Source organism: Canis lupus, chromosome 1 (assembly GCF_011100685.1).
Source record: "Canis lupus familiaris isolate Mischka breed German Shepherd chromosome 1, alternate assembly UU_Cfam_GSD_1.0, whole genome shotgun sequence".
Classification (NCBI taxonomy): domain Eukaryota; kingdom Metazoa; phylum Chordata; class Mammalia; order Carnivora; family Canidae; genus Canis; species Canis lupus.
Window position 1 is genome coordinate 84,504,967 of NC_049222.1, and position 72,089 is coordinate 84,577,055.

The 72,089-nt window shown below is 36.2% G+C and overlaps 2 pseudogenes; both read left to right on the forward strand.

The window, feature by feature from the left end:
- The first annotated feature begins 24,275 nt into the window (after window positions 1–24,275).
- On the forward strand, window positions 24,276–25,032 carry LOC100685845 (annotated as a pseudogene).
- A 6,299-nt stretch (window positions 25,033–31,331) lies between these two features.
- Window positions 31,332–32,009, forward strand: LOC608644 (annotated as a pseudogene).
- The last annotated feature ends 40,080 nt before the right edge of the window (window positions 32,010–72,089 follow it).

Here is a 72,089-nt window from a genome sequence, read left to right on the forward strand (position 1 = left end):
AATATATCTTTCTGAACTCTATCTCCAGTTTTACTCTTCTCTTCATTTACTGCCTCTCAGCATCCTGGGATTCCTTTCAGTTCCTCAAATACATCAGTCTCTTCTCTGCTTTAGGATCATTTGTACTTCTGTCTTTCCTGCCTGGATCTCTTCTTCCTCTGACACTTCAAATGCTCACACTGTCTTATCCTTCTTATCTGGTCAATGATGTTTCCTCATTGCCTTACTTAGCTCTCACCAGGACCATCTTACAGTATTATTTTACTTTAATCTCAGCATATATTTTAATTTGAGATTATATAATTTTAGCTTTACTGATGGATTGATTGGGTCACTTTCTAGGTTGTAAGCTTCACAAGGCAGGAACTTTGTCAATTTCATTTAGTGACCAAGAGCCTAGTACCTGGAACATAATAGGTATTTAACAGCATTTGCTGGAAGAGTAAAAGCATGAAGATATCTAAATGGAACCATAGGCAGATCTTGATCAAGGAGTGTGAATACTGAATTTCATCTGTCAAGCTCTGACAAGCAGTCTCAATAGAGAACTGTTTTATTGGAAGATTTCATAGAGGAAAGTAAGATTTTTCCACTGAAATTTAAACATTAATCATATGTGACCAATATCAAGCTTGTCCTCATGGAAGAAACTGCCAAGGATGAAGAGGCTTTGAAGTTAATCACTCCTGAGGACATACTATCATGAAACCATTGGCAAGTATCTATTAGGATCACTAGCTTTTCTTAAAATGTCTTGGCTTTTGCATGTAGTTCATATATAGGCACAGAATTCTGGGTTTTGCATCACCTTGTTTTATAACAGAGGGCTGAAATATTTGATATTACTGAAAGTATTGGGGAGAAACCAAGACAAATTCCATTGTGAATCATCTGCCTTTTTTCTCATGAGGTGGAAATTGAATAGAAATAAGGATGCTTGAGTGGTAACAAAATGTATTATTCTCCTTGGCCTAACAATTCTAGAGGTTGGGTTGAGGTTGGGTACTGTTCTTCTGTTAACATGAGGAGATAAAGGACTGTATGAAAACTCTCCCTTGCTTTATTCTGTCAAAACTCTATCAGTTTCCATGGAAATAAGAGCAGAAAGGCCATTGACATGTAGCCATGGAGAGTGAGTTCTCCCTGACATGCTTTGGCTGCTTATAGATAAGGGCTTGTAGAGTCAACTACTAGTTTAAAGTTTATTTAACTTTTACTATTTTGACCGTTTTTATTTTCATTTTTTTAACAGTGCAGTTTTCCCAGGATCATTTTAAAAAGAAATAGGTAATAAAAGATGAGAAACAAAAATTATGCAAGATCTCTCCATGACTTTAACTTTAGTAAACTTGTCTGGGTCTTTTAAGGATTGTGAGGAAAGGGTGAAGAATTTGAGAGATTTATTCACACTTTGCCTCAGTTTTAAGAGTGATGTGAACCACTTTTGCCATCACCTCCATCTCTCCCCAAGTGATAGAATGAATGGCCGCTTGAACGATAGAAAAGAAAAGAGGGTGAAATTTTGGAGAACTCAGGGGTATTGCACAAAGAAAGAATGAGTAGAAAATAGGCAGAGAAATGACCCTGGAGGTATAAGCACAATGAGGCCCAACGAGCTCTCTATTATTTATTGCATTTATTATTTACATCATAGCTTTTATATTTTCTCTTGAGAGTCTTTGCAAAATGTGAGCCTGGAAACTCTAAAAGGCACCTATTCAGAGGAAATGGGACCTAGTTTTCAAATTATCAGAATACTGCTTATCTCTTATTAATTTTTTTCTCATTTATTTCTGTTTCCTTAATTGAGGTTCATCATTGACACTTGGAGTTAAAGATCATTGCATTTTGCCCTGATGGTTGAAACTTTTATAATTATTAAACTATAACCAACCAGGAATCTTTGGAGACTATATTAACTATTTCAAACATAGCATTTTTCATTTCAATTACTAATTTTAAGTCCCTTCCTTTCTAAACTCCTGTGTGGAACACAGAATTTGAGTCAGTACACTAAATGCAGACCACAAGTACTAACATAGCTAAAATTTGGCTCTGAGTTCCCTAGCATTCAAGCAATGGTATTGGTATTAAAAAAACAGAGTCCTAAAGAGCAAAGAATGCCAGGTGCTCAGAAGAAGTAGAAGTATCTTTGGTACGGGGAACCCAGATAGGTGTCTCCTAGGGATTTTTACACAATGTAAACATTCTGTAACAGAGATAAGTATATCCACCACACCTTCTCTACAATATAGCTAAGGGAAAATTTTGTATGTTGAATCTTACATAGTCCTTCAACACATTTTGGCCACATCAAGCTAGAGTAAGATTGAGTAATTGCAAACACATGGAGGCCAAAGAATGTGATCCAAGGAGTACTTTGGATTGATCCAATAATCAAAATATATAATACTTAGGGAAATATATCACGTCTCAGAAAAGCTAGGATGTAATACCAGAAAAAAAGTAATTTTCTCCTATTCCACTAGAAGATAATCAAATAGTAAGCTGGACTACATTCTTAGCCTTTTTTGGGCAAATTTGGGGCAGTAGTGATTCCTTGCTATTTGAGAAACTAACAAAATAAAAGTATTTTTACTGTAAAATTAGTTTATAATTGTCTTATTTAAAAAGAAAACAAATAGAAACATCAATAGAAGGATCATTTTCTGGCTCCAATGGCTATACATTTCAAAACACACACACACTCAGACACACACATACACACACACACACAGACATGCAGAAGCCAAACAAAGAATTGCTGATTGATGCTAAGCTGAATATTTTATTTTTAGATTATAATTGAAGGAATTCGATTTACAATTTAAACAAGCGATATTTTTACAAAAGAAAAGATTTTTTTCTCCTATGTATTTTTGGTAAAGGACAGAATTCCCTTTAGGAATGAAATATAGCTGGAGATCCATCCATATTGTCTTTTATAATGGAAACATATTCTAGCCTCTATAAATCTCACTTATCCCTTAAAAATCATGAACATAAGCTGACTATATTATAATATTTGAAGAAATCAACTAGAAGAAAGGTCTTCTTTGCAGAAGTTTTGCTGAAATGTGCTGGGCTTCCTGGAGGTACTTATACTCCATCCATCATTTTTTTAAAAAAATATTTTATTTATTCATTCATGAGAGACACAGAGAGAGGCAGAGACATAGGCAGAGGAAGAAGCAGACTCCCTGCAGGGAGACGGATGCAGGACTCAATTCCAGGACCCCGGGATCACGACCTGAGCCAAAGGCAGATGCTCAACCACTGAGCCACATTCATCCATCTTTTTCTTGTTGCTGTTGTTTTGATAGGGAGAAAGAGGGGTGGGGAGTGGCAGAGGAAGGTGTAAAAGAGAATTCCAAGCAAGCTCCATGCCCAGTGAGGAGCCGGACACAGGGTTCCATCCCATGACTCTGACACCAGGACCTGAACTGAAATCAAGAGCCAGATGCTCAACCAACTGAGCCACTGAGATGCCCCTATACTCCATCCATCTTAACTTGGATTGTGATATACCATCTTAGGTATTACTGAGGTTTTATTCACTGGATCAAAATATAATTAAGCTTAAGCCAAATATAAATTTTTTATATTTTGTACATGTCAAAGATTTCCTCTCACCTTTGAACATCATGACATAGTTGGGATTTTTCATCTTACTCAGTTTTAGTAAAAAAACAGTATCGGGGATATACCACACAGGTTTTGGTTGTTTCAAAGTGACAGTCAGGTAATCCAGATATATCTAAACCCTCCTTTGTCTATGCTGCCTCTTTTCTGTGAGACTTCTAAGGTAGTTGTACATAGAAGGTATAATGTGAGTGGAAATCTGGGGGTCCTTCTTTCAAAAGTTTTCTCTGAACATTGACTTTATGCCAGGCACTGTCCTAGGTGCTACTACAGTGAACAAGTGACAAGAATGCCTTGCAATAGAGCTTACTATCTAGTAAGTAAACCAATAAAAGATGGAATATATCAGATAGACTTGAAACAGTAATAACAACAATCTAGATCACTTCTTAAATTTCTTATTCCAAAGCAGATAGATCTCTGTCTTGGACCTGACTTAAAGTATGTGACTTAGGCTCATCTTTAATCCTTACTTTCACTGTGCCCTCAGGGGGCCACCATGCTCACAGTGATGAATGCACTCTACTCACTGGCACAGGAGAGAGGAAAAGCAGAGTGGTTTTACAGCAGTGATCTTACCTGCTATTAAACAGGCCCGTTAGCATCATAATTAGACCAATTGAAATTTCAGTTCCTTCTTGGTTTAGGACTGGTGCATTTGAGAGGGAGCAACCCTCTGAGTTAGAAGCAATGCAGGGAGTGCAACCCCTCCCACCCCCACCCTTTCTTTGGAGCGTGAGAACTCATGTGCTATGGTTCTCATGTAAGGACTTCTTATGTATGTAACAAAAGGATTTCTCCTATTTGGGCTGCCCTCCCTCACAAACACCAGACAGTAACTGTAGGCTAGTAGTGTTCATTGGATACATTTTCTGGAAATATAGCTGATGAAAGTATGAAGGCCCATAGGCCAGGATAGCTTGTCTATGCTCTGCACCACAAAAACCTCCCTTCTCTGCATTCTCATAACTGGGGTCTCTCTTTTTTATTTTTATAGTCAATTTATTTTGCTTAAACAGGGAGTAATGAGGATAAGGTTTTTATCCCCCTAAGATTATGGTCCTATAGTCAGGTAAAAATTTTGCTGTATATATGGCAATCATTTTAGGAATATGTAATTTCTCTTGAATTGGCTGCTCGTAGAGCACTTATTCAGAAGGCACTAACTCATTCTCAAAGAGGATCATTAGAAACCAAGCCAAATAGGCAGCTGATCTGCCTTGCCTAGTGAAGTAAGCTGCTTTGGGAGTCCTCTCTGTCTCCCTCTCTGCCTCTCTCTCCCTCCCTCCCTCCCTTCCTCCCTATAGCTTTTCTGTTCTTTCACTCTTACTCTCTCATTAATTCAGCTTTCAGGGTTGCTGCAGCAGGTGGAGGATTTTATCTTTTCATCTCATTAATCACTTGTGGGTTGCTGAGGAGAGCTTTATTAATACCTGGTCGAAAGACAGGATAATCCATAACATCTTCTAGCAGAAGCAAAGCCAGCTGTGGAACCAGTGTATCACTATGTAACTAGGCTGAAGAAATTTATGCAAACTAACATGATGCATCTCTAAAGGAAACCTGCTCAAGCAGCTCAAATCAGGAAGGAAATGATTACTGTAACCCTCACTTGCATGATTGGATCTCTGCTAACATGATCAAAGTTGGTTTTGCACTCCTAACATTTCTGCTATCTTCTCTTTCTTACCGCTCTGGCACTACAGGATCCTAGCAGTTCTCCAGAACCCTGCTCTACCCTGCCCCTGTTCCACTAATTGCTCTCTCAAATTTGTGCTTCTGATTTTTTTGTTTAGAGTATCATCCCTTCTACAATTTCCACTGTGGTTAAATTTTTAGTTACGATGTTGGAATTTGAAAGTGAAATCATATTAGTATACTTGAAACTCCTTGGAGCACCTGGGTGGCTCAGTGGTTGAGCATCTGCTTTTGGCTCAGGTCATGATCCTGGGGTCCTGCAATCAAGTCTTGTATCAGGCTCCCCGCAGGGAGCCTGCTTCTCCCTCTGCCTGTGTCTCTGTCTCTCTCTGTGTGTCTCTCATGAATAAATAAAATAATTTTTTAAAGATTTTATTTATTTATTCGAGAGAGAGAGAGAGAGAGGCAGAGACATAGGCAGAGGGAGAAGAAGGCTCCATGCAGGGAGCCTGACGTGGGACTCGATCCTGAGACTCCAAGATCACGCCCTGCGCTGAAGGCAGGTGCTCAACCTCTGAGCCACCCAGGGATCCCCTCTCGTTTTTTAAGAAAAGAAACTCCTGAAAACCCATATAGGTTGATGTTCTCCAGTCATTTCATCATCCAAATCCTCCACTCTCATGAAAAGTTCCATGTATTGAGTGTTAACAAATGCATTTTTTTAAAAGATTGATGATTGATTGATTGATTGATGATAGACACAGAGAGAGAGAGAGAGAGAGAGAGAGAGGCAGAGACACAGGCAGAGGGAGAAGCAGGCTCAATCCCGGGACTCCAGGATTGTGCCCTGGGCCAAAGGCAGGCGCCAAATGGCTGAGCCACCCAGGGATCCCCAACAAATGCATTTTATCATTTTTTAAAAAGATCACAGACACTATAAAACTGCTAAATAGATTATCTGATGCAGGAGAACAACACACTAAGCTGATACAATTCCAGCCCAAAGCAAAGGGTCCTATCATTTTAATTTTATAAGCTTCTTAGGGGAAAATAGAAGAGACACATTAGATCTTTCTGAGTACTGAACATAGCTTGGGGATCCCCATGATTTGTTTTGTGGATCTCTAAAATAGATGGTAGTAGCTGTTAGCTGAGCTGGCCTAGGCTGCATACTTCCCAAAGAATCAAAGATATAGTTTTAATAATGAAGAACTTTCATTCTGGAAAGTTTGACAAATGATGTTTTATGTTGTTACTAAAGGAACTGTTACTGAAGTATTAAGAGATTCATAAGGATTAAGGTTTAAGGTTGGATTTAAGTGAGTGGAATAGCTAGAAGCCAGTTAAATCAACTCCCAAGGCTAGATATATATACATATATATGTAATATATATATTTGCATATATGTAATATTTGCATATATGTAATATATGCATATATGTAATATATATATTTGTATATTAAAAATTAAATAGAATTTGAATATGACTATCATATGTTTAGAAAGAAGAAATAACTGCTGAAACTGACTGGAATCAGTGTTTCTGTGGTTCCTCTTATTGAATCTGTGCTCTACCATATTTGTTCTAAACCTTGCATCCAAGCTAGCATCTGTAGCCATGGTTTCCCATCAAATTTTCTTTTTTTAAAGATTTTATTTATTCATGATAGACACAGAGAGCGGCAGAGACATAGGCAGAGGGAGAAGCAGGCTCCCTGCAGAGAGCCCCATGTGGAACTTGATCCCAGGACCCCAGGATCATGTCCTGAGCTGAAGGTAGATGCTCAACTATTGAGCCACCCAGGAGTCTCTCCCATTAAAATTTACTGTATTTGATGCGCTTCAACTTTGGTGTGACATAGACTACCTGATGAAGGCCATGAATCTTCCAGGATCACTGTAATTTTGTTTCTCAGAGGCATAACTGAAAGAAATGATAACTTTTAGAGTTTAGTGAAAATAAGGATGTAATTTTTCTCCATCTAAGTATCTGGATTCCTTAAATTCTATCTTGGAGGGGCATCTGTGTCTCTCATGAATAAATAAATAAAAAATCTTTAAAAGAACTCTATCTTGGATTAAAGACCCCTGCAAATATAATCCATTTTTTGTTGTTGTTGTTGTTGTTATTGAGGAATATATAGTGAAGATTGGGCCCAGATTAAGCTGCATATAGAGAGAGAATGCTTGGGGCATCTGGGTGGTTCAGTCAGTTAAGTGTCTGCCTTCAGCTCAGGTCATGATTTTCAGGTCCAGGGACTGAGCCCCACATTAGGCTCCCTGCTCAGTGGGGAGTCTGCTTCTCCCTCTCCCCCCCGCCCCTCCCCTCTCCCCAACTGGTGCTCTCTTTCTTTCTCAAGTAAATAAATAAAATCTTTTTAAAAAAGAAAGATAATGCTTTATTTCAGATATTTTCAGCTACTAAAACCACCCCATTATTTCAGAACCAGAGACAGAGAGAGAGATAGGTCTCTAAAGCTTCTCTGCCTTTACAGTTCTGATTCCTACTCTGTATTTTGACTTGTTTTGGAGCTACCTGATTTGGACTTCTTTATTCTTTCTGCAGTTAACATACGGCACTGTCTCTCAGACTTGGTTCTCTATAATGATTTGTGTTTAAAAAAAAAAAAAAAGTCTCTTCCCTTTGTGATCTCAAGTTTTCCTCTGTCTTCCCTGAATGTTGATATTCAGTCTGTCTCCTGGCCACCTACTATTGCTCTACCTCCGATGAATGGCCCATCTCCAGCTCTGCAGAGGAATATGGACAAATGAGAAGAGAATGTGTTAATTAGGGAACTAGAAACTTAATGAATATTTGACACAGTACTTTGCCATTTGCTATGACTTTCTTTTTTGGCAGAGTTAAGCAGTGAATAATTTTAACTGTATTATGAGTTGATGCAATTTACAATACAATGTTTGCTTATATTTGGGAATGCAATAGAGAGTCCCTAATGTAGTCTAGGTCATCAGCCCCATTTAAATTTCTGCAATGGCTCCTAATAACTAGGATATAGCAATAGACCAAAGTCTAGCACCCTGAAGTGATCTGGCTCCATGTTGCATTTAGTTGACAGATAATATACAAGTCAGTCTGTTTACTTATGAGACAACAGGCCCTTCACTTTCCTTGATGAATCAAATTTACTCCTGTAAACATATTCTATGTGTCTCTCTAAGTTCTCCAAAATTCTATTTAGGAGGAAACATACACATATTAGCCAATTTCATTGGATTTATAACTAACTTGGTTTAGGTGGTAGAACCTCGATAATAGAGAGAAATTTGCAACACACTTTGTAATTGGATAATAATCCTCCTCATTATTTAGATGCACAGTGACCAAACCAATGATGATAAATGTCCTATTACACTCTAGGCTTATCTGTCCAAACTTGCATGAGTATGATAAAAGAGAAGGGGGCATTATAGACTTGGAAATTATACTATAGGAACAATGGTTGAGGGACCTGGGGTATTTATCTTGGAACATGAGAGTAACATTTAAGAATCAGAATAACTGTCTTGAGTAAGTAGGGTTTAAACTTGAAGGAGCCATTCAAGGACTCCTTTGATCTATATTGTTGCTATATCTTAGTGGAGGTAAATTAGTTGGAAAGATACCTGCAATTCATTTTGCTCTTAGGTTCAACTTATGTTAAATATTTTTCCAGCATTCCTACTTTTAGAAAGCATGATGGCTATGGGTTTTACATTCCTTTATTCTTTTGACTATCCTAGGAAGGGAGTGCTTTTGTTCTCATAGCAGGGTGAACTTTGGGAAGTGTTTCCTCCTTTTCTATTTTTTGGAAGAGTTTATGAAGAATTGGTATTAATTCTTCAGATTTATTTATTTAATTTTTTTGGAATTCACCACTGAAACCATCCACGTCTGGGATTTTCTTGGTAGTTTGTTTTTGATTACCAATTTAATCTCATCTCTTGTTATAGGTCCATTCAGACTGCTTCACAAATGACCTTTAGTACTTTGGGTCCTTATTCTTATAAGTTTGTACATTTCATCTACTTAATTTGTTGACATACAGTTGTTCACAGTTTTCATTGATGTTCTTTTTAGCTTCTGTAAGGTCATAGTAATGTCACTTCTTTGATTTCTGATTCTAATAATTTGAGTCTATGCTCTATATTTCTCTCCTACCCTTCTTCTCCCCCACCTCCCCAACTCCCACCATCAATCTAACTAAGAGTTTGTCGAATTTTGTTGATCTCTCCAAAGAATCAGCTTTTGGCCCTATTGTTTTTCTCAAATCTTTCCTCTATTTGGTGAATTTTCATTTTAATTTTTATCATATCCTTCTTTCTCTTGCTTTCAGTTTAGTTCACTCTTCTTTGTCTCATATTAGTTCTTGCTACTGATTTGAGATCTTTCTTCTTTCTTAAGATAAACATTTATAGCTATAAAGTCCTTCAAGGCATTGCTTTAGCTGCATCTCATGATTTTGCATATGTTGTGTTCTTATTTTCATTCACTTCAAAGTATTTTCTGATTTCCGTTTTTGATTTATTCCTTGGCTTATTGGTTAATTATGTGTGCTGTTTAATCTCCACATATTTGTTAGTTTTCCAGCTATTGGTTTTGTAATTTCATCTTACTGTGGTCAGATAACATGCTTTGCATTTTCCCTATCTTTTTAAATTCATTAGGTTTGTTTTACAACTTCACATATCCTGGAGAATGTTCCATGTGCTTTTGAGGAAAATGCATACTCTGTTGTATTGGATGGAGTGTTCTAGAAATGTCTATTAACTTCAGTTGGTTTACAGTGTTATTCAAGTCTTTTTTCCCTTGTTACTTTTTTGTCTAGTTCCATCTATTATTGAATGTGGAAACCATTCATTACTGATTTAATTTTTTTTCCTTAAAATATTCCCCGCTCTGTCATAACTTATGGAGTTGTGATCATAACAGGTAATTATAGTTTCTCAATGCTAAAACCATATTACTTAAGTCAAAAGTCTTGAACCTTAGTATTCCCATCTTCAAAATGTAATACTCACTCTGTACTGCTTGTTTTAAATGGGTTATGTTTGGATTGTACCTAATAGTACATGTAAAAGCATTTTGTAATTACATAGACTTCTATAATATTGATTCTCAACTGGGGGCAATTTTGCCCCCCTGTGATATCTGGCAATGTCTGAAGACATTTTTGGTCATCACAACTTGGGAGGTGATACTAATATTGGTGGATGGAGGTCAGAGTTGGTATTAAGTATCTCACAAAACACAGGAGAGTTCTCTTCAACACACCATTATCTGGTGCAAAATGTCAACAGTTCCACTGTTAAGAAATACTGCTATACATAGGTGACTCAGCTTTTGCAGAAATCAGGCTAAGAAAAGATATAAATGGTGTTTATAAAATCATGGAGAGTGTGGATAAGGGGATGTTAACCTTAGTCTCAGGTCATGAGTATCTTAAAGAAGGCTAGATCCATGAAACTTCAAACAAACAAGGAGTTGAAAAAATGTATATACTGAGTGAGTTTTACATTATACATATAATTATAATTAAATAATTTATATATGCAAAATAAAAATTCTAGGTCCCACATTTTTCTCAGAATGACTTGTACAATAACAGTAAAGACACTGGGGAGAAAAAGAAGATATGGGTTTAAATTCCCATACTAAAAACATATATCGAAATTATAAGTAAAAATAAAAAATATTAAGAAGTACATTAAAAGAAAAGATAAAACATAAGACTTATTTATGTCTGCTAAAATCAGGGGATTCAGTTACAAAGAGGAAGCCAGATATTTTTGCAATCCAAACAGTAAAGCTTCTCTAGTTCAAAGGGTTAATGAAAAAAAAAAAAAAAACAAAAAACAAAAAAAAACACAAAGGGTTAATGAACAGGCATCTAAAGAATACCTGAAAAAGCTAACTTCTGCCATGCCATCCTACCAGCCATACTTCCTAAAAATAACCACTGTTAACATTTTATGTTTTTCTAGAAAAATCGGGTCTAGTTTTAAAAACTAGTAAATACATTGAAAAACCGTGGAGATGGGGTTTATGTGAGTTCAGGAGAAGATATTTCCATTTTGCTTATTAATGGAAGCCTGGGATGTTTTAGAAAAGACCTTTGACTTTTTTATTATGCCACAGAGAAAGGCAATTCTGATGTACCTCAGTATTTTTATCCGTTACATTCCCAGAGCAGAATGTAGTTCCGAGGAAGTATGGCATTTGGTTGTCATTATTACTCTGATTATTCTGGCACTTCTGAGTTTGCAAAACCCTCAAATCAAATTTACTCCTACACCTATCCTGAAAGGACACAAACACAACCACAGGAAAATGGCAATTTCAATGACTACACCATATCTCTGGTATATTCATTTCAGTCAAACTTCAAACTTAGCTAAGTCTTTCAGGAGCTTTAATGTTTTCAAAAGCTCCTTAGAAAATCTTTCAGGCAAAGGAGACTTAAAGTCACACACTCCAAGGCTGAGCAGTCAATGAGAATGCAGATAATAAGAACTTAGCAGACCATTAGCATGCAGCTGCTTCATTCTTAAAAGAATAATTTTATGTAGGAGTGGACCTCATTCTTTCTGGGCTGCATTTTGCTGCAGAACACCTCAGGAACAGGCATCACTGGCAAGATTTCCAGTACAATGCACTATCTTCGGAACTTTTCAATAGCTTACCCTCAGTCTTGCATGTGATAAAGAACCATGAATTTCATGGGATTCTTTTTTTTTTTTTTTTATGATAGGCCACTAATCACCCTTGATCCTATGATAAATTTAAATACTAACTAATCCACTTTGAATAGGGATTAAGCTTCAACATAGAAGGAAAGGATTCATTAGAATTCATTACATCAATTTGTAATTTGAATGATGCATCTTCTAAATAAGATACTGCTGTATCTAGCAATTGTTAACTGGCAGCCTAAACATCCTTATTATTAATTAATGGGAAGGGTGATAAAATCTGTAATAATGGAGGGAATGTTGGTGTGCCCCCCTCCTCCTTTAGCTTCTTGAATTGTCTAACAGTTCTTATTTTTAAGACAAACAATCCCAAGGTAGAATAATCATCATGGCAGAAGGAAAAATATAACAAACTCAAATTTCTCATGTCAAGGATAATTTGATGTGCATGAAAAATGTAATGCATTATTGTTAGACTTCCTCATTTGATGTATGATTTATACTTGTTGGACTTATTGTTGTCAAATTATTTTACAAATTTGGGGTAGAAATCAGATCAAATAATCATCTATCACTGCCGTATTTTCCATATCTGGAGTGGAAACATCCAGTATTACTGAGCTAAACTGGAATAATAGCTTCCAAACCTGAGTAATATTTCATTCCAAACAATTGTTACTAATAGTACATTGATTTAACTTTTGATCTTCAGAATGAATTAGATATTTCTCTTTCCCACTTAAAAAATAAAGACTTCTGTAAGTAGTCAGTCATTGAGAACTGAATAAAGAAATGTTCTGGGGCCTTAGTGGCTATGACAGTATTTCACTCAACTTGAAAAACTAAATCATGGTTTTCAATGCAGTGAATTGTCTTAAATTTTAATTCTCTACTTACATAGGGTATTATCAAATGAAGCTTAGTATTTTTATTCTACTGACTTTTATGGCTTATTAAAAATGATTTTTGTTATAAAGATTGGTAGTGACACAATGGGAGTGTTTGCACAGCACTTGGTGGATGCAAAGCATTGTGCTAGTGCTCTAGCAGTAATTCATTTAGTCCTCACAACAGCCTTTTAATGCTGTCATGTTAGAAATCTCATTTCAGGGGTGCTTGGGTAGCTCAGTTGGTTAGGCATCCAACTCTTGATTTTGGCTCAGGTCATGATCTGAGTTGTGAGATTAGGCCCTTTGTCAGTCTCTGTGCTCAGCAGAGTCTGCTTGAGATTCTGTCTCTCCCTCTCCAACTACTCCTCCCCCCGCCCAATAAAAAATAGAATAAATCTTAAAAAAAAAAAAAAAAAAAGAAATCTCATTTCATAGGTGAGGCACATGAGGCTGAGAGGTTAAACAACTTGTCCAAAGTCACACACAGAGTCAATAGTGGAAATGAGATTCATACCTAGATAATGTGTCACTAGAGTTCATGCTTACATTTAGTCTATGATTCTACCTTGTTGATTGAGTTCTCCCGATGATCCACTTCCTATACATATGGGCATGATTCTTGACTTCCATAATGGAATAATCTCCTAATAATTCTTCTTCACCTCATGATTGATTTTCATCTTGTGCCTTGAAAGGAACCCAATGCATTTTTATAATCCTAAAGCTGGATACCAATGCAAAATGCCACAATTGCAGGCAATTTCCAGAAAATTTCCTCAACTCTTCTCTTTATCATCTTCACTATCTTTTTCCTACTCAATTCTTTTTGATATTGTCCCCAATTCCTCCACCGATCACAGCTTATATACTCATTCATTTCTTCATTTTTTTTGCTCCTGATTTTATATATCTAATTTCTCTTGTCTTCCTCAGTTTATATACCTTACATGAAATTATTACACATTATACATGATTGAATAGTTTATGCTGTGGTAATGGGTACATCCTGAAATCTCAGTGTCTTAACACAATAAAGGCCCTTTTCTCTCTTTCAGCTCTTCTATCAGGACCCAGTGGTCTCCAAGGTCTTCATGGTAGAAGAGAAGGATGATGGAGTCACACTGATTCTTAACTGTTTTCACTCAAAAGTGGGACATGTACTGGTCAAAACTAGTCTATGGACCCAACTTAACTGAAGGGTGATTGAGAAACATAGGGGAGCATATGGAATGTCTCGTGAGCTTTAATAATCTTTCCCATCAAGTATTAAGACTTCACTATGTTCTGATATATATACATTATAAAACTGCCTCTTAATTTTATCCTGAGAATGAGCTTATGATCTGCTTAAACCATTTTCTCTTTTTACTATTGATGTATAGTGAAGAGAACCCTCTAACACCAAAGCCTAGAATACCAAAATAATAATACTAATATTATAATGATATTTTGCTACACTTATAATGGACATTAAAAGACTCCAAGTCAGGTAATAAAGGTACCATCTAATTTTAAATTCATGAGATATAAAGAAAAAAACTTAAAGAAAAAAATTTAATTAAACCAGTGTGTTGTAAATCCTCTCTCAATCTCTTGTCCAATCCTTCATAAATTTTATAAAGTATGTGTACCAATCAAGATATTTTACAGAAGGACATAGTACATATTAAAATAACAAAACTATTGTTTTAATCTATGGCATTGGGATCTTTTTTTCATATCATTCTAAGATCAACAAGCTGTGTTGGATTATCCAGGCTTATATAACTGTTTTCCAAAGAATAGGAATCAACACTTCAGTTTGGGAGCTCTTTATAAACAGGTAAAATTGTTACTATGCATATATGTTTGTATCCTCCTAAAATAATGACGGTAGACATTTATTTAAAAAAAATTGAGGTTATTTCTTTCGAGATGATAAAGTAATGCCTTTGTGGAGATCGGTTGTAGAAAAATACATTTTTTTTTTTTTTAAGCCTGGTAGAAGACAACTGTCTTATAGAATGGGTATCTAACTTGAAACTTCTTTTACATTAACTTAATCTTCTTTGAATGTCCAAAATCTTCACTTAGTGACTTTCATCTGAAGTTCTCCAATTTATATCAACTACTACATGAACATTTATTTTCTTAGGCTTTCATATTAAGTGATATCACCAGTCAAATTTCTTCCTCTGTTACTACATCAGTGAAACAGTGATTGAATACTGATATAATTACAGGTTATTGACATTTGATATAAGGGGAAAATAAGTCTTAAGTTAGTTGTCTATACTTTTTCAAATCAATTGATCTGCTGGAGGACACCTTTAATGAATGGATATTTGTAGAAGAGTGACTAATGCATAGTAAGAAAAATATAATAAAAATCAGCTTTGAATTTTTTAGTTTTCATTTCTGATCTTTTATTTTTAAAATTTCAAGATGAATTTTTGATAATGATATTTCTATGCTGGTCTTTAGTTTTGGTTTTATTTATGTATTGTAGATAGAATTTATAAATCTTTAATGAAAAATGGTTTTACATATAACCAACTTATTGTGGTAATTATATTATTATCTTGTTTTATTTTATGGAGAAATTAAAGGAATACAATTTTGTTACATTTTTCTATCATTTGTAGACTAGATATTGTCTAGTATCAAAATATTGTCGGGGCAGCCTGGGTGGCTCAGCGGTTTAGCTCCGCCTTCACTCCAGGGCGTGATCCTGAAGATCTAGGATCGAGTCCCACGTCTGGTTCCCTGCATGGAGCCTGCTTCTCCCTCTGCCTGTGTTTCTGCCTTTCTGTGTGTGTGTGTTTCTCATTAATAAATACATAAAATATTAAAAAATATTATTGTCAAAATTGAAGAAGGTAGTAAGATTACATTTTTGCCACTAATTAGGCAAATAGACTCAGAGGAGACAGTTTATGTAAAGTCAGGCATTCCAGGGATTCACACTGACCTTCCTGCAAGAACTTCAAGGGCTGAATACAAATACCTTCACTGCCCTGAAATTTGTCCCAGTCAAATCCTCTCTTTCAAATCCTGCACAATAGAAGTCTTGGGTCCCCACCAAGTCCTTGTTTACATATTTAAGCAGATCTTCTTTCTTTTCTTTCCATTTTGAAAACTTGGCCCTGCCTTTTGGCATCCATGTTACCTATCCCTTTGCAGAGGTTGGTGATCTTTCTGGCTGGAAGATAGTGAGGATCATAATTTGTATAGAAAATCCCAGACACACCACTAAATTATCAGGTATAAAATGACTATGGATCTTCTTCATTAACTACAACACAGGAGTAATTCTCCTTTACCAGAAAGGAAAATCTGTTTGACTATGGTTTAGCAATTTCTGGATACTTAGTTATGTTGATTAATATCTGAAAGAATGACTGTATGGAACACCACCATAATCAAGATGAGAGATTGCAAACTGATGGCCAGTAGGTAGGCTCTGCTAAGCTAGAAGGTGTGCTTCGGCCATATTCACATGTTGGGTTTTGACTTTTTAAAAAATATTTTATTTATTTATTCATGAGACACACAGAGGCTGAGACATAGGCAGAGGGAGAAATAGGCTCCTCAAGGGGAGCCTGATGCGGACCGGGTCCTGGGACTCTGGGACCCCCGTGAGCGGGAGGCAGATGCTCAACCACTGAGCCATCAGTCGTCCTGGGTTTTGACTTGTTTTAAATGTATTAGTTGCCTACATCAAAAACAAAAAAATAAAAGGGGTACCTAGATGGCTCAATTGGTAGAGCATGCTACTCTTGATTTTGGGATTGTGAGTTCAAGCCCTATGTTGAGTATAGAACTCAAAAACAAACAGGGAGCCTGGGTGGCTCAATGGTTGAGCGTCTGCCTTCAGCTCAGGGCGTGATCCTGGGAGTCCTGGGATTGAGTCCCAATGGCTTCCTGGCAGGGAACCTGCTTCCCCCTCTGCCTGTGTTTCTGCCTCTCTCCTTGTGTCTCTCATGAATAAATAAATACAATCTTAAAAAAGCAGACAAAGAAAGAAACAAAAATCCCAAACCAAAGCAAAAAAACAACAAACAAAACCAGAATATTTTTCATAAAAGTCCAGATGTTAAGTGTCTCTTCAAAAATCAGAAGCTCTTACAACTTTGGACCTACATTGCCTGCGTTCATTCAGCTGTAAGTGCTCTGGGTCTGTAGCTGAGATATGTGTTCTTCAGGTCACAGTTCCTCTGCTACACATTCCCATCTCTCAATTGTCTTGTCAGCCTTGCTTCTCTTTTGGCATGACATGACAGACCTGCCCGTGTAGCACTGGGATTTGTAACCCTCTAACCCAAGTTATTCTTGTTCTAAATGTGTACTATTACTAATACCATTATATCAGAGTCACCTGATCATCTCACTAAGCTTCAACTGAATCTGAATCTTTGTTATCATGGTAGGAAATCTGCATGGTAGGGAATCTGCAAGTTCCCCAGAGATGCTTAAGGTATACCAAAATTCACAAATCACTAATAGAGTACACTGGGTATTTTCTAGAGGTTCCTATGTGAGTCGTTTGGTGATTTCCCTTGCAAACTGCAAGGTCCAGATCCCTGACCCAATACCCCTCTCATGCCTTCTGCACAGTTTGAATTTTTAAATACATATATTCCATATGACTCAGAAAAAGGACTGTTTCTATAAATATAAGATTTAAATGAAGAAGGTATTAAACACATTTTTTCTTCCATGTGTCCTCTGTTGGTACAGAGGACACATGGATTTGCTGAATTACTGGGCAAACAGGATCTAGAAAAGATGGAGTTGCTGAGCATTCCCTGTGCATACCTGGAACTCCTTTCATTTCCCTCTTTTTTTTTTTTTTTTCCAGTCACACTGTATTTGTGTGGTATCTTTCTCTACTGGGAAATTGGTGTGCTCACCTGTCTTATAATTTTAGAATAAGTATGGATTAGCTAACTGCTAAGTTTCTTAGAAGTCACAGGAGTCTTGTTTCTTTGGTCCTTTTGTTCTTTTTCCATTGTCTAACAAGATTACATGCTAGAAAAAACTTTGCTTCCCATGTGGAACTGGACTTTTTAAAAGATAGATATTGAAGGTTGTATAGTTTATTATGTTTCCCTTTTCACTTGGGTGACCAAGAATTTGGAAACCCAATTTTTAACTCAAATTTAATAATTGTACAGATCTCCATGGCTGGAGTATCTGCATTTTAGCTTTAACATTTGGAATAATTTCCTGTGACATTTTTGAACTTGATCCTGAAAATTATTTTTAATGTATTATGGTTATGTATGTTAAGGCCAGTTCAAAAGACTTTAAATTGGGTGCCCAAATGCAAAACACACACACACACACACACACACACACACACACACACACAAACAAAACAAAACAAAAGCAAGAGCAACAAAACACTAAGCTAAGAAGCCTAACTGATTTTCGTCCACTGAATGTAAGGTTTTAGGCTTAGGTGCCCCATTATAATTAGTTTTAAGTCTTCTTCTTTTTTTTTTAAATGCCAACTAATTACCATTTCCAAAAAATAAATTTTAAAATTGAAGTTCCATATGTGTTGACAAATGCACCTATTCATTTAACACGTACCATTAGTAAAAAACAAAATATTTCCATCATTCCAGAAGGTTCCTCATGATCTTTCCCAGTTAATCTCCAATCATTGTTTTAATTTTGTTAGAAAACAAAATTCAACTGAGTAAATTCTAAGGATCTTATTGGCTTATTCAATGATTCATGAAACAGACAGCATTCAATCTAGCAAATAGTAAAGAGCTCTGAGGAGCTGCATAAAATGAAAGACTTCCATAGGCAGAAAGGAGGGGGAACAAGAAAGTCATATTAGACAAACAAAGTAGGTTGGTTACTGCAATGTAAGGCAGATGATGTAACTAGTACTGATCAGGCAATTCCTGATTGACTGTATTAAGATTCCATTTCTGGAAGACCTTCAACTATAATTAAGTTGGGTCTCAGTTTGGTGACATGAGCTTGGCATAAAGGTTCAGTTTGTTGTTGTTGTCTTGTTTTTAACACTTCCCTCCTTTTGATCAGACTATCAGCTTAACTGAGAGATAAGATAGAAATTTAAGGCATTAGCACTACACCCAGTGACTACTCTGGAGTTCTAACAGGTGTTTGTTTTTCTGAATCTCTGAGTGATATTCACAGGTCATGATATATTTTTATTGAATTTCTTTATGGCAGTCACAAGTCATAATATTGGGCTTGCTTTTGGATCCTTTTATGATGTTCTTAGTCTTAGGGATATCATTTGCTTGATGGTTAGCAGTTGCAAAGCATACATTTAAAGCTTTGAAGATACTATGTAACACCAGGGAGAGATTACTATGATTATTATAATGAACAGAATTTTCCTAATATCTGGAATCCATGATCCCTAAGACCCAAGCCAGTTAGAATCAATAAGTCAGGGAAAGACCTCATTGAAGGAGTCACTTTCTTAATGCAACTGGCTTGTTCAGTGATCTTATGTATGTGAGTCTCAGTTTCTCCAGAAGTGTCCATCTGAGTGCAGCAAGTGGTGTTGGCCATAGCACAATCACCTCTTTAATCTGTTAAGAGATAACCAAGGATATCCTATAATCAAGAACAATTTTGGCCAAATAGTCTAGGGATTTTTGCTTTAGCAACAGATTCTACAATATCTTCAAGAGTTAAGGAAAGGTTATTGATCATATCCTCATTTGCCAGGGGTGTAGATATCTACCCAAGGGAAGCAAATTTTGAATCATGAATGTCTCTTGGAAATTCCTGTTTAAGTCTGTGGCTTGGGACTGGAAAACTGACAGCCATGGGATCCAGGAAAGTTTAAGGGTCTGTAGACTACACAGGTGGTTTTATTCTGGTTAACCTTACTGTGTATCCCTTTCTTTGCACAGAACTTGGCTGCAAGTCTTCCTGGGTTTGGAATTGTTAACCAAAGGTAGGGCAGTGGATCCACAGGGTTAGGGAACCTGACACAACAGAGAGGAGGCTGAGTTTGTGACAAAGTAAAGTGTTCCAAATCAGGTGGAATTTTGTGACAGTCAGAACTGTAGGATCACCAGCATCATGGCAAATTCAACAGTCATTTAGAGGTTGGATCACTCCTGTTGGCAATGACCTGAGATATATGAACAATGGCATTATCTATCCAGGCCAGAGCAGGGAACAGGGTGGACAAAAGGATCATAAAGACCTTGAAGGTATAAGAATTAGGAGAAGGATAATCAAAGAGGGAAGAAGGAATGAAAAGAAATGTTCTTGATTCTATGTCTTGGAAGGAAACAGTCTACCTTGATGTTAGTTACTTCTTTTGTTACTCAATTTGATTTTGAGGTCTTCAGTGTTTTTGCACAGCACTAGGTCTAGGTGGAGACTTCATTAGTTGTAAAATATGCACCCAAGGTTTGCCACCTTATAATCTGGCAGGGATGTCAGCGGTCAAGAGTACTTGGTAAGGTCCTTTCCAATGTATTAAATGAATCTCACTATTGCAAAAGTCATTACAGTAAAATAATAACTTTTTGTCATGACAGAAAACTTATGCCTATGGTTAAAGATCTGATGAGAATTTATTATAATGAAATTGATGAAAAAATATGGTTATGTCTATGACATACAACATTTTAAGGTCATAGCTAAAATTATGACTAATGATAATAGAACATATCAGATTTCTAGGAATTTCATGCAATTTTTGGAACACTCATATTAAGTGTTTCCAGGGACCATTTTCCAAGGAATGTGGAAAATCTCAAAGTTACTTTGAAGCTGAAAAGACTCCATTAAGAGTTTGATTTGGGGAAGTTGTCAAAACATCAAAAGATTTGAATATCTGACTAAACAGGATCACAGATCATTATGAAAAAAAGTAATTACCTATTTAACCAAAGTGACAACATAAGATATTAAAGTCAAATACAAAAGGTAACACTGTTGTGAATACTTAACTCTTTCAATATTGAGAAGATTGGGTTTTCTTACATAATTAAAGACCTGATGAAGACAGTGTGAAGCACAGTAAATTACTTTGCTAAAACACAAAATCTTTGCTGTCTAGGCAAATTACTTACAAGGTAAAGAAGCTTTTATAATCTCTAATCAAAAGCAGTCCAAAGGGATCCCTGGGTGGCTCAGTGGTTTAGCACTTGCTTTTGGCCCAGGGCATGATCCCGGACTCTTGGGATAGAGTCCCACATTGGGCTCCCTGCATGGAGCCTGCTTCTCCCTCTGCCTGTATCTCTGCCTCTCTCTCTCTTTTTCTCTCAGTCTCTCATGAATAAATAAATAAAACCTTAAACAAAACAAAACAAAACAAAACAAACAAAAGCAGACTAAAAAAGTCCAGAAAATTTTGTCCTTTTAGCAGAGAGAAAGCCAAATTCTAATTTTGCACCAGTGTACTTTTGATATTAAAACTCATTAAAAAAAAAATTAAAAAAAAAATTAAAAAAAATAAAAAAAAATAAAAAAAATAAAACTCATTAAAACAACAAGAACAGAAAACAAACTTAAATCCATTCCAATCTTAGCCATCTTAATTATACATAAAATTTCCTTCCTAAAGCTTCTTCCATAACTTTTTTACATCCATTCAGAGTGGGCCCTATCTTTTTTTTTTTTTTTAATTCTGAAACAACCATTTTATTTTCCATTACACAGATGTCTCCTTTCTCCATTATTATTTCTAAGTAGTTTTAGTTATGTATCAATTAGAATCATTAATCCTTAGAATCCTTAATTTGAAGTGAAAAGTAAGAAGTAAGCAATTGTTGACTTTTATACTACCATTCTGTAGATTGGCAAACCTGTTGATGTATTTCATAATTTCTAGAAGTATGTTCTTCCTGATAGTAAATGTTCAATGTGATACAAAATATGTTTACTAATAGACCCAAATATCTTTAGTTCTTTTGTGAAAGGAAGCCACAGTGGATAAATCTATATTCAGTAATTAATATTTCAGTGTTTTATGTTTTTTGGAAATGATGTAGACATTGAATAAATATCCATCATTTGGCTTACCATAGTATAACTTTAAGTTTTCAGGTTGGCAAAAATTTTGGAATCTATTTAAATAGATATATCATAAAACATAATTGCTGAAAAGTTCACCTAAAAACTGTTATTCCACTTACCTCTCTTTATATTGCTTATTTTTAAATATTTAGATTACTCATGAAAATTTCACAAGGCATTCAAGAAAATGTAGGGATATAGTAATTTTTTTCTTGCTGACAAATTTTGTAGTAACATAATCTTATTTATCTAGTAAATCCAGGTAAATTTTAAGTTGTAGTTCCACATTATAGTTAATGCTGATTGCTTTGAAGACATTTATATTTTAATTAAGCCAATGAACTGAAATTAGCTTTTATTTATCAAAGATTACCCCAGACCATATAAACTTGAAAATCATTTGGGTTAGTTTCGTTACTCTGAGAAATAGTTAATTTGACAAATGCTTATTTTTCTTTTAGCTAATTAAATAGAGCTCCTTTACAAATTAATTTTGGCAATATCATTCAGAGGTAGAAAAACATCACAAACTATAATGCACATACATAAGTATCTGACTATAGAGACAGGCACAAACAGAGATTTATAGCTTTTGTTTTAAAACTTCAGCCATGTGTCAAGTACAATAATACCAAATTCACTAGTTTACAAATGATAGTCAAATCCAAGCTGTGTTTCTGGCAGTTGGAATAAGTTAAAGTTACCTGCTCAGATGGTAACGCTTCTTGTTGATATTTGTGGAGAAGACACTTAAGATTTTCATTTGCCTATTTTCCAAAGAGTACTGCCAACTCCCCCTTTTTTGCCTTTTGATAAGAATTACCTCCTTGAAGTTTGCATTTCAGAGATGGCCTAGATAAGAGCTTCTGGAGAAAACCAGGTAGAACATTGACATCTCAAAGTCACTGTGAAAGAACGCAAGTTCCTGCAAGAGGGATTTTCATTTCCTAAAACCAGAATTTTAGAATACTTACAAGCGTTATGAGGTGAATAGAGAAGGTTTGGGGATTGGTTAAAGGGATAGGTGGACTTTGAATTGCTTCAGGACCTGAATTTTTGTTTTTGTAAAGACTCCATTTATAAGATATGGACAGTTGTACTTAAACCCTCATGGAATTGGGTTACAACCTGAATGGCATTATAGGCTGACCCACCCATCCAACTACATTACCTTCAGTTTGCCTCTTTACATTAGGGAGAAGATCTCCAAATAAAATGGAGACCCAAAGATTCCTATGTTCTAGATTTAGAGCTGTTTGTTTTTGGAATGTTTTTCTTTCCCTTTGGGTATATACTTTCACATATCTTAGGAATAAAGGCCTAAAACATAGTTCCTGTCAAGCTCTGAATATCGGCTTCCAATTTAGCCAACTTCTGGCCGTAGAAGTACTTACAAAAATCCTTTCAAATATCTCCTCAGGTTCATCTAGGACAAAGAATAAATATTTTTGCCAGTATTGAACAGCTCCTCAGACTCAAGATACTCAAGCACTCTAAAGAGAGTGCTAAGGATACCACCATCCTGAGATCCAGAGCAACTTTTTTTTTTAAGATTTATTTATTCCTGAGAGACACACACACAGAGGCAGAGACACAGGCAGAGACACAGGCAGAGGGAGAAGCAGGCTCCATGCAGGGAGCCAGATGTGGGACTCGATCCTAGGTCTCCAGGATTACGCCCTGGGCTGCAGGCAGGCGCTAAACCGCTGAGCCACCCGGGATGCCCCAGAGCAACTTTTAAGGATAGCCCAAAGGAAAGAAGACAGATAATTCCCTTGAAAACTGGCAAGAGTTGGTAGGATCCTTGCTGCAAATCATGTCCAATCTACTTTTCTGTCCAGACATATTATTGGTACCCCTGACCTGATGGTTGCCAAGCCAAATACTCAAGGTTCTGGGTGAAATTGTCTGCCAGCTTATGCTATCTGCTAAACCCTAGACTGGAACCTGGACTAACCAAGGGTTAAGGACTCACAGTGATCTGTTAGAGTCTTCTGTCAGTCTAGACTGACCCATTAAGTCTGGACTGGAAAACCAATTAGCTCAGGAGCTCAACACAAAGAGAGCAGAGCTCAGATCTGAGAACTTACCCGTGACCCGTTGGAAACCAGAAGAAAGAACTCAAAGGGTCTGAAGGTAACAATGCCTGTGTTTCTTCTTGTCCCTGAAGTAGTCAGATGTTTCCTTCAAGTCCTATTACTACCACAAGACTGTTAAAAAACAAAATCCAAGTGAATTTTAAATATCTCATTGGCTTTATTCAATGATTCAAGAATTAGGCAGCATCGAATCTAGCACATAGAAAGAACCTCTGAGGAGCCATACAAAATCAAAGACTTGTAGGTAGAAAGAAGGAGGAACAAGAATATTATGCTAGGAGGCAGTCCTCTTTTTGTGCCTAGTGCAGCCATGGCTCGTGGTCCCAAGAAGCATCTGAAGTGTGTAGCAGCTCCAAAGCACTGGATGCTGGATAAACTGACCAGTGTGTTTGCCCCTCGCCCATCTACTGGACCCCATAAGCTGAGAGAATGTCTTCCTCTCATCATTTTCCTAAGGAACAGACTTAAGTATGCCCTAACAGGGGATGAAGTGAAGAAGATCTGTATGCAGCATTTTATTAAGATTGATGGCAAGGTCTGAACTGATATCACCTACTCTGCTGGTTTTATGGATGTCATCAGCATTGACAAGACTGGGGAGAATTTCCATCGAATCTATAACGCCAAGGGTCGCTTTGCTTTTCATTGGATTACATCTGAGGAGGCCAAGTATAAGTTGTGCAAAGTGAGAAATATCTTTGTGGGAACAAAAGGAATCCCTCATCTGGTGACTCATGATGCTCACACCATCCACTATCCTGATCCCCTCATCAAGGTGAATGACACCATTTAGATTGATTTGGAGACTGGAAAGATTATGGATTTCATCAAGTTTGATACTGGTAATCTGTGTATGGTGACTGGAGGTGCCAACCTGGGAAGAATTGGTGTGATCACCAACCGGGAGAGACACCCTGGTTCTTTTGATGTAGTTCATGTGAAAGATGCCCATGGCAACAGCTTTGCCACCAGACTCTCCAACATTTTTGTTATTGGCAAAGGCAACAAACCATTCTACAGCATGAAAAAAAAAAAGAATATTATGCTAAGCAATTCCTGATTGTTTTGATTCCATTTCTTGAAACACCCGGGTGGCTCAGCGGTTGATTATCTGCCCTTGGTTCAGGTCGGGATCCTGGGGTCCTGGGATCGAGTCCCACATCAGGCTCCTTGCAGGGAGCCTGCTTCTCTCTCTGTGTCTCTCATGAATAAATAAATAACATCTTAAAAAAAAGTTTAAAAAAATTCCATTTCTTTGACACCTTGATATCAGACTTCTACCTTGCAGACTTGTGAGAAAATAAGTTTGTTTTTTAAGCCAAGGTAGTGTTTGGTGGGAGTATGTGTGTAAGATTCCATTTCTGGGAGAACTGAGACTGTAATTGAGTTAAGTTTCAGTTTGGTGATGTGGAGCTTAGCAAAAGCAACTCCATTTTTTGACCTGTTTCTGGTTTTTAACATTCTTATCATCATAGCTTAGTTTTGCCTGTTCTAGCTCTTCATATAGATGGAATCATAAAGTATGCACTGTTGTTTGTAAGGTTTTTTTTTCTCTCCACTCAGCAAAATGTTCTAAGAGACTCACCCATGTATTTGTAAATATCATTACTTTGTTCATTTTTATTGTTCAGTAGTTTTCTATTGTATGAATAGATCACTGATTATCAGCTCTTCTACTGATGAAAAACACGTTGTTTCCAGTTTTTGGTTATTATAACAAAAATAGAACCTGCTATAAAGGCTTTTGTGAATATATTATTTCATTTATCTAGATAAATGTCTAAAAGTGGAAATCCTAGCTTGTAAGGTAGATATGTTTAACTTTCTAAGAAGGTGCTAGGATTTCCAAAATAGTTTTACTATGTTACATTCTTGTCAGAAATATGTGAGAGTCTGGTTGCTCCACATCTTCATCAACAGTTAGGCTTATCTTTTTCCTTTTAGGTTACTATGGTATTAAAGGGGAAGGATTTTTTTTTTAATCTAATGAGTTGCAGGAGTTCTGTGTATATTCTAGATTTAAGTCAGATACATGGATCATAAATATCTTCCCATAGTATAGTTTATATTTTCCTAGTCTTTTTTTTTTTTTAAGATTTATTTATTTATTTATTTATTTATTTATTTATTTATTTATTGAGACACAGAGAGAGAATGAGAGGCAGAGACACAGGCAGAGGGAGAAGCAGGCTCCACACAGAGAGCCCAACGTGGGACTCGATCCAGGGTCTCCCGGATCATGCCCCGGGCTGCAGGTGGCACTAAACCGCTGCACCACCAGGGCAGCCCGATATATTTTCCTAGACTTTTATTCCTTTTCATGAGCAGAAGTTTCTAAATTTTGATGGATTCAACTTTAACATTTCTTTGCTTTATGATTAGAATTTTCTGTTTCTTCTCTAAGAAATTTCTGCCTATCCCAACATTACACAAAATCTGTATATTTCTTTTTTTTTTCTAGAAGGTTTATAGATTTAGTTTACTTTCTATATCCAAGATGCATCATGCATCATTTTTGTATGTGGTATGAGGTCAAAATATGTAGATAAGAGATATCCATTGTTTTCCAGAACAATTTGTTGAAAGACTTTCATTTCCTTATTGAATTGCTTTGGCTTCTTTGGTGAACATCATCTGGCCATAAATGTGTAGGTTTATTACTGGAATCTCTATTCTTTTCTGTTTGTATATTTCTCTATTCTTTTGCCAATATCATATTCCATGGATAAACTTAAACATGGATAAACTTATCCTATAAACATGGATAAACAATTTATCCTAGCTTTAGGATAAATTTTGAAGTCATGTATCCCTCTAATAACAGTCCTCCTTTTCCAAGATAGATTTGGCTATTCTAGGTTTTTCTTTTTTCATTTTCAAATAAACTGTAGAATAAATTTGAGAATTCCACCAAAAAAAAAAAAAATCATGCTGAGACTTTGTTCCAGAGTGCACTTGATTTAGGGACAAATGACATCCTGCGAATACTGAATCTTCTGGATTCAAAAATATGGTATGTCTTTAGACTTCTAAGCCGTTTTAAATGTCTCTCAGCAATACTTTTTTTGCAGATGTCTTTCATGATTTTGTTAAATTCATCACTGAGTAGATTTTAGCATGCATTGTAAATACTATTGTACTTTAATTTCATTGTACAATTGTTCATTGCTAGTATATAGAAATATAATTGAATTTTTCTATTTGTATCCTATGGCTTTGCTAAATTTATTAGTTGTAGTTTTTAATATATTCTTCATGATTTTCTATGTAGATAATCATGCAATCATTAAATAAAAACAATTTCACTTTTTTCTTTTCAATCTTAACATAATGCTTTTATTTTACTTCCTTATTGAATTGACTAGGACCTCTAGTAAAATATTCAGTAGAACTGTGTGAGAGAAATTATTTCTGTCTTATTCCAGATTACAGGGAGAAAGCTTTCAATATTTAAGCAATAATATTCATTATAATTAATTAATATAGATTACTTTCATAGCTTTAAGTTTTCTTTTATCTCTAATTTGCTAAGAGTGTTTTCTAAATCATAAATGGATATTGAATAGTGCCAAATGTTTTTTCAGTATCTATATCTTGTGATTTTTCTCCTCTTATTTGTTAATGTCATAAATTATATTTATTGATTTTAAGTATTAAGTCAATAAATATTGCATTTCTAGGGTAAATTCCACTTTGCCATTATGTTTTATTCTTTTTAGTATATTTCTAGATTTAATTTGCCAATATTTAATTATGGAATTTTGGGCCTATATTCATGAGAGATATTGGTAATTTTCTTTTCTGATAATGTTCTTTATCAGAAATTATGCTGCTGTCATAAAATGAGTTGGTAAATGTTTTCTCCTTTTCTTCTGGCATTATTCCTTCTTTAAATTTTTGATAGAATTTACCAGCAAAGCAATCTCAGTTTTGTGGAGGTTTTAAATTCCAAATTCTGTTTATTGAATCCATATAGATCTATTCTGATAACCTATCCTTTTTTAAAATAAATATTTTATTTATTTGAGAGAGCAAGAGAAAGAGACAGAGAGAGCAACAGCACACAAGCAGGGGGAAGGGGCAGAGTCCTGCTTAGCAGAGAGCCGGATATGGGGCTGGATCCTAAGATCCCAGGATCAAGACCTGAGTGGAAGGCAGATGCTTAATATGGCCTGCGTGTATTAAGCCATATTAAGACACAGAGAGGGTAAATTGATTTTTAACTAAACTACCCAGGCACCCCCTTGATAATCTATTCTTATTGCATTAATTTCAGTAATTTTAATAAATTGATTTTTCTTTCTTTTTTAAAAAAGATTTTATTTATTTATTTGAGAGAGAGAGAGACAGCATGAGCAGGAGGTGGGGAGGGGTAGAGGGAGGGAAAAGCAGGCTCCCAGCTAAGCAGGGAGACCCAGGTGGGGCTGGATTCCAGGACCCTGAGATCATGACTTGAGCAGAAGGCAGAAACTTAACTGACTGTGCCACCCAGGAACCCTAGTAAATTGATTTAAAAACATTTTTTTTTCTATTTTGTCAGAATTGCAAAATTTATAAGCATAAGTATTCAGAATATCTTTTATATTCTTTTAAAGTTTTGTAGAATCTATAGTTACAATGTTTCATTCAATGTTGGTATTGGAAATCTATGCTTTTTTTTTGCTTTTCCTTGCTGAATATCGTGAAGATTTTTTTTAAATCAATTTTAGTAGTCTTATTAAGGAACCAATTATTGACCTTATTGATTTTCTAATTATTTGTTATTTAATGGATGTCTGTTTTTATTTTTAATTATAGATAAAAAATTTCCCTCTAAAGTTGCTTTAGCTACACTAGATACTTCAGCTCTCTTAGTTGTTATTATTTTCATTGCTTTTTTCTTTGTCACAGCTACTTTCCAGGATTTCCTGATAAAATATTTCACTCTCTGACTTTAATTGTAGCATTGATAGTCATTTCCTTTTTAAAAATTCAAATTCAGTTAGCCAAAATACAGTACTTCATTAGTCTCAGATGTAGTGTTCAATCAGTTGTGTAGCATTGATATTTAAAACATAATATGGTGATGCTTTCAAGGCATAGGCAAATAACTCTTTTAAAATAATCTGAAATACTTATAATATGGAGAACAAAGGCAAAAGAAAAAAAAATTACAACTTCTTTACAACGTATAGCATATTGACAAGAATTTGAGACAGGCAGAGTGACCTTCTTCATGGAGCTTAGCTGCCTAGATGTTAGTATTTTGCTAGAGGCAAAAGGCCACCTTGTTGACATTAGCCCAACCCCCAAGACCTGTAAAACATTCCTTTGGAAACTTCCTTTATCCCCATACTCCCTCCCCTCCTAGATATATGTTAATAAATATCTTGCTAGCATATGGTTAACTGATATACATCTGAAGGGTCTCATGACTAAGGTTTTAGATGGTAAACAACAGTTAGCCCCTCAAGATCCTGGAAAACTTGCTTCAAAATTCTTAAGAGACTTATGCTATCCCTACCCCCTCCCAACTTGAAAGTATAAAATCAGTCACCCCTTATAACCTCAGGGCAGCCTTTTCTGCCTATTCTCCTGGTTTAATAAAACCATCCTTTTTGCATCGAAGATGTCTCAAGAATGCTTTCTTGACCATTTGCTCCTGAGCCCCAACATTTCATGTCAACTAAGTATATTCTTCTGATAAAGATTTCATTATGAGAAAATGATCACATTTTTCCAGCCTAATTAAAGAGGAAACCATGTATTTGAAAATAACAAGCCACAAAGTTACATGCAAACTTTTTTGAACTATTACAATTTTTTCTGGCAACCTGGCAGCTCTCCATTAACCTAGGATTCAACATTCAAAGGGAGAGAGTAAAAAACGAAGTCAAAATTTATTTTAAAGGCTGTCATCTTTTAATGTGGTCAAATCTTTGATTAGATTATCCTTTGATCAGTCTTCTTAAAACAATAGGATATGTTTATTTCAAAAAGCTCACACTGAAATGTAGGGTACTTTTTGATTTTGAACTTTTTCTCCAATTATTTCATAGTTATTATTCAACACCTTGAGACTCAAGGCTCAATTGTAGAGCAAATAGGTACATATTTAATGCAAAATAATTTCTTGTACGGCTATTTGACAACTCAATTAATAAATAAAATCTTAAAAAAAAAAGACCAGGAAAAATGGATAATATGTGGCCATTATGCAGTTACCACTGGGGATGCCAGAAGTTGAACCAAGTGTATTTTATGAGAGACACAGAGAGGGAAAGGCAGAGACAGAGACAGAGGTAGAGGGAGAGGCAGGCTCCCTTCAGGGAACCCAATGTGGGACTTGATCCCGGGACTGTGGTATTGGGACCAGAGCCGAAGGCCAACACTCAATGGCTGAGCCACCCAGGCATCCCTGGAGGTATGTTTAAAAAAAAAAAAAAAAGAAAATTTAAGAAAAACAATGAGCAAGAGATCTGAGGAAGAAATCTGAGAGGAGGAAATACTAATAGCTAAGAAACATAAGAAAAGATACTTACCTACAAATGACATAAGGACAATGCATACTTACATGGTATATCACTCCATGTCCATCAGATTAGCAAAAAGTAAAATGCTTAAAAATAAAGCATTGATGAAAATGTAGAACCTCACATATTTCTCGTAGGAATGTAAAATAATACAATTACTTTGTAAAGCAATTTTGCTGCATTTATTATGCTGGATACTTTCTGGTTATCCCTCCAGATCCACTCTTTCTTTGCCTAGACTTTTGCCATAGGAGGCTGACCTTATGTGAAAAGGCTCCCTGGTCCTTTGGTTTCTAGTTGGGTACAAATGAGTATCGGAGGATGAAGGGGAAGTGAATTCATGGCATTTATTTTGTTGCCCCTCTCACATGTATTTGTTGTACCCTATTCCTTATGCCATAGATCCTGTCATAGATTTCTCTCCATGAAGTTACATTTTTTAAATCTTTTAAATTGCTTCCTCCCTTTGCTACTTACTTAAGGCTTAAGAGTAGTGATAGCTATCTGCTATGGCTAATTCCAGAGTATTGTGCTATTTCCTGCATCCCTAAACTCTGATGATGCATATTAAATAGTTTTTATTACATTCCTCTTAAAATGTCCACTTTGAATGTATCATCTGATTTTTGCTAGGATACCAAGGATATCCTTGGTGAAGCTGAATACCAATGATCATTATTTGGTATATACCTCAAGATACTCTTGTACATTTGCTCAACCTGTTATACATGAATATTTATTAAAACATTGTAATAGTAAAAATAGGTTCAGTTGGATCTCGGCAGCAGCTGCAGCGGCTCTCATCTCTTCTGACCCTTTTTTCTATATCCCTTTTGCTTCCGGAAACATGGCCTCTGGCATGGCAGTTTCTGAGGGTGTCATCAAAGTGTTCAATGACATGAAGGTGCGTAAGCTTCAACACCAGAGGAGGTGAAGAAGTGCAAGAAGGCAGTACTTTTCTGCCTGAGTGAGGACAAGAAGAACATCATCCTCGAGGAGGGCAAGGAGATCCTGGTAGGTGATGTGGGCCAGACTGTAGATGACCCTTACACCACCTTTGTCAAGATGCTACCAGACAAGGACTGCCGCTATGCCCTCTATGATGCAACCTATGAGACCAAGGAGAGCAAGGAGGAGGACCTGGTGTTTATCTTCTGGGCACCTGAGTCTGCACCCCTTAAGAGCAAAATGATTTATGCCAGCTCCAAGGATGCCTTCAAGAAAAAGCCGACCGGGATCAAGCATGAGTTACAAGCAAACTGCTACGAGGAGATCAAGGACCGCTGCACCCTGGCAGAGAAACTGGGGGGCAGTGCCGTCATCTCTCTGGAGGGCAAGCCTTTGTGAGCCACCTCCAGCCCCCTGCCTGGAGCATCTGGCAGCCCCAGACCTTCCCATGGGGGTTGCAGGCTGCCCCCTTCCTGCCAGACTGGAGGGGCTAGGGGGATCCCAGCAGGGGGAGGGCAATCCCTTAACCCCAGTTGCCAAACAGCCCCCTCACCCCCTGGACCTTCCTCCTCCCTCTATCCCTGATGGTTCTGGCTTTCCCAGACTACTTTTGATCTTCTGATTCCTCTTGGGTTGAAGCAGACCAAGTTCCCCCCAGGCACCCCAGTTTGGGGGGGCTGTATTTTTTAACGACACCCCAGTTCCCCGCCTGTTCCTCCCTTTTCCCATGCTGCCAACTTCTAACCACAATAGTGACTCTGTGCTTGTCTGTTTAGTTCTGTGTATAAATGGAATGTGTGGAGATGACCCTTCCTTGTGCCACCTGGTTCCCGTCTCCTTTTCCCCTGGTCTTGGCACTCATGGAAACAGGACCAGTAAGGGACCTTCAATTTAAAAAAAAAACAACACCACATACAACAACAACAACAACAAACATTGTAATAGCAAAAATAAAAACTGATCTAAGTGTATAAAAACAGAATAATGGCTCAATACATTGAAGTATAATAATACAATGTAGCATTATTCAGCAGTGAAATAAAAGTAGAGACAATGTACCAATGGATATAAAACTCAAAAGTATAATTTCCAGTGGTAAAGTAAGTTTGAGAAGTGTTTAAACAGAAAGAAGCCATGTATATAAAGATTAATACTTATGTATGATATTTTTCAACAAATATATATATATATATATTTTTATTTTCCTTAAATGTATATAGGAATAAAAATATGCGTCAGAATGATAAACCCCAAATTCAGGAAAGTGGTTATTTCTAGGGAAGAAGAATGGGATTGTTTAGAGATCTGTAAAGGTCTTCAGTTTTGATCTGAAATTGAAATTGAAATGTTTTATTTTTTGAGATGGTAGATGATGCATGAATTATTTGACTTGAGTTGTTTTGTTCTTACTTTCGACCCTGTAGAAAATATTATTACAGTCCTCTAAAATCCTGCTTAATTATCTAACGAGTGGCCATCTGGTGATATCCTATGTACCCTTTTGTAACATTTGTGCAGTTTTGGTTAAAGTGGAAATTCTTCATCTTTCAGCTATTTGTTCTGGACACTAAACTTGGGAAGAACAAGTATGGATTTAAGCGAGAGCCCTGCTGCCAACTTCTTGCTTGAATCCAGCTGGGGACATTTTTACTGTTGTGTAAGACATAATATCAGGAGACTCTGATAAGGGAACACCATGGGACAAAGATCTTCATTGCTCTCATCTTTCAGGATAATGCCCTTGCATTCATTATAGGATTATTATGGAGATGACAGGGGAATTTGAAAAATTTTGCAATATGAAGAGATATAAATTCTACATGAACTTTGCCCAAATGTATTCTTTAAGCTATGCCGTGTTATTTTCTAAGACACAAATTGGTTGCCTGAGATCCTCCTTTTCCTAAGAACTTTTTTTTTTTTAACCATGTTAACCAAGAGATGCTGGGAAGGGATTCAGTACCTTCATGATGTCAACAATTTGCATATTATATCACATAGTAAAGTGTTTATTCTTCTGGCCTGAGTTTGAGTCCTTATGTGCTAACTACTAGGTGTAAGATCTTAAGTAAGTTACTGAACTTCTCTGAGCCTCAATTCTATCCTTTGTCAAATGGGAAAAATAACATCAACATCCTAGTGTTGCTGTGAGGGTTATATAAGCACTTAAACGGAAATCTAGACTTGCCAACTACCATGTAACTCAGAAATTGCACTCCTAGGCATGCATCCGAGAAATGGAAGCTTAGGTTCGCACTGAAACCTATACACAAATGTTTATAGAAACTTTATGCATCATAGTCCCAAATCAAAACAATCTTGTTATTATGCTGGCCTGGTGAGGCCCACTTATCAGGAGATGACTGCCACTGAAAAGATAGTTTGTTACTCACACTTCCCAAGAGGAGGAGGCATACCCTGCCTTGCAGTTATGCCTTTGCAGGAACAGCATCACATCCTATTAGGAGGAAGGCAGCCCTGCACCCAGGAGGATATTGAGGTGGTTAGGCAGTCCACAGCTTCCCTGGGCCTGGTGAACCCGTGTACACTGTGCATGCACGTTCTGTGGTTCGGAGTCCCGGGATCTCCAACAGTCCAAGGCCATGAGAGGCGGGATCCCTGGGTCAGCCTTCCCAGGGTTCGTCCTGAGGCACCAGTCTTTGTGGTGGTTCTTGCAGGAAAGATCAGGAAAGGCAGTGTAAAGGTTGAAGATTGCCTAATTTGAATAATTTCAGCCAGTTCTGGAATGTAGGGGCTGGTACCTGGCCATGGGGTGATCAGGGCAGTGGGAATACTGGTTTGCGGTGCAGGAGCCTGATAGAGGAAACCTGTACGTGGGGGTACAGCAGGTAGGTAGATGTTCACTACCTCTAGGAATCTGTTAGCCTTGGAGGGTGGGGGGGAAGTTTCCCCAGGATCAATAAGGACCCGGTTGTCAAAACATCATTATAAAGACACATGTTTGATCCAAATTTACATTTTAAAAAGTTGTTATTTATTTATTATTTATTTATTTATTTATTTATTTATTTATTTATGAGAGAGAGAGAGAGAGAGAGAGGCAGAGACATACGCAGAAGGAGAAGCAGGCTCGGTGCAGGGAGCCTGATGCAGGGCTGATCCCAGGACTACCTGCAGACACTCAACCACTGAGCCACCTGGGTGCCCCAGATTTACATCATTACAGGACGTGTAATAAACCTGTACCATGAAATACTTCTTAGTAGCAAAAAGGAAGAAGCTATGGATGCACGAATAACTTGGATGAATCACGCTTAAACATAGGATAAGTTGGTGGTGGTGATGATAGGATGTGTGTGGCTATAAAAAGGTGACTCCTGTGATGAAAAGATGGTATATTTTGCCTAGATCAATGTCAGTATCCTAGTTGTGACATCATACTATAGCTTTGCAAGATGTTACCATTATGGGAACGTCTGGGTAATGGGTAACAGGACCTCTGTTATTTCTTACAACTGCCTGTGCATCTATAACGATCTCAAAATAATTAAAAATAAAAGCCTGGAACATAGAGCTTATAAATATTAGTTATTTTAAATATTATTTGCTTTATGATACTAGTAAATCTGTTACTGTATGCATTAGAATCAATTGATTCATGAATTCAAACATTAATTTAGCAATATTTACTGATGCTTACACGTATAAGGTTCCATAATATAGGGTTATAAAGACAAGACTCCTGCTCTTATGTTTCTCTAATAAAAGAAGAAAAGAAGGATGAGATAATTACTACAATAGGAAACATAGTGGAGTAGTTTAAAGCAAGGTTTAGAGCTAGAAAGATCTACTGAAGCTTCTAAGTTCCTGCTTGCATTTTCTCAAAGAAGTTGCTTAACTTGTTTATTTCTGTTGCTTTGTCTGTAAAATAAATGACAGTGGAAATAATGTCTCCTTTTAATATTTTTTGAAGTTTTTTTTAAAGATTTTATTTATTTATTCATGAGAGACACACACAGAGAGAGAGGGAGAGAGGGAGAGACACAGTCAGAGGGACAAGTAGGCTTCCCACAAGGAGCCCGATGTGGGACTTGATCCCGGATCCCAGGATCACACCCTGAGTGGAAGGCAGATGCTCAACCACTGAGCCACTCAGACGTCCCAATATTTTTGAAATTTAAATGAGATAACATAGTACTTCAGCTTTTAATGAATGTCAGTTTTGCACCTATGATCTGGGTCTGTAGGAGATACTGGGGATCCAGTAGTGCTTAAGAAAATGATGTCATTCTTCAAGAAGTCTTGTGGGGTCTTTCAATACTCAGAATTGTTGAAGAATTGAATGCTTTGGGGCACCCTGGTGGCTCAGTTTGTTGAGCATCTGCCGTTGGCTCAGGTCATGATCCCAGGGTCCTGGGATTAAGTCCTACATCGGTCTCCCCGCTCTGTGGTGAGAGTGCTTCTTCTCCTGCCTTCCACTCCTCCTGCTTGTGCTTTCTCTCTCTCTCTGTGTCAAATAAATAAATAAAACTTTTTTAAAAATTTGAAAAGTAATTGAATGCTTTCACTGAAAGATCGTGGGCTTTTTCTTAGACTCAAGAACAGTGATTGATACATCTCAAATTTCAGATAGATGCAAGCACCTAATGTTTGTTCCTATAAATGCTGTATAATGTTTTCTCTGTATATTACTAAGGATGTGTGTGTAAACTGAAGTAGATACTTCTGTTATAATTTCATCTTAGTGTATATTTTGGCTTATAGACAGCAGATCATATGCAATCACTTACTTAGCAAATTATGAATAAATAATAGTATGCAAATGAGAGAAAGATCTAAGATATTATATGGGGACAGAAATGATTTCTTTCAGAAAAAGCTTTTTGAAGGAAGTAGAATTTGAGCTGGACTTTAAAAGATAGATAATATTCTAAGCATCTTTTAGATCACATCTATTGAAGAAATTAAGTACATGTCATGTCCTCAAAGGGCTTTATTCATAAAAAAAAAGAATTTTGACACTCTTAAAGATAAAAAAAATTTGAAATGAATGGGGAAAATTGAAGATATTCCTTATACTTTGACTTGTTTTACCTGTAAATGGTACCTTAAAAATCTGCATGCAGTGTTTGCTTCTGAGGCTAGTCTGTCTATCTATCTATCTATCTATCTATCTATCTATCTATCTATCTATCTAGAATTTATATATATAAATTAATTATATATTAATATATATTATATATAAAATTAATATATAAATTAATTATATATGAATATAAATTAATGTATATATATAAATTATATATAATATATTATTATATATATAGAGAGAGATAATATATTTATAATATATTTAGCTAGGTTGAGTTTCCTTTGATATGAATATACTGAAGGAATACAATAATTTCTCCAAAAACATTGTATGAAGTATTGTACTGCTCAGTAATGATGCAGTGGTCTTTAAGGTCAAGGCAGTAAGCACTGATACCAGCCATTTACTTTACTCAGTAATATTTCTCAGAAATAGCAGTTCAATCACTGTTTAGCTTTATCCATGATAAGATCGGAGGCTGATTGTATCTTTGCTCTGAAGCAACTCTAGTAACTGTTAACTCCTTAAGAATAGCTTCTGAATTTGTGTAAAGTATTATGCAGAATGATTGGAAGGCATTTTAATTGTTAAACCTGGAAGGTAGTTATCATTTCTTCTTGAGAATTAAAGCTCATCTCATGAGCTTTAAAATTAACATTACCCAGAGTCTGAGTTCTTCCTCGTTCAAAATACAAGAATGCTTTGAAAGTATGTTTAAAGTCCTATCTCCTTAAACTCTAGTTTCCTTTTATATATCTCTTGTATTTATAGAATATTTATTGAATGTCCTCTTATATCTACGAGGGGTATAATGTGGTGTACAGCAAGTTGAAAACCAAAGCTGCTCTTAAAATTCTCAACACATTAGATACAAAAGAAATGTGTCACAGAGGGAACTTAGGAACCCAGAGGAAAGGGGAAGATTTGAGGATCTGGCAATAAATGAGTTCCCCCGAAGGGATGACCACCACCCAATTTAACACTCAATTACCAGTTCTGCATGTGTCTTGGCTTTCTGGAGTTTCTGATAAAGATGATGAGAAATGATTTTTTTCAGCTTTACTGTAATACCAAAATCTGTTAAATATCGGATACAAACACTAAAGTCCGGGCAGCCCTGGTGGCTCAGCAGTTTAGCGCCACCTTCAGTCCTGGGCCTGATCCTGGAGACCTGGGATGGAGTCCCATGTCAGGCTCCCACCATGGAGCCTGCTTCTCCCTCTGCCTGTGTCTCTGCCTCTCTCTCTGTGTCTCTCATGAATAAATAAATAAAATCTTTAACAAACAAACAAACAAACAAACAAACACGAAAGTCCTTTGAATCAACGATTTTTTTCCTCACTTGGTGTGTGATTTGCTTAAGTCTTTTTTTAAAATTAAATTTCTACTCCACCCACCCCCAAAAGACATTTCTTCTTCTTGGAAAACATTTGTGGAAGTAGTTTTTGTCTCTGGGAGAAAAGTAATAAGTTTTTTGTATTCAATAAGTTACTTAAAAATAAAGGTGAGTAACTGTTTTCTTAGCATATATCTATATAAAGTTACTTAGAAAACATAGTTATCAAGATTGTGCATATAATTTCGACATTATATATACTTACTATACATTGTGACAGTGTTTTGTTTCTATTTTTTAAATTAATTTCATCGATGTCTATATAGGTAATTAAAAAAACATACACATAATTTAGAAGATTTTCTAAGTATTAGGGAGAATGTTATTTACTGTACACAAACTATATGGGATACCCTAATATATTATGAAATATTTTTGGAGACTGTTTTATTCAAATCTTTATTTGTTTAAATGTTTTTAGTCCAAATAAAGAACTAGAAAGTGAATTATTCTGAGACTTACTGAACATCTGGGGCTTGTGGAATGCTGAGAACAGAGTTAAGATTAAGAACATGAAAATTGTAAGTCTACTGCTCACATTTGCTGTTGATATATTATTTAAAAGATTTATGTAACAGCTGAATTCTGCTTACCTGACATGGGCAGGAAGGGTGCCATATCCATGTATAAGTGAACCCCAACATGTGACAAAGTGTGAAAAGAGAATGCACAAAGCTTTCTTCACATTACACAATTTTCTCTTTATTTGAAAGAAGAGGAACTTCTCTCTGTTAAGTCTGAAAAATCACAAAGTTCTGTTTTACATTTAAGTTACAGAATTTTAAAATACCATCATCATAATTAATAATAAAAATAAAGATCTACTCATCCTGGCTAATGGATGCAGATATATTTATATTATTTTTAATCATAAAAACAAGCAAGCAACGGACAAACAAAAATAGGCCCCTCACTCTGAGTTAAGCATTTTTGTATATATTTTAGGAATGAGGAAACTGAGACTAAGAAAATTTAAGTAATTTGCACAAAATCACATGCTGAGTAGTAAAGATCTGAATCCAAAGCCTATGCTCAGCCCACCAGGTCTGTTGTCTGTCCTGTTGGAGTCCTTGGAAAAATTGTGGAACTCTTTCTGTTTTCTCAAACCAGAACCTAAATGTATCTTGTGCTTCCTTATCACACTGTTGAAGTGGCTTTCACACGCAGAAGGATGGCAAAGCTGCTACCCAGCCAGGTGGGGTCTGATTGACACCTGTTCAGTTCAGGCAATGTATGGAAAGGTTGGAAGGATTGGACTGGTAGAAACCTGGGCCCCCTTTCTTAAATGCACTCCTATTGTTTCAGATCATTTACATTCATGGAGCACTTCAGGACTCATCTCAGCAAACTGCCAGGGCTCTGCTGTGGAAATCTCCTTGGTATGCAGGCACAGATGAAGCCCCTTGAAGATGGCTGCTGCCCCAGGTAGGAAGTTGACCCAAGTGAGTTCCTTGACTCTTGAGACAAGAGCTTGGTTATAAGAGGAAAGAGTGTTCTGAGACTTGAAACAGAGGAAGGAGAAAGTGAGTGAAATTGGATTTAAATGGAAATCTGATGTTCATTTGAATTTGTTCCAGTTATGCTTGGAATGCCTGATGCATTTGAATTTTCAAGTTTAGAACAGTATTATGTGAAAATGCCTTGATAATTCCAGAAAAGAATATGTCTAAGGGGAATGAGGAAGGCAAGGTGTCTTTTATTACTTTCAGCTTTTCCTTAAATCCATTTAATTATAACAGCAGCTTACCTCTTTAATAGCTTTCCAGGGCACTTTGTGATATGTAACTTTGTTTTATTCTCACAATAGATGTTCATTGTAGGCAACACAACTAGTATTTTCTCCATTTTGTTGATAATAAAACTAAGGCAGAAAGATTATATAAATCTATTATTACTATTATTATTGGTGGCAAGTCAGTTAAACAATAAAGTTGATTATTTTTAAGAAGTTTATAGATGTCTGTATCTATATCTGTCTATAAGTATGTCCATTTTATTTTGACTTTTAACATGGAAAATGTACATTTTGATCAGGGCTAAGGTCATGTTTTTGATGATGGAGTTTCCCATGATTTATTTCTCTTTTATAAGTTAGCACTATATCGAATCATCTGTAATTTCCAGAATTTTTTTTTTTTTTTTTTTTTTTTTTTGGTGGGAGGGAGAGGTAAGCACTTAAAAGCATTTTCTAAAGTGATGAGTACAACTCCTTCTATATTTTTATGGTTAATTTAAATATATTTTGTTATCAAATATGTCATCTTTGGGGGGGGAACAATTTGGCCTTTTCTGAGTCTTAACTATACACTTCAATGGCATTTTCATAGTGATACACTCTTGTTTCAGATCCATAATCTATTGGCATGTGAATATTTAATGAAGTTGTATAATTATAACAAACACAATGGATATAAAGGGTTTAGCAACAAACACAACTGATTCTTCTTAACCATATAATAAAATGAAGGGGGTAATGTGTAGATGCACTTGTGAGCAGTCTGCTAGCTGTGAGCATTCAATATGCCAAAGAATACAGATGTTTTTAGGGATGGAAAGATGAGCCTCCATTTATTTTGATTATACATAGTTGAGAGAAGTGCAATTGAGAAGAAGTAATCTTGAAAGTAGGCAAATGTTTACCTAAAGTCTATTCGTCATAATATCTACTCAACCAGTATTTATTAAGTACCAAGTATGTGTCAGATACACAATTCTAGAAACTGGAGACATTCTAATAAAATAGAGTTCATAGTAGAGGGAGAAGGACACTAAGCAAATTAAATGTGCAGGATGGCAATGAGTCTATGGAAAAGATAGAGTAGGGTTTGTGATAGAGACTGATTTCTAAGGCTCCCTAGGAATTGATGTTTCAGTAAAGATGAAAAGAGGGAGGGGTGAATACTTACACTTCCATGGCATTAACATAGAAGAGCTGGTATATTTGAGGGATGACCAGCTTGTCTGGAGCAGGGTGAAAGGGGGGAAACTGGAACAGAAAAATAATGAGGGGGTAGAGTAGGAGTGCTGTTACAAAGAGTCATCTGGTTTCTTTTTTAGGACTTTGGCTTTTACTTTGAGTAAAACAAAGACATTGGATGATTTGAGTAGATAGGGGATATTGTCTGACAGGTGACAGATCATTCTGTGTGCTCACTTGAGAATATTCCAAAGAAAACCAAGAAGGAAAATAGGCAGATCAGTTAGTAGACTACTGTAAAAAGTCCATGTGAGAGAGGCCGTGGTGATAATCTACAATTTTAAACAATAGAATTAACAGTGATGGTGGAGATTTATTAATATTATTGTTAAAAATAGAACAACAAGCTCAAAATGGAGTTGCTTATGCTCAATCTCAAATCTCCAAACTAGGACCTAACTGCACGATAGTTTTGATTCTCTTAGAAATGGAAACTTAAAACCAATCAGGAATCACCTGATCAGCCCTGATTAGATAATATGCCTGTTAGACCCCTGCCAGCCCCTAGAGCAAGGTGTGACCTTCCAATAACCAACTTGGATTTTTTTTTTTTTTGTCTAATATAACTTCCTTGTTCCCGCTCCCTTCTGCCTTTAAAAGTTTTTCATTTTGTCCAGCTCTTTGGAGCTCCTTTCTGCCTGTTAGATTGGATGCTACAAAATTCATAAATTCTTGAATAGAGCCAATAAGATATTTAGAATTTATTTAGCTTTGTTTTTTAACATCAAAAATTTTCAAGGTAGCAGGAAGATGAAGACAGAAAAATGAAAAAAAATAAAAATATTTAACAAGTGAGTATTGTTTAAATGATGTGCTTATATAGTGAATATAATATAAATGTATATAATATGTAGAAAAAACATATAATGGCACATTAATGGCACATTCAGTCATGATATCTGGCAGCATTAAGTAAATGTAGTAGGTAATAAAATAGACAAATTGTATTTTGACAAATACAAAATATAAATCTATGTTATTTGCACTTATAATGCAAAGAAAATAGGGAGCATATACAATATACACATGGATTATGGCTGTTTTTAGATATTCTTAGCTCTCCTTCATTTATTTTTTTCTATGCTTAGAGATATTAGCTCATTTATTCCTTTGTTCAATCAGTACAGGAGTACTGGAGTAAGGACTACATTGAAAATTCTGCCATTGGCTTTGAAAACGATTTAAAGATGAGTGAGACATAATTCTTGTTATCAGTCTTTACAGTTTTATAGGTGGAGAGAAAAAAAAGCATCATAGTGCACATATTGATATATCAAAAAAAAATATATGCCACTACAACTAAATAAGCCCAAACAAAATACTGTAAGGGGTTATGAGGTGACAAATATTTAGCTGTTGGTGGCATTTGAGTTGGGCTATGAAATATCAGGGAGATGTTTTGACAATTTGTGGAATGGCATTCTCAGCTGAGAGAATAGAATTAGCAGAATTATAGAGGCAAGGATGTATATAACATGTTTGAGAAAATAAATTCTGTATAGCTAAAGTGTAAAGGAAGTAAATTACTATAGTATAAGAAGGTACATATAGATATGCATTTATGTATATATATATAATATAGTATAAAGAAGTATGTAGATATAGTAGAATAGAATCAGACATGAAGCTTAAAGGGCTTAATGTGACCAAAAATTATTGGTCATTGAAGAGATGCTTATAGATGATAGACATTTGCATAAAATACACTTAACCTCCATAAATTTCTGTTTAAATATTAGCTAAAATCTATATTCAGGTTGCTTCTATTATTAATTTTAGACTTAGGCCACAAAACTGATATTTCTTAAGAAGAAAAATACCTTTATGACTTCCCTCTCTCCCAGAAATATTTACTGATTTATTTTGAGGTCTTCTAATACAAATGTACTGTAGAAAGCTATTTGTGGATTGAAATTTTTACCCTAGGCCCTCATGCACTGAATTTCTTCTGAGTAGCGGCTGGGAAAATCTGGCTTATTCTGTGTGAAGTTATTTGGAAGAATGAAAAGAATTGTTGCCCTCCAGAAGAACTTGGTAGTGACGTCTGTGGAGAGGAGCTGGGCATCTCCTTTAAATTCCGGGTGACTTAGGGCTGTGGAATGGAGCCAAAGCCAGCCTCCCGGCTGCCCTTTGTCACAGGGGTTTGTAAGTCTGCATTAGTCAACAGCACTCTGAGGGTCTGATTACTTACTTGTGAACATTTGCTCTTGGCTGTAAACTGGTAAATAAACAAAGGCTCTGCATGAGAGAGCAATGGCATTTTGGTAATTCTAGGAGAAAAAAAAAAGTCAATTTGAGCACTTGGTTATAAAGAGAGGAAACCAAGATGTTAAATTTTGCAGTCGTTGGTACCCCCCCCCATTTGTAACCGACAGATTGGATTTAACACATGGAAACTGGAAGACTACTTGTCTTTAAAAAACGGTCTAATTACATTTGAAACTTAAGGGAAATAGAAGATTCCAGGATATTTTTGTTTTGAATTTGAAATTGGGGACAGCGCATGCACAGTTGTTTGTTTTCACACTTTATGGGAATGAATCACACCATGTCGACCGTGAGATTTAATTATGTATTTAGCAGAGAAGCTGGAGGTGTGCCAGTGTGATAGCTAAGCTGCTGGAATAGCCCATGCACAGCCCCTTCCAGTTTCTAGACACTGCAAACCTTTCCTAATAGCACATTTAACATCAGAGATGGAATGGTGTTGATGAGATGCATCAAATCTCAGTGGAATGCTTTTGCCAGGAAACAAAATGCTGATATCAAAAGAAGGACATTCTTATAATGGGGAGCAAAGCTGCTGTACCTCTGGGCATAGGGTCTACCTTTAATTGAAGCAACTCGAGCAAAGCATGTCCTCTCTGCCTGCTCCCATTGTTCTTTTCGGCTATAGGTTGGTGCATGAACTCCCTCCATCCTAAACTCACACATACACACAGAACTTAGCAAATATTTAGAGCCTGGGGACCAAAGAATGAAATGAAACTTGAATTGTTTTACCGAAAAATTTACCAGTAGGTTAATGAGTTTTTTCAATACTCATTTTTAGAACTGGTTTGGGTGAGAAAATTCTTAGATTAATAGATGTTCAATTTTTTTTTCCTGATAACAGCTGACTATGTTAACATCTTTAGGAGGGATTCATGAGGGGTACTTACATAAACTGAAAAGGAGGAGGCAAGGCTTGATTTTTGACAAAAAAATATTTCCTCTTAAATGTGTCAGATCCAGTGTTTTCATTCTCAGATTCTTAAAAGTACTAGGACAAGACCAGAGTTGCTTTTTTCTTAATAGGTCAAAAGCCTAACAGAAGCCCTATACTTACTAGCATGAGAGAGTTGTAAGGTTAATGAAATATACATTTTTTCTTGTTTGCTACAATTGTATCACCCTGACTGATTGACTGTGGGTGATTATGTAGAGTTTCATTGTCCATGGTAGAAAATGATAAATAATATTTTATAATAAAAAATCTGGGATACAAAAACATGACCTCTAACATTTATATTCTTATGATTATTGTTGTCCACATCTATGTTTTTCTTGTCTCTAAATGGGGATGTGAATCCTACATAAATGCAACATAATGACTTTGGGCATAGATGGAGAAGTGAAGAACACAGATTCCTTCTGATTTGTGGTAAATTCTATATGGAAAAAATATTTGGTCTTTTGATCCTTGGTTCCTCTGACTAAAGCTATTGAATTTATTCTCCTATAGTCTAGGTTATTGCTTGTGTGGGTTGTTGAAATTTGGTCTCGATGAGTCTTCCTGTAGGCAATGATACAGATAATGTTTTAATAAGATGACTAATGGAACATGTTTTGGATAACTTCCAGTGAATGGAGTGGAATTGCTTTTGATTGGGAATGATGCATTCTTTGTGCTGGTGATGCTAAATGGGCACATTAAAGACTAAGATTGGCCAAGTAGGGTTGTAATGTGATTGGTTAAATTATGTAAATGGCACCCTGCTGATACTGGACTATAAAAAAGTCATTCAAAGATGAGTCTTTGAAAATATGTGACATTAGTTAAAAAGAGAGAGAGAGAGAGACCAAGAAAGTCATTCATGAACATGGATAGAATTATTATCTCTGTGGTTGATAGGCAGGGCAGCACCACTCAGCCATGAGCCCCTTTAAAGAATCCCCTGCCTTAGCTGACACATCCAATGTCATGGCCTTTTCTAGGGCTGGACATTAGTAGGATGAGGAAAGGGGACACTTTCAAAAGCCTGGCCTCTCATCCCAGTTTGGGACAGCTCCCAAATCAAGTCTGCCTTTAGAACTTCCCAAGAATTCAGCTGAGGCTTTCATTGAGAACACAGCTCAGTTTCTCCCTCTGCTCAGCCCTGTCTTTTTTTTTTTTTTCTCTCTCTTCTATAGATGTTGATCACAAAGCATCCCTCTACAGCCTCCTGCACACTAATCCCTTCTGAGTCAGTTTCCCAAGAAACCTAACTTGCAGCAGCCTCCACATCTACAAATGAAAGGGCAAATCCTGGCTGCTTTTAGGTCTCACGTATACAGTCTGGGGCCTGTAGCATAGCCTGACTTGGGGGGTGCGGTAGCCAGCCTACCTCCTTATACTTAGTCTGGGTTGTTCTTTTGACTATATCTAGCTATATGTGCTAAATCAACCTCTGTGGTCAAAACAAACCCTAAGACATTCATGTATTCCATTTCAGTTACCTTGAGGCAGATTCCTTGTCCTCCCCTTCTCTGTATATTTGGATTCAAAGCATGTGAGGTGATTTCCACTGAACCTAAGCCATAACCAAAATCCAGCAGAGTCATCATGGTCTTTCCGGCTAAGTGGCCTACTTTGAGTATCAGAATTCACATATAAATAGCGTTCAACACCTATTCTGTTTTCCAGAAGATATTTCTTTGGCTCCCAGATGTTGAAAGCATCATCGTGTTAGGAGCTAGGAAATGTTTTGTCATTTCTGTTATGTGCGAAGAATAATATTTAAAATATTTCCCTGAATTTGTTATTTTCCATCTTGCTTTGCAATTTCTATCATTTGTAAGCTTAAGTTGGTTTCTCTATGTATGTTTTCGGTGTGCCTGATTAAACCTGTTATTGTGGTTTTATTTTGACACTCTTGGTGTCAATTTTCAGGAAACACCTGTCTAAAGAACAACGCAGAGCTCATCCTACAGGAGCAAGCCAGCCATCTCTGCCAGGCATAGTAGAATTCTAGCATCTGTGTGTTCAGGCCAAATGGTGCCTGTACCAGTTTGAATTAATTTACTTATTGTTCAATTGGAGGAAATTCATGATATAAAGATATGTTTATCAAGAGACCATTTTTTGCCAAGCCAATTTCAAAGTGTTCCTGGAATGTTTATTGATTATTGACTCAGAACCTCCTCTCAGTGTTGCAAATCTCCCATTATACCTTTTAGAACACCGACTCAAAACTTGATTAACCATGTCCCTAGCTAATAAGTGATGTGTTGCATCATGTGAAAAGACAGTACCCTTCTTCAGATATCTTTTCCTAGTTAGCTTTCATTTGTAAGTAGTGGAGAAAATGAGCTTTTATCTGTGGAAAAGATCCTTCTTCATAGGTATCTTTTCTCTGTTTTCTTGGCATAAAACACATGCTCACCTCCCAATTAAAAAATGAAATAATTAGTAGAAGAGATGACTTTCAATCTATACCTTCAAGTGTACATGCAATGTTCCATGTCTTTATTTTTCCATGCGTGAACTAAAAGCCAAATTCTGAGGATCTTTCCTGCTGTGATGATGGGAAGCTTGATTTCTTTTTTCTTTTGTTGGAGCTGTTCTCTCTTCCCTGAATTGGGATGTGAATCTGGGACCTTTTGCAAAAATAAAGTATTAGAAAGAAGGTCCCTTGTCTTTCATCCTGGGACATCTGTGTACTGGGCTGCATGTTTGCGTGCCCTCCAACTTCATATTTTGAGGCCTTAACACCCAGTATGATGGCATGGAGGGAGGACTTTGAGAGATAATTGGTTAGATTTGGTTTAGATTAGGTCATGAAGGTGGAGCCCTCATGATGAGAACAATGTTCTTATAAAAAGAGGAGGAAAGACAAGAGCTGTCTCTCTTTCTCTGCAGTGTGAGGACACATTGGTACCTGCAAGCCCAGGAAGAGAATCTTTCATTAGGAACTGATTCTGCTGGCTTTTACTCTTGGCCTTCACAGCCTCCAGAAGTGTGAGAAATAATTATCTGTTGTTCAAGCCACTTAGTCTATGGTATTTTGTTATAGAAGCTCAAACTGACTAATAGAATCTATCTACATTGATGACTGCTGAGATGTTCCTTGCTCCTGTCCACATGGCCTCTGCATAGGTGGCATGTTTCTCCTCCTTCTGTGCCATACTTGTGACCTGGAGATCTCTGCCAGGCGGTGTGTTGTCTCATTTATTTGAAGCATTATGCAACACTTCTCTCAGATAGCGTTTCTGAGCAGTGCACAGTTTCTCTTACTCTTGAGACTTGTATGCTTACTCTACTCCTACTGGGTTCCCTGCATCTATTCCTTACACTTCAGAGTCCTTAAGAGTATATGCATTACACAGGAAAAATTCAGACAGACTTATAGGTAGGCAATTTCTATATCCACATTCCCTGAGATTCAGAAACCTTTAATTTTCTCAAGAGCAGATTATTTCCTTAATTAGTAGTAGTAGTAGTAGTAGTAGTAGTAGTAGTAGTAGTAGTAATACTGTGGTGAGGGGATCACAGATTTTAATATCTTAAAATATTTTCACCTACAAATCTTAGCAGCCATTTATTGACAGGCTTTTTCATTGTAGACAGGTAAATAAAGGAGGATGCAGGTGCCTTGTACAGTTTCTGACCAGCCAGTGGAGAGAACTTCTGAAGTTTCAGTATGAATATAGTGGTCTTGGATACCAACGATCAAATATGGTTTTCCTGGGCAGCCTGGGTGGCTCAGTGGTTTAGTGCCGACTTCGCCCCAGGGTGTGATCCTGGAGACCCTGGATCAAGTCCCACATCGGGCTCCCTGCATGGGGCCTGCTTCTCCCTCTGCCTGTGTCTCTGCCTCTCTCTCTCTCTCTCTGTGTCTCTCATGAATAAATAAATAAAATCTTTAAAAAATTATTTAAAAAAAAGGATGGTTTTCCTGATGATAACAGAATACAAGGATGCTCAGTCATGGAGAACCAAAGGTCTTTCTCTGACAGTGTTTAAGTCCTGACTAGCTGTGAGATCCAGGCATGTCACTTATCCTTTCTGTTCTTCAGTTTTCTAATCTGTAAAATGGGGCAATTTTAAAGTACTTAAAACAGTTTTTGACACATATTGTTGTTGCTGAAGTGATTGACATGGCAATGATTGTTGAAGAAAATACCAGTACTGTTAGAAATGTAGGTCACCTCTCATCCCCTCCCCCATGGCAGGAAGGAAGGAATAATGGGGAGGAAATATTGAATCGACAGTGTATTTATCTAGATGGAATGGAATTAAAAGCAGAAGGAACTAAATTTAGTTTGAATTGTTGAGATTAAGTTTCCTGACATCAAAGAAAATGGGTGTCTATAAATCCATTTTTCACAAGTGGGTCAAAGTGTCTATGAATTCATATCTTGCTATGATAATTAGATAATTACCTTTTAAAAATAACATGTGGTTTATAATGCATCAGACACAAATACAGGATTTATTGGTAAGAACTAATTGATTCTAATTAGTTTGATACCTAATTTGGTTTTATGTTTCTCTCTACATTTTACCTTCAAATTGAAGACTCTTTACCTTAACAGCTCATACAGTATAATCTGTTAAACATTTCTGGAGAAAGAAATATATCATTCCCTTGAAAGTTATTCATTCCAATCATAAAATGCCACAGGCTTTCTCCTCCTCCCGCCCCCCCCCATGTCACCCTGCCCCCATTCAGAATTCTACAGGGGAAGAAATGATAGGGAGATGAAAGTCCTTTAAGACTTCTCCTTTTAAGAAATGAGACTCTCTTTTCCCTAATTTAATTAAAATAAACATGACTTGAGAAAGAACAAGAAATACCTGAAGGTTTAATTCTAGTTTCTCTCCATCTGTCAGACCCATATTTTGTGAAATGACCTAGCAGCTGTGCAGCATAGACACCCTACACCAGTGTTCTCTTTTATACATGTATAAGACTCACGTTTTAGTAAATATTTTCAGTATTTTATTTATATCAGATATAGTCACCTTTTAAAAATGCCATTGAACGGTTCTGTGTTTTCCTTTGAAGGTGGCATATTGGAAAATGAAGTGAATCCTCTGGATATATTGTTGCGCTATGAGAAGATTTGGGAGCCTCTTCTGGTTCAAAACTAAGTATCAAATCGCATGAGGAGAATCACTTTTTCGTAATTGTGAGTGGGTCATGGTCTGCTCCTCTGTGGAGAAGCAAGCACATATTTTGTATGGTGTTAACAAAAAGGATTATAGGATTATAAGGCAAAGCAAAAGTAATATGATGATGATATCTGGAGATAAAGTGGAGATTCATTCATTCATTCATTCATTCAGCTCTTCACATATTTACTGAGCACCTAGGCCGTCTTGGAGGAGGAGAGGGCATTGTTTAGATACAGATCTTGTTCTCAAGTACATTAATGCTTAGAGAATTCCTTAGTAGGGATGATGTAATGTGTGGCACCTGAGAGGAAGGAGCCAGGTTACTTCTTAAAGAGGGTGAGGGGGAGGATGTGTTGTTCTTCAAGCTTCCATGGAAGAGTTTTAAATCTGACCCTTGACAGATAGATGAAATTTTACAATGTATTTATACAATATGTGTGTTTTAGGGGAGGAATAGCATGGGTACATTTAAAGGAGGCAGGAAAGTAGAGAGCATATTCAGGGGGAGTGAGTGGTGCAAATGAAGTAAAAGATGATTAAAAAATAATATTTATTATAGTTGATAATAGTGTATCTTTTCACATTCAAGAGTGAGCCTTAGAACTTCCCTGGGAGTATATAAATAGCTAAGAGGAATGTGGTAGTGTAGCCAGAGATGGCCAGCTGGCCTTTTTTCTAATAATTCATATAAAGTTTGCATTCTATTCCACAATACATTTGTTGTTTAATATAAACAATGTCTTAAATTTTTTTCAGGATAATGCCACTATCCTGTGGTTGCACATACCTGTTGGCATAGTGAGGATCTCATAGCCCTGGGTTTATGTGCTCTGAGTTTGAGAGGCATGGGCACATACTTGCTCAGATATGAGCAGCAGAAAATAAGAGTAGAAAGGAAGATTAATACCATATTGTAGTTGGCCTTGGGCAAGTGGTGCTAGGCTAAACCACTTGGAAGGAATTCTTTAGGTAATGGGAAAATGATAGAAGATTTTGGAGCAGAGCAGTCACAAGGCTTGAGTTTACTTTGGACAAGCAGGATTGGCTTGGTAGCAATATTTATGATAGACCAAGGGGAAAAGAAGGGAATGAGGAAGACCATTTAGTAGCTGCCAATGAAATTCGGGGTAGTGGCAGAGATAAGGTAACAAAAGCGAAGCAATTCAACACAGACTCTGAAGAGATGGAACTTGAAAATTGATTGGATATTGGCAGACAATAGTGAGAGAGGAGCATATTTATCTTGACTTTGGTAACTGTCAGTTGGACAGCCTAAAGGTCCATTAGAAGACATAGGAAATGTGAGAGCCAGAGAAGCAAAACTGAAAGTAAAGGCTGATAAGTTCCACTTGAAACCACAGAATTTGAGGCAGCCAAGAGTCATTCTAAAGTCTGTCCTGCAGAAGCATGGGCAATTAAAAACAAAACAAAACAAAACACAAAAACTCCATTTATCTCATTAAGGACTCTTGTATTTCCAATAAAATCTTAGATACATTTAATAATGATATGTCAACATTTCAAAGATATTTACATAGTTATTTAATCAATTTTTATTACTAATAAAATGATAATTAAAAAATTAATAGTAGAGATTTAGGGTCACTGGAATAAGATAAACTAAATTCCAGTTAATACCTACAACATATTTTTGGTGTAGAGAAGTATGATAGTAGATCAATAAAGTTCTTTTAAGGATAACTTATATTTTATTAGAATAAAATTATATGAGAGAAGTAAAATGAAAATATGAGTTCAAGAAGAAAGGGAAAGGCAAAATTCCAAATGGTAAAGAGTAGCATGTTCATGTAGGTTTAAAATAGATTGAGACATCATAGTTTCCATTGGATAAATTGAAAATTGATGTGAGCTTTATTTTGAAGTATAAGTATTTACAATATGCTGGAAATTGCATGCTTTCAGTTATTTATGCTTATAATGAAAAATTTTGGATATCAATTTAGAAAATGTAGGAGTGGCACATAGTTATTCGAAGTTATTTTAGGAAATACATGAGCAAAAAAAAAATTTGAAGAGCACTACTCTAGCATATTGTCTCACAGTTATTCTGGAATCCTCTCTTTGGATGCTGCTCCTCTGAATTTGTGTTTCTTCCTGCTGGTCTTTACTTTGTTTAGACAACAGTGTCTAACCTTGTGGCTGGGGTCAGCATGGAGCATGTGGTCAGCAGGAATGTCACCAGGAATGAAGTACTGCTAACCCTTATGAGGCCTTTGAGGTCGAGGGAGTGGAGGTGGTTCAAGTAAATACCGAACATCTACCAGGCCTCATTCTGGGTCAAAGTTGTGTTTCATCCTAGTTGTGTGGCCTTGGGCAAGTTACCCAACTTCTCTGGATCTCAACTATAAATAACTCATGGAGTTTCTGTATGGTTAAGTAAGATTATGTGTGTGGATTATTTTGTACTGTTTGGTACATGGAAGAACTCAAGAAATAGTATTTATTTTCAGTGCAACCAGTCCTTTCAGAGCAGGTGAGTTTATAAAGTTATATCACTTATTCTGCTTTCTTTTTCTCTTTTAAGCAAAACAAATCTTCCATTAAGTAAATAACCCAAATAATAAAGTGACAGTAGAATGTTAAAATAGGCATTTGTGATGTGTTTTGCCATCTACCAACTATTAAGCACCTTTTTGATTACTAGAGTATTTCTCTACTGGTGAGCCAGAGCATCCTTAGGTAAAAGCCAGGAAGTATCCTTGTGGATAGGCTACGAGTATGTTACTATGGCTTTACAAATCAGATGCATTTACTGAATATTTGGGGTGGGAGGTGAGTAGTGTTTCAAGAGGAGGTTTCGGCAGAGGCATGAAACATTCATTTGTGGCCACTTTAAAATATCTGGTGTAGAAGTGGTACTGGTGCTAGGACCATGGTGATGGCAGTGGAGTCATGTTCCTGGTGGCCAGATGAATTTTAGCATCCAGTTCATGATAGCAGCTCTATCAGATGATCATATGACTGATTCTGGGCAATTCATTTATTTGTTTGTTTATTTTAAAAATTTTTTCATTATTCATGACACACAGAGAGAGAGAGAGACAGAGACAGAGACACAGGCAGATAGAGAAGTAGGCTCCCTGTTGAGAGCCTGATGAGGAACTTGATCCTAGGACCCCGGGATCATGACCTGAACCAAAGGCAGGTGCTCATCCATTGAGCCTCCAGGTGTCTTCGTTCTGGATAGTTTATACATCTTCCCTGGAAGTTTAGCTCCTAATCTGAAACTCTACCTTTCTCATCTGTCCTGTGAGCCTCCAATATCCTTTTAACAAACTTCTTTGTCTGCTTACCCAGCCTACACTTCTCAGACTGAAGCAGACATACAATAGATAGTTTTATAAGACAGGCTTCTAAAGGAGCATGCACCTATCCTCTAACATCCAATAACGGCTTATTCTTCCTCAGACTGTTTTAGAATCTCCTTTTATAGCATTGTATCCTTCACACATAGTTCCATCTTGTTGATGTCTATAAAACTCTAAGCTATGTGCATATTAGGAGATGCATTCTTCTGGTCTTTTAAATGAAGAGTTCTCAACTGTGTGTCTGTTGCCAACACATTGGACCAATATGAAGTCATACCCATCATAGCAGCAATGTTGATGTAGTGGGACTGGGATTGGAGTGGAGGGGAGGGTGCTGCAAATTGGGGAAACTGGGGTGAGTGGGAACATCCAGCAGATGATATTTGAAAAATCTCAGAACAGAATCTGATTTACTATTATTTACTCCTCACACTGTCTCTTTAGTTTTAGTTCTAATCTGGAGTTGAATTGTGTTTTGTAAAAGCCAGTTACAACTACAGGCTCTAGATAACAGTGAATAATTTTTGCATCCCCTTTTCATTGGTAGATGTAGGCAAAAAAATGATGACATCCAGAAATATGAGTCTCTGAGAGTGACTTTGTCCTATAATCTGTCCATCTTTGGAAATTAACATGTAAACCAAAAAAAAAAAGGCTGAGTGTTCTGATGAGGAGACATGAAAGTTGTGCTGTATACACCACTTTTTTGTGTGTATTTATCTTTAATGGGTACAATATTTGATGTAGTCTATCTTTTGGGCCCCTCTTTACTTTTTCATTGATCAGTATATTGCTAATAACCACACGGTACATCTTTTAAAAAGACTTCTTCAGTTGCACTGATAAATGTAATATATATTTTTTCCTTAAATTTGTTCTGATGTGTGCACTAATTAATGAATAAACACACTGCAACCTCTTTCTGAAAGCTGAGGGCAGAGTAAATGAGGCCTGTTATTTCAGAGGGCTTCAGATTTTATCTCTAATACTCAAGATTTCAAACTTGGATGTTACATTAACCTTAGATATGCTAGTAATCAGTGTGGCCAGACAGCTGTCTCCTGATTACATATCTGAGAAGATAAATATGGTATTTATGCCAATCAAAGTCAACTCCAATTCACTTGTTGACTAGTCTCAAGCTTAATAGAGGGCTCTGCAAACAGAAGAAACTTAGGGGAAGTCAGCTGGAAATGAAAAAATTATTTACCCCCCAGCCATCTTCAGGCTAAAGATGCACAGTCCCTCAATACATTCGTTAAATGTGAGAAAGGCTGCAAAAACTTGGCAGGTTTACTGATATGTCATAACTTATGTAAGAATTGTCTGGTCTATGGGAAAAAAAAAGCCTCTCTCTCTCTCTCTCTTTCTTTTTTAATTGTGAAAACAATGTCATAACATTCAAGGGAGTTTGGCAAATAGAGGGGAAGATATCAATCATAATCCCAACATACAAACATTAAACCAAGTGCAATGTTTGTGGGTCTTATTCTTTGTTTTTAATTCAAATGGTAAGTTTCCCATTGTTGCAATCACAATGCACTCATAACAACCTTGTTCTTTCTTAGTAAAGTCAGTTTAGGAAGGATTTTTTTTTTATGTGTTGTCATATTGCTTCATAATTAGCTATTTAAAAAAGTTACGTGGTTTTCAATTAGGCAGATATACTATAATTAATTGATTTAATTAGACTCTTACCTGTGGTCGCCTAATTTGCTTTTAACATTTTGAAATATAAAATATGTTTCCATGAATGTCTTGTGATCATTGTGCTTTCCATATCTGGGATAACTTCTTCAAGATAAATTACCTGATTATAGGGGTATCACAACTGTAAGTGCAGATGCAAGTCAGCCTTCTTGGTGGCAAGAAGCAGAAGGAATCTTTAAGTGATTGTAGGTCATTTGCTGAGAGGAGAGTGGAGTAGGCCAAAAATAGCTACGAGTAGGAATGAAAGAAAATTGACAAGTAATAATAGCTGCCATTTTCTTTTGGGCACTTGCTATGCACTTGCTGATGTGGTGTTTTATGTGTACTGTCATATAATAGTTGTATAATTTTTCACCAACCCTCTGCAGCACCAGTTTAGGCAGAGTAAAATGTTGATATTGAAGTCTGGTATTTGCCAGATGGGACAACAGAAGGGTAATGGGAGAGGTCGAGGGGAGAGATGATGCTCCTCAGCTAGATAGGAGAAGTGGTCACAGAGTATGCCCATTTGAATATGCTGTGTGATGCTAAGGACAGATTTTTGCACCAAGCACTGGCTGAGTGGACCATAAATAAAAGGACAATTTTTTTCAGACAACCTCTGTATTAAAAGAAGAGACCTGACTTGGCCTTCTGATTTATTACCTGACTAGGTAGGCAGCCACTCTTTATAAAATAAACTTCTAAGGTGGAAACAAAGTGGAAAAATAAATGTTTGACTGGTCATCATAAGAGAGGCCATGTAATCATCTTTAGCATCATCATCCCTGCTGATGAATGGGCATATTGCACAATGGCTCCTATACAGCCTTTAGGGCCAGCCTGCTTGAGAGAGATCTTGTATCTGTCACTTTCCAGCTGGTAACCTCCAGCCAATTTATCTATACCTTGGTTCACTCATCTGTAAAATGAGGTGCTAATGGTATAAACCTCATGAGATTGCTATGAGGATTACAAAGTCAAACTATATTTGAGCACTTAGAGAATCTAAGTTTGGGGTGGTCATCATTGTATGTCTATTATTATAATAATAACCATAATATATGATTCCTAAGTGCTAGCAATGTGACAGGTACGTTATTACTTTAGCTCATTTAGTTCTCACAAAAAGATTCTGCATTTTACAGATGAAAGAACTAGGGCTTAATGAAGGTAAGTCATTTGCCAAATGTCATCCCAATTTATAAATATCAGAGATAGGATTCAAATCCAAGACTGCTTGAACCCAAAGTCTTATTAGGCAACTTTCTTGATAATATCAATATTACAATGTTTACTTTTCTCTTTCTCTGTTTTAAAAAAAAAATGAAGTTCTTTTGGAGAACTATAGCAGATAGTAGCAGCTCCTCCATATTTCGTCAAATTTTTTTACCGTTTCTTGCCCATCAGCCCTGTTATGTTTTCCCTCACTACATCCAATATCAGTGTTTCTTTGGTAGAGGGCTGCCTTCAGGCTACTAAAGTCACTAGTATATCCATAGGCTCATTCAAATCGTAAAATAAACAGAATCACCAGGAGGGCTTGTTAAAAACAGATTCCTAGCCCTTTTTCCAGAGACTATGATTTTAGAGGTCCAGGGTGGGTTCCTAGAATTTCCATTTCTAAAGAGTTCTCAGATCTGAGAATCCGACCTTTGAGAACAACTGTCTTAGAGTCTCCACATTAACTAATTATAACTGTTCAGTGTTACTATGAGAACAAACATTGTATCTTATCAAAGTAAAAACTCTAAAAAATTGTAAGATAGGGATGCCTGGGTGACTCAGCGGTTGGGTGCCTGCCTTTGGCTCAGGGCATGATCCTGGGGTCCCGGATCGAGTCCCACATCGGGCTCCTTGTGGGGAGCCGGCTTTTCCCTCTGCCTGTGTCTCTGCCTCTCTCTCTGTGTCTCTCATGAGTAAGTAAATAAAATCTTAAAAAAAAAAATTTTGTAAGATAAACAGAATACTTCCTTTTGGTTTACCTTTGTCTAGTGTCTCTCTTTTCCTCCCTTTATTAATTTATCATTTTTACATTGATTTAAGTATGTCTTTAAGTTGGCTTTTGCTTTTAACCTAACTGTATTTTGAATATGTGACTCTAGTCACATATTCAGTCATTCACATATTCCAATCATTCACATATTCCAGTCATTCTCTTAGTGTTTCTTCTTTCATCTTTTCCTACGTTTTTGATGTTTTTGATTGTCTGACTTATTTTCCTTTTTTTCAGTTATTGTTGGTTTGATCAAGATATTGTTCAGTCAAATTTTCTGCTTTTAATTTGGAGAGTTTACTGTCTGTGTTTTCATTCCAGTAATAGTTACCACCCTTTCCTTGCCCTCCTATCGATGTGCATATGACTATAAATGAAAGTTCTGCACAATGCACAGACATCTCCCTGGACCTATTGTGTCTCCCCAGGGCCAGGCTCTAATACCCTCCCCTCCAGTCTCATACCTCCTTTTCCTCTCTTTCCCCAGCCCTGTGATATCTTTGGAATCCTTTCACCTTTCTTCTCTCTCCATCCACCTTCAAGTCCTAGGGCTTGCTAAAATAGTTTGTTACTTAGTAGAATTCCAGAAATGTTGTTGTGCACTTCCACGTGCAAGTGGCAGTAGAAGAAATACAGAAGCAGTGGGTCCCTTGGCTTTCATTAAATCACAGCACTGAGACTTTTCTTCTTCCTCCTCCTCCCTTAATTAAAGGTTCATGCTCTGCAGGTGGCTACCTTGAGCTTTAGTGTCTCAAAGGAGGTTAGCCTTGACTGTGGGATGTTCTCTGCAGAGGTATACTAGCAGCAGCAGAGATAGGAAAAGTTCCCAACCATAGAAACTTCCAGGAAGGTTGGCTATTGTTCACCTATTTCTCTGCCTGTTTGGAAAGCTAACTGAAAAAAAAAAAAAAACAGAGTGAGAGAACCGTTTATATATATATATATATATATATATATATATATATATATATATATCTCAAACATCAAATACTGTATTTTATTTTAAGAAGGTAAGAAATTTCCAATGATGTGTGTCAGGCCTCACAGCAGCCGCAACACCCTCTGTTATACACTGACACCTCACCACCTCTGTTTCTTGATGTCTCTGTAGTTGGTCCTTTATCCATGAGGCTTCCTGAAGACCTCAGAGTCCTTGACAAAGCACAGGCACCTGTCTGGTTGCACCTAAATGAGTGTGTAGTTACCCTGCTGTTCTTCACACAACCAAAGTATGCTGCCCCCTAGTAAAGTAAAGAAAGCTGTCAAGGGGGTACTGGATTCACTTTTTGTCAGTTTGTTTCTGAGCTCTGCAGTCAGGTTACATCATTGTCTTTACTGAGCCCTGTGAGGTATGCCCTCTAGTCTCAGAAAGATGCAACCATATTTGCTTGTACAATTTTGCCCTGTTTCCTAATTTCCTTTAACATTTTAATTTGAAGGGTTTGCTGACTCTGCCACCATCTTCTCCTACCAGACAACCTTGAGGTGTGTCCCTGACATCATGAAATGGGGTTTGTTGAATGTAAGGTTTATGAATATTAAAAGCAGGAAATTTGCATGATTATAGTACATTCTTCATTGAAATTCTCTTTTGTTTGAGGATACAGCCTGTATCAGTGTATGAAACAATTAATTAATGAACCCCAATTGTTGAAAAAAGGGTGAAATAAAAAAAGTGGGATTGTAACTTACCTAAGTGTTTTATAGTTTAGCAACCAGTTTATCTCTGAAATAAATTATCAACATCAACATAGTTTTAAGTTTCAATTGCCATTTCCTTTGGAATTTTGGACAATTCATTGGTATGAGGATTAAAAACAAAACAAAACAAAAAAACACCCAGAAACTTGAGATTACAGTTTCCTTCAAAAACAGGGGAAACTTTTAATTATAGTTTTTCTTTTCTAAAATATGAAATGTTTCCAAAGACATGAGGCCCTCAATATTGAGTTGTGAGCTCACTCTGATGAGATGAAAGAAACCTGAGAAGAAACAAATGATGATACGTGATACCATAATGTGAACAGAGGTAATTTTTTTACTGAATACTGATACCTACATGAGAAAATTCAGTTTAATGTGAATGGTTTTCTTGAAAAAGTTAAAATAAATAGCAATAGGAGGGGAGAGAGAATGAAACAGAGGAGGAGAAACAGAGGGACAGAGAGGAATAAGGATATTCTTCCTACTTCATTTACCCTCTTAATTCTGTGGAAGAGAAAGCCAACTCAGAAGGCTCTCCATGCCGTTTTTCTGGCCCTGTTCTTTTATTTTTTAAAATTATTTTTCATTTTTTGCAATTTTATACCCTTATTTGACAATCAGCGATTAGTTCTCATCCACATTAACAGTCTGTAGATTTTTTTTTTTTTTGGTAGATTTTTGTAAGTGGTGACACTTCAAAACCAGCATGGTAACCAGCATGTAGAGCTTGTTTGTTGAATCTTCATCCTCGTTGTGTTTTCTGGACAACCACACACGGATACCTTATGGAACATTCCTTATTCCTTTGGCCCAGACAGCGTTATTGAGCCTGGTGGCCATGCCCACATCTGGAGTTCCTATCTCCTTCATGGCAAATTTCCGGATCTCTTTGAGTGACCCTGGGGCACGCTTCTAGACACCCACTCCATGGATACATTTGTGAATGTTGATGGTGTATTCTCTGGTCACTACCTGTTGATGGCAGAACGGCCCTCCTTTTTCTCGCCACCCTTCTTTGCGGGAGCCATTCTGCCGGGCCCTGGAAAGGAAGGGCCCTGTTCTTTTAAATGAGTACACTTTTCCAAAATGTGTTATGTTTGAAATACTAATCTCATAGTGCTATGTAAATTAGAAAGTGCATTGAACCTGAGGCCAGAAGATCTTTAAACTGAAGAGCAGCCTGAAGGTCTAGTCCCTGTCTAGAAAATTTCTTAGTTAGCTGACCTTGGGAAAGTCAGCCATTCTGAATCCTACTTTCCTTTTTCTCACCAGGTTTTTGTGAGGCTCAAAAATGGTGGGCGTGCAACATCTCTGCTTTATTTTTTGACTCTTTCCAAAACTATTAAGTATTAGATAAATCTAAAGCGTTCTTTCATTTTTCCAATATTTATCCACGATCAGGGAGCTTTTCAAGTTTCAGTGATGTGTGTATTCCTATGGGAGCACATGCAGAATGAATTTACAATTAATTACTTGTTTGGCTGCAGCAATAAATAAAAATACTCAAATCTGAATCTTTCAGAAAGTCAAGAAAAGCATTATTCCTTATCTAGTATTTTCACAGAGCTAAACACAGATCCTTGACAAGGTGGAGATATGGCTACATGCCCTCAACAAATGCTTTTGATGAATTGCCATTTGTGTAGGTACTCCTATAGCTTTCCCCAAATCTGACTTCGCATTCCATGTGACATCCTCTGCTTGAAGTCCATCTACAGCCTACACATACGCTAGCATTGGAAAAACAGCCACCTGTTCTATTTTCCCCGAAGGTCTATTTCTTCATTATTACCTAGCCCAACAAAGCAAGAAAATTTAGCCAACTTTAAATTTGTGATGGGACTCGAAATAGACAACATGCTGAGGGCAGGCCTGGAATTTGGATTTTTATCTTTAATTCACGGTATTTATGAGGGATAGAGCAAATAGTTATTCTTGATCATTTGAACTGTAGAGGAGGTTATCAAATTGAGAAGGGATAGAGGATACCTGGCATTTCTATTAAAGTAGCGAATAGACAAAACTTGGAGATATTTTAATCTTATTCTATCTCTGAGGCTTCATGACCTTTGAGAAGAAACATGTGACTCAGCCCAGAACAAAGAGGAAAAAAACCAAACCAAAACAAAACAGGAAAAAACTCTTAAGGGGCTAGAGATCGTGGTTAGCCTAAAGCATTTTGGTTTTTCTTGATAGTTCCCTCCAGTTCTCAAAACTAGTTTTCTCTGAAAAACAAAACAAAACAAAAAAACAAACAGCACTGAAACCTCTTTATGACCTGCCAGATCAACTTTCTTAAGTTTCTTAATATTACTCTTTCCTATAGATTATATGTTGAGAGTGGAAGACAGGAAAGCTCCTTTGACTTATTACTTTTAATAAAGTGATTGTCTTTAGTAGGCTCATGATTTCTCACCAGAATTTTATTTCTTATTTGATTAACTCTCAAGCATTATGATTTGAAAAGCTATCAGGCTGCTGTCAAAACTTGAAATACTCTCTAAATTCATTTTTTAAAAATTTATCTCATCAGAAGGATAAAAGAAGTCATATAACATGTATATGTAAAAAGGATTATCTAAAATTTAAGTAATATCACATCTACACCATGGCATTTGTCCTAAAAATGTTCCAAAATATATTTCTTTTTTTTCCTGTCATTCCCCAGATACAAAATGTAGACATTCTTTTTCATTTCTATGCTGTAAGTTGAGTATATGTGCAAATTTCACTTAAAAGGCGATAAAAGACATATTGGAACATCAGACAGGAATGTGGCTCTCATCCAAATCCTAGGTTTATTCTCATTGGCACCTTGAAATAACCCCACATTCACCCAAATAGCTAAAATAGACTTATCAGAGAAATGCAGAAAATAAAAAAAATTAAATGAACATCAGATTGGGCAGACAATATTGCTTTCCTAACCAATAGTCATTCTCTTTTTAGTGAACAGAATGCCAATTACGTTGAGTGATCAGAGAATGAAAAATGTGTTCCCAGAAGGCCAGCCCCTCTCTAACCTTAAGAGGTGAACCATTGACTGATTTGAGCCAAGCAAAGTCATCCTTTGCCAGTATTTGTGGTAGAGATGGAGGTATGACACTTTCTCACAATACTTGGAACGAGACTTTCTGGAAAGTTTCAGGGACTTCTGGGAAAGTTCTTGCTTTGATGGAAGGAGAGGGACCTAGAAGAACTGCTCCTTCTCTACTTTTTCTCTTTTGGACATTGTCAATTAAAGATGTATTGCTTGGAATGGTGGTAGTTATTTGGGGAGCATTAGAGGGGAAACTTGGAGGGTAAAGCCTACTTGCTGAGGTTGGTGGCACAGAGAATGGAAACCAATGGTTAACCTGAGCTGCCTAACCTATACTCTTGTTTATGAAATAATCAATGTGCCGATTGTTTAAGTGGCTAATCATTGTTTTTCTCTGTTCTTTACAAACAAAAATATCTGTACTGACAAATAAGCATTCTGTGATTTGCTAGTTGGCCATGCTTGAGATACCTATTTTTCATTTTTAGGCCTACTGACTGGTTTCTATTGTGAGTTTAAATTTTTTTACTTTGAATTCAGCATGGAAGAGGAGATTGCAGTGGATGTCCTTTGTGCCATATAGTGTGTTTTTACATTTGTTTCTGCAGGTTTCACAATGGGCCAGCTTATATAGTAATTTGGAATTCCCCATTTCCTAAGGGTAGTCTTTATTCAGATGTACACTTGCTGCTTAAAGTGTGGGCACCCTGTTAGAAATGCAGAATCTTGAGCCCTACCAAATCAAGACCTGAATTTTAGTAAGATTCCTAGGTGATTCGTATCCAGTTTGAGAAGCTCTGTAGTCAAGGAATCTTCTTGGGTTTCTAATTTTTAACAGATGAATCTATTTTTACCCATGGCCGTAAGAAGAAAGAAGCATTCAGCTTCCTTCTTCAAGCAGGTAGGGAGAGTTCTCAATTCCCTATTTCAGAAACTGAAACAGGGCTGCCCTTTGTCCTGTGGAGCTCATCCCCTGCAGTGAACCTGTACCCTGGCCAGCCTCCCCAGGCGGGCTTTGAAACCTCAATTTCTACACTCTCCTGAACCTCTCAGCTTCGGCAAACAAAATAATCTGCTTCTGTGATTTCTCTTCAGGTAGCTTTCTTGATGTCAATATTTTCTAGGTTTTTCTTTTTTTAGTGGGTGAGTTTGTATTTTAGCATTTACATATTTTTAGAAAAGGGGGAGATCTTTTCTCTTGGCTCTCTCAGACTGCTCTATTAATGAGAAGTCTCAATTCCAAAGGGCTTTAGTTCAGTGAGCTTGTGGGAGGTAGGAAAAGTAAGCATAAGATACTAGAGAAAGACTATAGCTTTTATTTAATTTTGATAAAATAATGGAGTAATATAGGCTTAATTATAGCTGTTAGTAAAACTGACATGCATAGAAGTACTGTAAAATTAACAGGAGGAAAAGGGAGAGAGAGAGGACATGAAGAGAAAGCTGAGTAAGCTGACAAGATCAATGAAAGGTAAGTAAGGGAAACTAATGATAAAAATGTGTTAAATGATAAGTAAATGCGTTACATAGTAAATCAGATGGAGTGAATAACACCTCATATGTTAGTTACATTAGCAAGCAAATTTGCATATATTTTTATATTAAATAACCAGAATGGTGTAAAAAAACATGATATATTTTGTTGTTTTTAAGAAAGACACCTAAAGCAAAGTGGCAGATAAAGGTTGAAAATATTGATAGAGATGTAACAGGTAAACGCAAAAGTAAAAAGGGAGCAAGGAAGGAAGGGAAGAATTCAGACAAAGCAGAATTCAAGGTTAAAATCATTAAAGAGGACTGCAGAAATAGACTTCAGGCAGACCTTCCATTTGGTTAGGCTGAGGGATGATACACCTGGGAAACTGATCTTCGCTCTACTTATCTCTTCCTAAATACTGAGGGATATGCTAAAGGCTGTTTTGTACCAGTTTTTTTTTTTGTATCTTGTGAGCAGGCAGGAAAGGAGCCAGGTTTTGTAAGCCATGGCAAAGGAAAACTTCTCTCTTAAAAAAAAACAAGAAAATCTCACTCCACGCAGGTGATATTCATAGCAACTTTATGTCCTTGTGGGGACATGAGGACCTTGGAGATTGGGGGTTATGCTATGGTTGCTCCTGCTTCACGTCACTATCTCCATAAATTTCATTCTTTTTTGCTGTTAGAGATATTTTACACCCTCTCATTCTGCCTGATGGAATCTTTCAGTCAATTGCACCACCATCTCATTTGCTTTAAAAAAAGAAATAATACAATGAGATGACAGGAACTAATAGCAAATATTTCTGTTCTGTCAAATAATATAAAGGAAATAAACTCAATTTCTAAAATAATGGTACTGAAGAAAGATAAGCAAAACCCAACAACATATGATATATGAGAAATGAAAACATGTGTCATAAAAGACTACTTTTCTCTGATTATGAGTAATCAAGTAAAAAATTAATGGAAACCTATCTAATTTCATAAGGCTGATGAGTGATTCTATCTTTTCTTTTCTTTTCTTTTTTTAATTTTTATTTATTTATGATAGTCATACAGAGAGAGAGAGAGGCAGAGACACAGGCAGAGGGAGAAAGCAGGCTCCATGCACCGGGAGCCTGACGTGGGATTCGATTCCGGGTCTCCAGGATCGCGCCCTGGGCCAAAGACAGGTGCCAAACTGCTGCGCCACCCAGGGATCCCTGATTCTATCTTTTCATAGGAAAAATAAAACACTGCCCCAGAAACTAAAGAAAGATTTTAAAAATGCTTTTAAGCAACTCATATGCCACAGAAGAAATTAAGTTATAAAATATTTTAAAAAATAAATGATGAAGTATCATATATCAGAACCTATGGAAGAATGGCAGAAAAAGGGCTTAGACATACCTATAGCTTTTATATAGTTATATTATTAAGACCTAAAGAATAAAAATTAATTATCTCCAACTCAGAATGTTTAAAGCTCTAAAATACAGAAAGAAAAAAGGAAGAGAGCTATTATGTGAATCTAAAAACCAATTCTTATAAAAACATTAAAAATAGAAAACTTATAAATTTATAAATAGATTTGGCATTAGATGACCAAATATGAAAAAAAAAAAAAGATAGCAACATGTTTTAAGAAATGGTAAGCATGGAGTAAGGTAGCACTTTGGTTGATTCTATGCCTGCATGTATATAATCTGAAAGAAGTTGATAATATAAGAAATTAGTGATGATGAGGATAACTTAAAAAAGTTAACCTTGAGACATAAAGCAAAGTAAGACATTTACCATAGGGGGGAAAACAGAGAGTTTTCAAAGGGTTGCTTCCTTCAATAAAGCATTAAATCACAGAATTAAATAACCAAGCCATTAACAAATAGAAAATTCTAATACTATTTACGTTGTTCTGGAGCATAAACAATGATGAAATATTCAAAATCTTTTCTTTTTTTTCAAAATCTTTTTATGAAGTCAATATAACTTTGAAACTGAAACTGGGCAATAAAAGCTACAAACCAATTCCACTTACGAATATTCATGCGAACTTCTAAATAAAAACACTAACAGGTTGCCATTGTGAGGTCCAAGCCAGTAACTTAAAGTTAGATAAATATTATGAAATCTGTTACTATAATTAACCAGAACAATAAATCAAAGTAGAATTCTATGATTATTTTCTTAGATGTTGAAAAGATACTGAATTAAATTTAGTATTTATTCATCATAAGAACCTTTCATAGAACATGGATAAGTAGACATAAATGAATATACGTGTGTGTATCCAGCTCACTCTTAAAGTACTAGAATCATTACCATTCAAGTTCAAAGCAAGACTTTTCAAGTAATGCTAAGTTCGATTGTTTGGACAAAATATACAGTTGCAAAACAACTACAGTAAATAGAAATTGTTAAAAATGCTTTTTAAAAGCTGTGAAAATGTACCAAGAGAGTGATGGATTTTCAGGAAACAATTTGAGGGGAGTATCTGAATTTGGATCTATTTCCCCCAGTTAGTAAGTGTCAGAGCAGAGATTTGAATACAGCAGACTCACTTCAGAGATTATGCCCTTTGCATAATACAATCCTATTTAAATATGCTAAGAATTCAGACAGTGAAAGGAGACACACAGAGAGAAGTAGCTTCCTTTCACTATTTCTCAGAGGTAACCACTATTTCCAAATTCCAGTGTGTCCTTCCAGAAACTTCCTTTGCTTCATCCCCATAAGTGTATATTCATTCACCCATCTGTCTACATTGGTCTTTCATCTATTATCTACCTTTTTATAGTAGGTGGCAATCACAGAATGTAAAGGAGAGGATACATTTAAATATGTAAATAATGGCAAAAAATGTCTTGATTAAAGATACCATTTTATAATGTCAGAAGTTGACTGATGAACTGGAAGAAAATGAGATGCATATGATAGGCACAAAATAAATACTATGAAAAATCTACCAACTGATAATTGGAGGAGAGAACAATTGTATGACAGAACAATTCAGAAAAAAGGAGAGATGTATGTTCAAAGATGATTTTTTCAGTGGTTAAAAACTGGAAGCAATTTGACTTTTCATTGGGGAGTGGCACACCATGAAATACATAACTACATTTTTAAAAAAGGATGAAAACAATGAGTTACAGTTAGTTGGGTTTTGTTTGGTATTTAAAAAAAAAAAAGATTTTATTTATTTATTTGAGAGAGAAACAGAGAAACAGAGATAGCAAGGGAGAGCATAGGCTGGGAGGAGAAGGAGAAGCAGGCTGTGTGCTGAGCAGGCTCAGGGAGCCTGACATGGGGCTGGATCCCAGGACCCTGAGATCATGACCCAAGCCGAAGGACAGATGCCTCACTGACTGAGCCACCCAGATGCCCTTAAAGTTAATTGTTTTGAACTGGAGTAATGCTCATGTTATATTGTTAAAGGAAAAAAAGTAATTTGAATAAAGTGTATTGAGTGATTCCAATGTTGATAAAATCTCAAATGTATAAACTTAAAAGTTTATGTATGTGTATATATTTGGTAAGTTTGATTATAAATTAGGCTGCTGTCAGGGATTACTTGTCCCTGTGGCAGGAAAGAAAGAGGTCAGTGATTGGAAGGAGAGGGCAGGGTGAGAATAATTTTATTGAATGCATATTAGTTTGTTTTACATATTACAATAATCATATTTTTATTTCCTAGATATATGTATATTAAATAAAAATAAAATGAACACAGACTCCTATTTCAATGGTGTTTGATTACTTAGTTGCAAATAAATGGAATCCGTAAATTAAGATAAATCAGAGGACTTCTTTGAGGGAAACATGCAGTTCTAAAAATTGAATTGTCTATGTAGATGAACCTAGTGAAAACAGAGTGGAAAACCAGCAACACGTTGCATGAATAGAAAACAAAAATCTAAACAAATTTATATTCTTTTGTTCATTCAAAATTAATGACTTGTATATAACAATTTGTACATGTGATCACTCAGATCAGCAGGTTTAAGTATTTTCTTCCATTTATCAGTATTTCTATAAACTTGTGAAATTAAAGTGATCTAGCTTACTTGATACAGTTTCTGTGTTGAAAAATACACTAATTTTCTAGGCATCAGATTTTAACTGACCATTTAATTAAGACAGGTGTGAAACAAGAGTGGCCCTGGAATAGTTGTGACAATCTGAACAAACTCTAAAAGTCTGACAGGGCCTGTGGCATTGCTATCTTCTCTTCTACAGTTAGCTTAAGTCTTCTAATATCTGTATGGAAATAAAGTCAGGTATAAACATAGAGAAACAACAAAGAAGAACACAAATTCCAGGTGGATTGCACATTTAAATGTAATACAAATCAACAATAAACAACAAAAATCCCAAATCCACTAAGATAATTATAACAAAAACAATTGTGGAAATAAGTAAATATGCTTATTACTCTATGCTTGTCATTACTGTCCTTTTTCTAAGACTATTTTCTCTTAAAGTAGAAAATTGTAGCCTCTCACTTCTATTAAATATCAATTTTACTGGCTCTAGCCAGGGTAATTAGGTAAGAAATAGAAGTAAAAAGCATCTAAAATTAGAAAAAACTAAATCTTCCTCAATTTACAGAATGACATGATCTTGTATATAGAAAATCCTAAGGAAGACATTAAACAAATTATTGGAAATATTAAGTAAATTCAGATGAGTTTTAGGATATAAGATGAATATACAAAAATCAGTTGCATTTCTATACACCATCAATGAACATTCCAAAAATGAAGTTACTCAAACAATTACATGAACAATAGCATTGAAATAATACAATATTTAGGTATGAATTTAATGAAAACATGCAAGACTTGTACACTAAAAACTACATAACATTGAAATAAAAAAGGAAATTTCGAAAAAATGTAAATAAATGGGTAGACATTCCATATTCATGAATTAGAAGATTTAATATTGTTAATATGGCAATATCTCCAAATTGATATGCAGATTCAATGCTAGTGTTGATTAAATTCTAGCCATTTTCCTTTCAGAAATTAAGAAATTGATCCTAAAATTCATATGGAAATTTAACAGACTCAGAATAAATGAAATTATTTTGAAAAAGAGGAATGAAGTTGGAGGACTCACATTTACTAATTTGAAAGCTCACTAAAAATCTGCAGTCATTGAGACACTGTAATACTGGCATAAAAATAGATCAATAGAATGGAGATTCTGCACATAAACCCATAAATTTATAATCCTTCTTTAGATAATTGATTTTTGACAAGGGTGCCATGACAATTCCTTGAAGAAAATATATCTTTTTGATAGAGCAGGAAGAACTACTTAACTACATGCAAAATAATGAAATTGGACACCTATCTCAAAGCATTCCAGAAATTAACTCAAAATGTATCATAAACCTAAAGGCTAGAATTATGAAACTTAGAAAAAACCTAAGAGTAAATTTTGACCTTGAGTTAGTTAATAGTTTCTTAGATTCAACAAAAGTAACAAAAGAGAAAAAAAAAAACTGAACTTCATTGAAAAATAATTTAGACCAGAGACAACAAAAGAAAAAAATACTTTGGATTACTTCAGAATAACTTGGATTACAAAAATAGTTTGCAGCAACTTTTGTGCTGCAAATGATACTGTAAAGAAGTAAAAGAGCAATCCACACAATGGAACATATTTGCCATTAATATATTTGGTAAGGAAATTTGTTGAAGAAATATAAAGAAATCTTACAGCTAAATTGGGGGAAAAAAAGACAACTTGATTAGCAAAAGCCACAGGAGCTGAATTGATGTTTCTCTAAAGAAGATACACAAATTGCCAATAAGCACACAAAAAGATGCTCAACATTATTAGGAAATGCATAGCAAAATTATGATGATGTGCTGTTTTACGCACACTGCAATGGCTATAATAAAAAAGACAGAAAATGACAAATACTATGGAGGGTGGGGGAAGAACCCTTATTCATGACTGGTGGAAATGTAAAAAGATGTAGTCAATTGAAGAATAGTCTGGGGGAAAAAAAAGAAAAATAGTCTGGAAGTTCCTCAAAAGCTTCATAGAATTACCATCTGACCAAGCAGTTCTGCTCTTTGGTAGGTACTCAAGAGAAAGGAAAATATGTCCACACAAAAACTTGTACATGAATATTCATAGTAACATTATTTATGGCAATCAAAAAGTTGTAACAGCCCAAATGTCCATCAGCTGATGAATGGATAAAGCAAAGTGGTATATCCATACAATGGAACATTTTTCAGCCATAAAAAGGAATAAAGTACTGATACATGCTACAACTTGGAACCTTGAAAGCATTATGTTAAGTGAAAGACGCCAGTCCTAAAATACCACATATTATATGATTCATTCCATCTATCTTAAATGGCCAGAATAGGCAAATCCATAGAGACAGAAAATTCATTAGTGGTTGCCCAGGGTTCAGGAGTGAGGATTTGTCAGCAGGAAATATAGGAAGTGATTGCAAATGGGCAAAATGTTCTAAAATTGGATTGTGATAGTTGAACAAACCGGTGGATATGTGAAAAAAAATGAAATAATATATTTAAGTGGGTGTATTGTATGGTATATGAATTATATATTGATAGAGCTGTTCAAACAGATTCCAAACAAAACAAAGCAACAGAAAGCTACAGTTGTTGAAGGCTTTAAATTAGGAACTAACTTAACTATTTGTGGCCAACTGCCCTTGGACGGAATGACAACTTTATACTTTTCTAGGGCTCTTGGGAAAAATGATAGATGATAGTTCTTTAACCACATACAGTGTTCTGTATTTCTGAAACATGGTTGCTTATATGCCATCTTAGTTGCTTCTAATAACCTTGTAATGTGAACTGTCAGTCATTATTGTACACATTGGCAGATGAGTAAAGATAAATCTGAGATACTCAGTGGTTTTTCCCAAAGTCGTATCTCCAGCAAATGGAAAATCTAAGTCCAATGTTTTTTCATTATTTCTGGCTGACTTGGGATTTTTTTTCCAAGATGATCGCCAGCCAGGGTTTTCTGTTGCTATACCTACCAAGCTCAAAACACCCAATCTGACCATGTTTGAGATCTTTTTCTGGCTTATTTCTTTTTCTTTTTGTTGTGAGAGATGCCTCTCTTTTCTACACTCAGTTTTGCTCATTGGATATTAAAACTATGATTAGTGACCCTGAGTCTGACTCATACAAGTAAAATGTTATTAACTAGAATCATCTGAGTACAGAATCAAAGATACCAGTGGAAAATAAATCTGGAAGAGGGGCAGAGCAAGGAAAAGGAGAAAAGGGAGGCATTAAAACTTGAGCATCGGGCACCAGCAAAAAAGAAACTTTCATTTGAACTCATATGAATCCCTAGCACATTATACCATATCCTGTGAGGCTAGAAACCTGTCTCCATGCTCAATAACACGGCGTATTCTGGCAGAGATGGGTGTGACCATCTGACTGTGTTGGAATGTGATAGGGCAGAAGGGTTAGCAGTTCCAAACATTTGTTTCTCTCAGGGGCTCCAATTTTTCACTCCATGAAAACTTGGCGAGGTGCCATTTCTTGATTTTTTTTTTTAAACTCCTCTTTTCCCTTGCCAACTTGCATTGCATGGCAACCGGGAATATGCCTGATCACATAAGGAAAATTCTGATTGAGGCCATGCAGTGTATGAAGCCCTGGTTCAACTTTGAGCTTTGCCTCTGACCCAGATATATCCAGCCTAGGGACTTGAAAATCACATTTGGCAGTTGTATGCAGGAACAGGATAGGACTGACTTTCTGCCTCTCTGTAAGGAGAGATAAAGGTGCTGACAAAGAAGAGTGCACTTCTTAGGTTTGGGATTATTCAGACATAGCTGAACTCCATTGAAATTAGTGCCGCAGGGTAGAGTAATGACCACATATCAACATTTCAGGGGTCCCTTCTATATGACTTTGTGTATTACAAACATCTTTTGAATTATGGCAAAATTCAAATCCACTGAACAGTAAGGCACATGATAAGAGGACTCTTAGAAAATGTTTAGGTGTTGCTGTTTTCACCTGATATGAGCAACTCTTTTTTGCATTCAGAATTTATTCTCAAATTGTCATGTGTGTGTTACCGTAGCTCATATCATTTGAGTGGAGGTAAGGAATTAAAACCAAACTATTATTTTGAAATTACCAGGTTGTCATGTGTGTGTTACCCCAGCCCATGTCATTTGACTGGAAATAAAGAATTAAACACAAACCACAGAGATCCTATTTTATTCTGACTCTGTTTGCTGCACACTGTTCTCACAGGAAAAAAGCACAGGTAGCAAAACTTCATCTCCCCCAAATGCACTTCAATACGTTTTAAGTGTAAAAACCTAATTTAAAATAATGTCAGCATCTTTGGGCTGTAGAATATAAGGCTCAGCATCTTTAAATTATTTAAGAGGTCCACAGAGAACCAGTTATGCTTATAACGTCAGATTTACTCAAAGAAAGGGGAGAGCAAAGCAAAATGTTGAATAAGGGTTTCCTATGCAGTTTCATTGAGTTATTTCTGCATTCTGTAATTGCAACAATAGTTCTACCAAACTTTAAAACAAAACAAGATATGCACGTACATAAGGTTATGAAATCTATTTAGCGTGTTTGTTTTGTGGTTTTCAAACAAATATTTGTGTTCTAGCACTGCTACTCCGTTTTTGGCTTTTATTTACAAACAATAGGATCTATCCAAACAACACACTAAAAAAGATAATGCCTTTGCCATCTCGAAAACTTGTCATTAAAAACAATAATAATAAGAGATAGGTAATTTCTTTTTTTCTTTTCCTCTTCTTTTTTTTTAAGAGACAGGCAATTTCTAAATATATTCTGTGCATAACTCCCTTGGTTTCCTCTTTTCCATTGGTCTGAGAGAGAAAAGAAACTTCCTTTTTAAGGCAAAACATACTATATAAATAATTTTAGCAGCAGATTAATCTATGAAGTTTCATCTATCATGCAGAAGAAAACTCTCAAATGTGTAGTGTAATGCTCTGAGGACTCTTGATGCCCTGGAGTGACAAGAAAGGACACCGAGATTATATGGAACTATAAGTTCTGTCCAGAATAAGCATGGAAACATGGTGAGAGTTTATTGTCACTATATTAATTACTGGAGCATTGCTTGAAGCCTTCACAGCATTTTAAAGGTCATTACCAGGAGTTCAGGAGATGAAAACACTGCCTATGTGTCAGTTTCTAATGGTGGCACCACTTCTATGGGGAAATATGGTGTATTGGAACTATTCAGGCTATAAGTATCACAGACAGACAAAACTCCTTGAGGATGGTCAGAGGGATCTGCCAAACTCAGAGAACTATTAGGTCAACCCAAAAGAAACTATAGTATCATAGTATGTCTAATCATAGAAATAACTCTAGGATTTAAGAAAGAACAGACAGATCTTTAATAATTCATTTGCTTCCCTTTTATACATTGCTAAGTTCTCTAAATGGACTTTTATAAAGATATTTTCTGTCAGTCTGATAACATGGTATAATTTAACTAAGAAATAACTTGTATTTCAGTGGTCTGTGTTCTAAGGATATGGGCAAGATGGGGTGTCTGGGACAGGTCCCCTTCTGTATTAGGTAGGCTCTGTCATCCTCCAAAAGAACATTGTGTGGAACATGGAGAAT